General features: G+C 30.3%; 2 protein-coding genes across 4 annotated transcripts in view; one reads left to right on the top strand and one right to left on the bottom strand.

Annotated features, from left to right (window-relative positions):
* The window catches only part of Duox (dual oxidase), a 193,820-nt gene extending 172,946 nt beyond the window's left edge, over positions 1–20,874 (bottom strand). Inside the window, exon 1 of the mRNA XM_014417124.2 lies at positions 20,769–20,874. Within this exon, the coding sequence (XP_014272610.1) occupies positions 20,769–20,838 (70 nt within the window). The 5' untranslated portion in view covers positions 20,839–20,874. The remainder of the gene's footprint in view (positions 1–20,768) is intronic.
* Positions 20,875–32,027: 11,153 nt separating this feature from the next.
* On the top strand, positions 32,028–69,817 carry SMC5 (structural maintenance of chromosomes 5). 3 transcript variants are annotated; one of them, XM_014417120.3, is made up of 21 exons: positions 32,028–32,188; positions 36,797–36,938; positions 37,020–37,169; positions 37,767–37,896; positions 38,338–38,458; positions 40,453–40,570; positions 41,493–41,621; positions 41,790–41,982; positions 42,422–42,553; positions 45,573–45,727; positions 46,121–46,210; positions 48,623–48,750; positions 52,728–52,891; positions 55,492–55,621; positions 57,732–57,978; positions 61,290–61,466; positions 61,753–61,983; positions 64,501–64,728; positions 66,231–66,410; positions 68,386–68,481; positions 69,594–69,817. In XM_014417120.3, exons 1-21 carry the CDS (start codon positions 32,043–32,045, stop codon positions 69,726–69,728), a joined length of 3,222 nt encoding a protein of 1,073 aa, XP_014272606.1. In that variant the 5' UTR covers positions 32,028–32,042; the 3' UTR covers positions 69,729–69,817. The 3 variants fall into 3 exon arrangements, with proteins under 3 accessions (XP_014272606.1, XP_014272608.1, XP_014272609.1); XM_014417122.3 differs by lacking the exon at positions 32,028–32,188 and adding an exon at positions 36,242–36,726; XM_014417123.3 differs by lacking the exons at positions 32,028–32,188; positions 36,797–36,938; positions 37,020–37,169 and adding an exon at positions 37,347–37,432.
* Positions 69,818–72,089: the final 2,272 nt, after the last annotated feature.

Raw genomic sequence — 72,089 nt, 5'->3', positions numbered from 1 at the left:
AGATGGTACTGAAAATGTAGAATTTTTACTTTTAATTTCAGGCTATCTAACTATATATGATAGAACGATGATCAAATCATTGAAGTACAGTTTTCTTCTTGAAACCCACCCAGTCTGCTGTTCTTTGTGGATCTGTTATAAACATTTTTAGGTCGTAAAAATTTTTACTATATAGAATTAAATGAGATTCTACTTTTTAGTAAAATTAGAATTAGTAGAATTTCCGTTAAATGAGATTTGTAGCCAATGATTGTCCTTATCAACATCAAACTTCGAGGTTCGTCATTGGTACAGTATTGCATGAACAGATCACAATACCACCAATACACCATCAAAAATCCAAAATAGAAACGTAAACATTACAGAAGGGATATTTATGCAACTTGTGGTAGCACGGATTTTCTGTGAATGGCTCCTCTTCGATAAGCTTGATGGAAGAAATACAATTGAGAAAGTATATTACCAGAAAATTGAGCCAAAAAAGTGGGTGTTATGATGAACAGAGGGCGTGGCAGAGGAGAAAGAGTCAATCACTGAATGTCTTCTCTTTCAGTATAGATTATAATGTGTATTCCTATTAACCTCAACGTAAACTTCAGCTCCGTGGGCGTGGTCAACTTCCCACATTACGATCTTAATTGTTCTCTGTTAAAGTTACCCATGTTTTTAAAACTTATTTTGTGAATTGTTGTGTTTCATTTTTTATAACAACAGACAACGTTTTAAGGAAAATAAATAATAAAAAGTGCTGTGAAACGATAAAGGAAGAGAGAAGATTAAGAATTTTTTTTAGAGACTAACCAGAAGCAGTTAATCTATTATGGTAAAACTAAAATAGTATTGATGGATATCTAGATATGAAGTAGATACCATTGATATCAACCACATACAACTTAATTAAATCTACTGCTATCTAAAAACTATTATAGAGCTGTTGTGAAACTATCATTCAACACTTTTATCAAGCAATGTTTATAAAGGAAAACAAGATCGGAACGACAAAACCTATAAAAAAAGGCCAAAGTTGAAATAGTGAGAGGTAAAGTCTTTATGTTAGTGGTGTCACATTAACATGCAATTATGCAAGACAAATAGTGGGAATCGAGGGGGGAGTGGCAAAGAGATAATTAACTCGCAGGTGACAGCTACAGCTATCTTATCTCTATGCCGTGGGCTGTGATCTATATAATCGATTTCTGTAATAAATGACACAATACATCGAATTGGGGCACCTTGTTAGTGACACTGGAGCAATCCATTACATCGCTATCCGTCGAATAAAAACTCTTACATCGAAAAAAAAAATGGAAAAAACATGGTGAGAGGAAGGGCACTGGTGACCCAGTTTAAGCATACATATATCTACATACAATTTATGAGAGGGGCATTTGTTGTTTAAAAAAAAAATCTGTAAATCTGGGAGTGGACAAGTAAATGGGTCATTCTCCCGAAAAGGCAGCATTTCTGTTCCTAATATTTTATTCAAAGATAGCTGTATCTTGATAAAAAAAAAAAATTAAACTTTCGTTTCTAATAGGACGCTAAGGGGAATCGAATTACCTATTGAAGACTTTATGTTAACGTTTTTATGAGTAATATTTTAGTACAATCATTGGTTCCCAGCCGGTGTGCCTCCAGAGCCCCCTCATGACTGACCTACAGGAGGGTATAGCAACACAAATTCCTATGATCATTTATAATAACAACTATTTTATTTCATGGTGTTCGGTTACCTGCTGAAAATTTTTTACAGCCAAATGTACAACAGAAGTGTTGAGGCCACTTTTTCTTCCATTACCTCAATTCAATAAATTCCACACTCACCTTAACTACTTGTATTTTCCCATTCATTTTACTCCAGACCACCTTAAATCATCCACCTTAAAAATTAATTTCAATAGTATAAGTATTCATGATGTGTTAAATGTAAAATGTTTTACCACGTTAAAGGTTATACGTATGGGATTGTGAACAGTCCTATTAAAAGTTATGTTAAATGTTATATGCATAAGAGCTCCTAGCAAATTCCTTTATAAACTTTTCCTCCAAAACTTCATGTTATTGTTTACTTTTAAGTTTTAATAAAAGTAATTTATTATAACATGCCTAGAGTGAGTGAAAATTAGATATTGTATGATAGTTTGGCTACTGAGCGCCTTGTTCATCTACTAATTTATGAGGAGGAGAATCAATATAAGCTAATTGACAACTGTCATTACATTATTAGTATTGCCATCCCTTGCTTTATTACTTTTAAAGACATCCTAAACAATACTAACACAAACTACGAGCAAGTAACCTAACACAACAAATAAAATGATGACGAGCTCAGCTGATCTGTTGCGTGACGTCATTCTCCATTTAATAGACCTATTAACAGACTCTCAACCATGTTATATGTATATCGTTTTAACATGGTAAAAGAAGGAAATATTTCTCCATTAACATAAGTCTTATTTTAACGTTTTAACATGTTAAACTTAAGATCATGAATACCCCAAGTGTAAGAATCTTTAAGCAAGTTGTTGCCAGCTGAGGTAATTCCTATCTACTGCAGTGGCAACCTCTTTGGATTAGAGATAACAGTGTTAGTGTTTATCGTACCTAGTATGTGCAGTGTGTTTTTATTTATCTTTCTTCACCCTCTATCAACAAAATATTTAAAATCCAAATTAATGTTCCGTAGAACTTATTCAGGGCAAAGTGTAAGGGTGTTCCTTGTACAACCAGGCTGTGGTCCCAACAAGAAGTGACTCTAAATCCTTTAGTATAGTTCCTGAGGCCGATATATCTCCCTATATATATAGATACACACATACAATTGTTTTGTTGGGTCTTGAGGATCAGTTAATAATTACTTGTAATAGTACATCTTTTGGTGATGTTTCGCAACTTTATTGTTTGCATAATCATCCCCTACAATGAAAAAAACAGTTTTTAGAACATACACTCTCTTTAAATAATTATCGCAAAAAATTCTCAACTGCAGTGTGTTCTACATTATGATGCTGGGGCGACGGCAGGAGCGTGGCAACGCTCCTCTCTACCAACCCTTATGATGCTAACATGTTCAAATTTGGGGAACAACATTAATTACATTACAGTCCTTACAGTTCCCCTTATTGGTTTTGTTTTAATAGGTTTATTTGACTTCAGTATAATTGCCTACAAAGTTTTATAAAATTAATGCTGAGGCTGTGAAACTAAAATTAGGGCATACACATTATAATTAATAATATTTTTGATACTGTTAATAATGAGTTCTAATTAAACATTTTATTTTAATAACTTTCCCTTGATAATGGCCGGTTTGGCCGAAACGTTGAATAGGCTTTTTAGATAACCTTCGTTATTAATAATGATACTACCAGTCCCAAACGAAATAATGAAATAGATATAAAGATTTTTTTTTTTATTTCTAGTCCCCTTGTGTGATTTGACTAACAGGCTAGAGAGTGAATAGATGAGCTGAGTACATTCAAAATATTTATTTGTTATCCAATCATTTTTAAATTAATATAATATTTGAATTTTTAGTTCCTTGATACACAACCTCATGTAAATGTTGCTTTTTAAATACATAGTAGATGAGTACCAACTCATCTCCAATCAAATAACTGAACCATTTGTCACAAAGAAATGCTCAGCAATGTCTGTCAACAAAAACAGAATCAGGTCATTTGCAACTTGAAAATGTATTTTAAAATTAGATGTTAATTTGTATGTGAGTCCACTTCTGGAATGATTTATAGCATACTTGATGATATAAAAAAAAAAGAACTGCATATTCTTCACTTTAGGGAAACTAGGTTTATGTTTTCCGAATTTTAATTTTAGATAGGACAGAACGATACACAAACAGGGAATATCAGTTACATTAATAATTTATCAGTCAATAAAATTCAGTTGTTTGAGGTGAATTATGGTCACTTCTAAAACTCGAAAATAAAATAAATGAAACTTATAAGAAGCCAGGCAAAGTGGCATAAAAGTTATTTAGTAGATTTAACAATGAACAAGCGAATCGCAAAGTTGTTGAAACAGCGAACAACGTGATGTCTGCAAATCTCTTGAGACAAGGAGGAAGTATAACAAGAACGGTTTGCAAAACTCAATGACCAAGCTACTTTTAGAAATGGATTGTCACTGTTAGCTTCCAGTTACTTGCCTTCCATACTTGGTCAGAATCATGGAGAGTGTTTGTGTGTAGTGTGGAAGCTAAAATGAAATTATCGAAAATAGTTAAGGAATTTTTATAAATTGATTTTAAATTCTCCTCTAATCGTTTCCTCTTTTATTCAATATCGACCTTTCATTTATTATACCGTACTAACAGAATGCCTATCCAAGCAAACAATACAATCGCTCGGCCTGTAGGATGAACCAATCTTATTGTCTAAAAAAATGAGAAATCTTTGAAATAATTCCAAATTGATAAGGCGTAAGTAATTTACATGATTACTTTCCATTTTACAAGATACGAAAACTATGATAAGGCATAGAAAACCAGACTCGGCAGAATTAAGAAATATAACGGACAGGCCATTCGTAATAAGATATAACGTATTTTATTAGGACAGACACAGTCGTATATTAACATTTGTTTTCTAATATAACAGCAATTTCCCCTAAACTATGCGAATAGTTACACAACTATGCAAATTCTATTAAATTACACCAAAAGAAATAAGTTCCTTAAGAAATATGTTTATTTACAGCAATATATGAGGCATAAAATGTAAATAAAACGAGTTTAAACTTTAAGAGACTTGCAACAGAGAGGTATTTTATGCGTAGATTATGATTTAGTAAATTGTAGCTTACCTTGAACAGTACATTGTTATTCAAACCCTGTTCACATAATATTCATAATCATACAATATTTTATTACAGAATTTGGTGTAGTAAAGAAATATTTTACTGACCCCATAACGAAAACTACCTAGTATGGATAAGGTTGCTTTACGAAATTCAATATAAAATGTTCAACCAAACAATTCATTGTGAACCATTTTTTGCAACGCATAAAGGATTTAGTAATAGGCACAAGCAGAGTCAACTTTAAGTGGAAGTAGACCACACTGAAATGTAAGTGAGTTGCCAGACTTGTGAGATGAAATCTTATTCCAAGATTTTCGGCAGATAAGAAAATCTTTAAAGAAGCTGTGAAGTTTATAAGGCTGTAATCCGAGTTACAATATTTGCTATTTTCAATTTTTCTTCTCTGTAATCCATTAGTATTGCCCCATCACGATCAGTTTGATCTTCCATCTTTTATTTTGTGTTTGGGTCTTAAAGGAATGGCTGCAGGTTTATAAGACACCTTTGTGTCAATTTTCGTCAAAAATCTTAGGCGTCGTTCTTAAAGAGCTGATCATTCCTCATTAGCACTATAATATTCCATTGTCATTAGGTTCATGTATCTGTACCCAAAGTCCAGTTAAAAAATTTGGTTACAAAATTCACTTGACAGCATTAAAAATAAATAAAAGCCATTAAATAAACGCCGTTTTTATTTCTTTCAATGCTCTGCAATATTAAAAGTTTAAAGAACAAAAATATTTTTCAACAATTTTTTGATTGCCGACGTTTCGACCCACAATACTGGAAACAACAAAAATACTTGAAAATGACAGTTGAATTTATCAACCTACCATAAATATATTATATTATTATGTTAAAAATATAACAAACTTTAAATTTCCACTATTTCAAAAGACTGATCTACATGACTATTATAAGGCCTATCTGGGCATACGGAGTAGAGCTTTGGGACTCCAATAAACCATCAAATTCCTCCCGAATCCAATCCTTACAGTTCAAAATCCTTAATGCTCCTTATTTTGTCACTAATCAATTCGTCCATCAGGACCTCAATGTTCCATATGTTGCCGATTTGGCCAGAACCAGATACTATTCCTTCCATGATAAACTTCTCAAACACCCTAATCCACTTGTTTCTAACCTGGCTTCTCCTTCATTACCAAATAATCCTTCTAGGCGTCTGAAAAGAAGATGGCCTCGAGATCTTCTCCTCTAGAAATGTTATTGGAGTTCTATCAGTGGGTAGATTCTCCACATGTTTGTATCATGTCACTATGTCACCTACAGCATATTTACTTGTGTATATTTGTATACAGTTGTAAATAACAATAAATAAATTATTAAAAAAACAAAAAAAAAATATCTACTGAGGGATTACTTCCTTAACATAGATTTTTATCATGAAATGTCTTTCCTGAGTTTGGAAACTCTATTATAAGGAATTTTCTACTTTCGAAGAGACATTTAACTTAATAAACATAGTTTATTTAATATAGATAGTTAAAGAGCATACTTTCGTTCGAAAAGAGAAAGCGGTGGATTAAAAGAGAGTTATAAAGGTTGGAAATTATATATTTCATTAACACGATATATATTTTCTAGTTGCTTAAATTTCTCACAGGATTCAATAATCGTTAAGATCAGTTTTAACTGGTTACGAAAGTGTATGGTTGCTTAGCTGAATGCAATCCTCCGCTTTTAACACTCATGTAGTTGCACCTCCTTGTGTCGTATAAGTAGTAGAGATGGGATATCGGAAGCAAAATATCGTTATCGGTTAACAATATCGATGTAGATATTTATATACCTATTTCATATCCGATTTCGGCAAAAATTGAAACTAATTGCTAAAATGACCATTGATACGACCCTTATTCATTGAACCATTGATAAATAAATATCGTATCCCTGGCAATTTTAGCTATTAGTACCAACTATAGCTAATTTTTGCCCAGCTCTGTTCATACCTAATCAAAACATTTGAAAAATTTATAATAATGGTAAAGCAAAGCAACGTCATGACAACCAAAACGTAAACATAACAAATATTGAAACACCAACCCAACATTAAGTCAAATATAAATGGATATGTCAATTGATTACATCGTTTAAAAAAAAAGTGAACATTAATATTCCAATAATCTCCAAATTAAATCATAGCCATTAACAACAAAAACACAATTAAAAAATCGAACTTCTTTAAGTCAAAACATTCTAATATTTCTGTTTGATATCGATATAAAAGAAAATATCGATATTTCATTTGTGCAAAACTTTGGGAATTTTTAAAATAAAATATTTAAAGTTTATTCCGATATCGATATTCTAGTGCCGATAATGAATATCAGAATTACTGTAATATTAATATTAAGTAATATTTACTTAAAATATCGTAATCTTTATATCTGCTATATCGATATTTGGATTAAATATTATTGGCTGGATATTTTTTTATGGTATTGGTATTCATTAAAGTTTTTTATGCTGCTCAAAATAATTTACATATATGAAGTTTTAATGTGTGTGATTATTTTTAAAAAGCAAATTACCTATGATTTTTTCGTTTTTTCGTTAATATATATACCTTTGTGATTTTTTTAAAATTTGTGGAGAAATTTATTTATTTTTTGTAGAAACCGATATATCGGAGGAAAATATCGATATTCCAATATTATCGGTTACAAATTTATCGATATCGAAATATAGAATATCCGAGACAAAATATCGATACCCTATCCCTAATAAATAGTAGCGTGTCATCTGTGATATAACTCTTCTAATTATACTTACAAGATTGCGACAGATATTATATATATTTGGTAAAATTACTAAAATACAAAAGTATTTCATAAACATTGCATGATAAAGTAACACAATATGCTAAAATATAATATTATAATAAATTGTACTGAGGGATCAAAATTTAGTTATCTTAATATCTGGTAGAATAAAATTATTTTAATCACTTAATTACATATAATATTTATTTAAACAATTAATATTAATTAACAATCTTTAGAATCTATTCTAGACAGGGACTAGCACAAATTTTATAATTCAGACCATTTTAAAATTAAACATTTCAAATTTAAAGTCATGCTATTTCAAACACCTTTCGTAGACTGTTCATTTATTCAATCCTGAAAAACAAAAATGCATCAGTGGAAGAACCGATCGAAATTCGATTATTTTCTTCCTAATGCTACTATTACCACACTATTTAAAATCGAGTTTTTTAATTGAAAAAAGCAAGAAAGATCCGACTAAACGACTTAACGAAACATTCCATCACTCAATGTGATTTCGCCGATTTCAGAACGTCTATACTACCAGTTATAGTTGAACAAAACCCCTGTAATTATATTTAATCAATCAAGAAATCGATATACCCGTATACAACTAATGACTCGTTCTGAATGATTAAATTATAGGTTGGGATGGCCGATTCATTCACTATCTTATACTTTCCGTCCGAATAATTTAAAATACTTTTCCTCTTACGAGTTTTATTAAAAATCTATTTGCATTTTTAATTCACTGTCACAAAAATTGGAAATTTACAGAAGTGGTGAATGTATTTTTAAACAGATTAAAAAACTAATTTAAGTATTTGTGTACTACCTAGATTACCTCTAGGGTTACCAACTTCTTTAAAAAGAAATATAAGACAAAAAGTGTTACCATGGGAGTGGAGGAGAGATCAATTTCAATCAATTCGTAGTTTAGTGTGGTAACAAATTATTAATAGAAAAAATATATAGTGTACATAAATTCAAAACAATTTTGTATATTGTAAAATAAACTAACAAAAAAAATTAGAGATTATAAAATAATGAAAAATTGTATAGAGGAACGAACTGATTGTGGTAAAGTTATAGAAACCAGTGTTGCCTTAGATCGCTTTGTGGCAATTTTCTAAGCCAATAAAAAAATCTTTCAAGCTAAAATTGCCAATAAATGGTATAAAGTGCATCCCATATCGGGGTCGGCGGGACACGGGACAACAGGTTAGAAAACGTGACAGTCTCCGAAAATAAGAACCCCGAGGCAATCCTGATTATGTCAGGACTTTAAACCCGATAAACAAAACGATCAAATTAATATTTTAATTTTTCACATCTAATGAAATCAAAGCCAATTAGCAATAACTAACAACTAAACGCTAAAAGCTAATTTAGCTGTAATTCTATTGGAAACTAAACTAAATGAATAGTTGTAATATGTTTGCTCATAACTAATTCTTAGAATTAAATCAGCTATTATCTGAAGTAAGCAACTATATTTTTAGTTATGAAGTGTTAACTATAGCTAAAACTAATAATTAATTAGTTTTATCTCAATTTTCTACTACTAACTAATAAAAAGTATTGTAATAAAAAATTTAAAGTACAGACTTAATTCTAACTTTTCATGTGACCTTTTTTATGTATTCACTGGTTAATTGATTTATTCAAGCTAAAACATAAGGGTCTCCATACATGTTTTCAGCATTTTATAATCGAGCGCTTACCTATCGATTTATTAAACTTTTCAGATTTCTAAAATATTAAGGTCCCCTTGCATGTTTTCAGAGGTGACATGGTGCTTTTTTATGTTTCTAACATATTATGACACTGCCTAATGTTTTTACTGGTGTAAAGAGAAACACCCAAAAAGTATGAAAATTACATATAATTCCATGCTGAAAATCGTTACTGAACGACGAATATACTGAGAAAGAGGTAAAAATAAATAATTTGTGTCATGTATAGATGATTTAATGAATCAGTATTGCATGTATTGGTGGTTCAGAAAAACCAAAATATATTTCAACTTTTCATTGCTAGCCAACGTTGTGAATTAGTTGCACACCAATTCAAATTTTGAACAAGGTGGTCTTTGTACAGTTTATTAAATAAAATAATGGAACCTGAAATATTTTAAAAATGATTCATTTAACTTGCTAGCATTTTTTTTTCACCTTATTCAGTTTCTGTATTCAGTCCATTAGACTGTTATTGAATATCAATTAGTAACTGCCTAGTTAAATAATCATTGTTCCACTAATACAAATTGGTATATACCTAAAATTATCTACAAGGTGATATATGAACTCAACAGATATTGGATGATGAGTATTGAGAAATTTAATTACAACCACTAAAGTATATTGATTATTCAAACAAACAAAAAATTATGAACTATACATGCATGATTCTGAGCTGAAAGTTAAAATTTATTGTTTTTAAAAGGTTAATGACTATTTCATAATGAGGTGTATATAGTTGATCGTACGAGTAGATTATTATGATGAGAATATGGTAGAGAGTACGAATTTCATGTAAGCCCCACCAGTCCGATCTGGAAATAAATAAAAATATATACAAAGAGGAATCAAAAGGTTTTTTTAAATACCACAGAACGATTTGGTTATTGACAGAAGAAGAATATTCCACTTCTCAATTGTAATTTTAAAATTACGCTGTTTGTCCTTTCGCAAAAGAGCATGATGCTCCTCTAACCCATTTTTGGGAGTGTTTGTTATGTGAATGTTACAGAAAATATCACTGTATTGCTCTGTGTCTATTTCATAACTTATTGAAATATCAAGAAGAAAAATAAATTATTTTGAAGGATATGGTAAGGGCTGCGGTCGAGAGGGAAGAAAAATAATCACTATTTATTTATTATCTGGCGATGTTTCGACCTACGTATTACCTCTTCATCAGGACTATGTGGGAGTGTAAACAGAGACCCTTCAAAATGAAATGATCCTCTAAATGTTTTAAGGATATCTGTTTATACTTGCACCGAACAGCCACGATGAAAACCTACAACCTAGGTCGAAACGTTGGCAAAAAAGAAATAAAAAGTTATTACGGTACTGTTTTGCTTCCTTATTGACCGCAGCCTTCATCATCTCATTCAAATTTACTTACGGTTAACTATCTATTATCAATAAATAAATTTTCATCCTGTTTTATTGTAATTAATTAAAGGAAAATAAATGACAAATATTTTTGGCCATATTGTCTCAGATAACCAAAATTGCACAGACTAAATGTAACATTTGACAATATTATAGTCAGAGTGGAATAAGTCGATTAATCTTTATTTTATGCCAAAAGTAATTTTTATTTTGGAAAAAGATAGTTGACCATATGAAGTAGATTGTAGGAATATAGTCCGGGTGATGGTCAATAAAGCTATCAAAATAGTAGAAGAAAACTATTTATTGTTAGCCAACTTTTGCGCCTCACTTTGTAGGGCTTCTTCATCTGGTTGTCTGAAACAAAGATGACGACTGACAACTTTCTTCTACTGTTTTGATACCTTATAGACCACCACCCGGACTATCGTCTTCCAATATGAATCAGCAAACACGTCAGTTGACATCTTTGGTTCAACCTGACAGCCTGAAAGAAGCCCTGTAAAATGGGACAAAACGTTGGTTAACAATAAATAGTTTTTCTACTATTTTGATAGCTTTATTGACCGCCACCGGGACTATCTTACTCCAATCAAAAGTAATATTATTAAAATTATTGTGATAAACTATAGTAAAAAATAAGTAGGTAATTTAATTTCTCCCAAAAGCAATTCTCGGTTTTTTATAATAACTTTTGATTACCATCACACTGCAAGGTGTAGGCAGGGTACATGTTTTTGAATGGAAAGTGTGAAAACTTATGGAAGTGTGTGGGTACCTTCGTAACACCATGCTTCTATGAAAACATAATCTCTACTTAGTTTTCACAGAGGTATGACCCGTACGAAAGTGAATTGCCACTTTAGAAGCCATAAAACTTAATAAAACAAGATATTTGCAGAGGGTCCCTATAAAAAAAATGATAAGCCAATAAACTTCATAAAGATATTATAAATAACGATGAAACATTATTCAACAACTTTCCTCCTAAGACTAATTAATACCCAGCCGACATTGAAGAAGATCGATTTCAACAGCCGCTAGATTGTATCTGAACTAAAATTCCATTCACCCACCATTTTTTTCCGGGTCATGACCAATTTCGTCATGGAATGATTACGTGAAATTTGATCGGGACAGATTAACATATTATTTTGATATGTTCAGGCAGGCGAGGTAATGTAGCAGGTGTGTTGTGCGCTGTCGTGTAAGCAGGAATGGAGTTGGTTAAGAAATGATCATATCTTACAATTGAGTACCATCAAAGTAAATACACCAGGGCCGTTCGTAGCTCAAATAGCTAGGCCAAGGTCTAGGGTTCTGAGATCTGCTGGTGGCGCCGGTTTGAAGCCGGCCTGGGTGTGGACTTTTTTCATTAAGTGGTAGTCCCACAAAATAAATAACTTATGGTTAGAATAGGTTGATCACCTGTAGCTAACTAGGCAAGCATCATCTTTGCTGTGGATTGCCTAAGGGTTTTGACATCTTTTTTGTAAACTTTTATTTTTAGTAATTGCTTATGTAAAAAAAAATTCAACTTGCGCTATGACTCGAATGAATAGAAAACACGAAATTGATGAGGAAATAAAAGAAAGATTAAAGGCTGCTTTTTATCTTTCAATTTCTATTCAAAATCTTAAAATTTACAAAACTATTATTCTTCTCATTGTTCTTTATAGATGCGAAGCATGGCCTCAAATACTAAGAGAAGAACAGCGCCTTAAGGTTTTCGAAAATAAAGTATTACGTAAAATAATCGAACCAAACGAACGGAAGAATTGAGAAGGTTGAATTAAGGTAACTCCAACCGGTGAATATAATCCAGGTTGTAGCATTGTAATTTAATGGTATTCAAAGATTTCAGACGAAGCTATAAACGAATATGATTTGTTTTTCAATTTTTTTTACTGAAATCTTATTACGAGATAAGTCGTAATAATCTATAACCTTTCCGAAGAATCCAGAAAATTTAGCAAAAAGCCTCATCAGAATCGGATCAATGGTATAGCAGCGCATAAAATACTAACAAATAAATATTGATTTTTAAGCTACTTTTGCTTAGAATAAAGATATGGAAGATATAATACAAAATTATATAAACTAAAATTTTCTTTATCAACGGTGACAAGGAATGAGATCTTCCTGTACCCTCCAATGCTGTCCTGTTTAGAGTAGATAATATCTGTTCAGATGAAATATACTTCGATGTTAACAAACATCTAAACCTCTCATTATTATTAAAAATTTAGTCGACGTTGAGCTTAAGTAAGCCATAGAAAAATAAAAACAGAATTGGCAGGTTCCAATTTAAAGAAGCATATAATTATCTTAATCTGTAGGAATATGAGAGACATGGCTCGGCCTTGCAACGTTTCGAAAAGATGAAACAATAATCTCCGTGAAAGTGTGTTCCCACTAGTTCGACGACTTCGTCTCGCCATATCGATCCGTTCATCGTTTGAATCGATTTTTTAGACGTCAATAAATTATGTTAACGAAAATTAGGTGATATTTCATCACAGCTATTTCAGACTTGTTTTATTATGAAATCAGAAACGTTTAGGCTGTCCTGGATGGCAATTAATATGGTGCTGTGTTTTGGTGGGAACACCGTAAGTTAACAAATAAGTTTATTTCTAATATGGTTTAGCCTGAAATTTGAGACATGGCTTATTCTGTCAAATCACCTGTAGGGCAACCTTAGGTATTCGATAGAGCCCTCCTGGGGCGCTTCCAGCCTCTATAGTGTGGATAACCTTAAATGGAGAGAAAATGTGGGAGTTAGCACCATTCCCTCGAGCGAAATCTTCACCAAATCACCTCCTTGCACTAACATTGAACAAAAAGCAGCACTTTCTTTCAAAGTAATAAATACCCTTCATGGGTAGTATAAGTACAATTTTTTTTTTTTTTTTACAACTCGCGCTTGTGATCTATATCACCAATATGTACTACTTTCAAGCAATGTCTGCAGGTAATTAAGAGTTCAAGAATTATAATTTTATTTTGTAAGCAAATTATTAATATTAATTTTAATTAAAGGTAGTATTCTCGGTCCCATCCTCTACACCATCTATACAGCTGACATACCAACAACTCCTAACACTATCCTTACCACGTATGCTGATGATACATGTGTGCTCACAGTTCAGTTAGTAATAACCCTTTGATTGCATCCCAAACTCTCCAGTCCCATATCACAATCCTCGAAGAATGGTGTCGAAATTGGAGGATAAAAATAAATCCCAACAAATCACATTTACTCTTCGTCGTAAACCTGCCGACTGCCCTAAAGTATACTTTAATAATGTGGCTCTTACCCCTGTAGAACAGATTCGTTAACTTGGACTGCATCTTGACATACGACTAGCCTGGAATGCTCACACAAGACTGAAAAAACAGGAAACTGCACGCAGATTCCGACTATTACAGCACTTACTAGACAAACGGTCTAAACTTCCAACTCATTACAAAAGACTGATCTACATGACAATAATAAGGGCCATCTGGACATACGGAGTTGAGTTTTGGGGCTCCACTAAACCTTCGAATTCCTCTCGTATCCAATCTTTACAATCCAAAATCCTTCGTAAAATCCTCAATGCTCCTTATTTTGTTACTAATAAAACCATCCATAAAGACCTAAATGTTCCTTATGTAACCGATCTAGCCCGAACCCGATATTATTCCTTCCATAATAAACTCCCTAACCACCCAAACCCACTCGTTTCTAACCTTTCTTCCTCTTCCATTCCTGGCAATCCTCCGAGGCGCCTGAAAAGAAGATGGCCTCGTGACCTTATATTGTAAACTGTTTTTAGAGTTCTACTACTGGGTAGTTTCTCTACATCCTGTATCATATCATTATGTCATTATGATCAAATTTACTAGTTGTATTTTTTTATACAGTTGTAAATATCAATAAATAAATAAAATAAAATAAATTTAATTAGACCAAGTATTATAATTATTCGATCAATTTTTATTTTTTTCACATGTATTTAATTAACAAAGGAAGGTGGCGTTCAAAAACGGTTGCTCGAAATTGTACAAAAAATTCATTACATACCAACGTTTTCTCCCACGTTACAGTGTAATGGATAAGGACGAAGTAAAACAAGATACGAATTTTGTTCAGTATATCCAGTTATATGAAAAATGTATACAGAAGAATATATGAACCTTATAAAAAAGAAAGTTATATACAAATGGATACATGGACCTTATAAAAAAAAGTTATATACAAAAGATTTAAGAATGAAAGAAGTAAAATAATATTTAATTCATATTCCTTTAATTCACTTAGTTTATTCTGAAATCTTTATTATAAGATCCATGTATCCATTTGTATATAACTTTCTTTTTTTATAAAGTTTTATCCTTTTGTGGAAAATTTTCATATAACTGAATATTGCTACAGTCCTAGGATACTTAACAAAGTTTGTGTCTTGTTTTACTTAGTCCTGATCAACCCCATTAACATGAGGAGAAATGTTGGTATATAATAAATTTGTTGTACAATTTTGAATAACCCCTTCTTTTCTTTTTTGATAAGCTTTATATATCCAATTATATAGCATTCTCGTGTATCCATAAATTCCTAAAAACTTATTGTACTTAACAATGTTCTTATCTTGTTTTAATAAGCCCTGATGAAGAAGTATTGCAACGTGGGACGAAACGTAGATGTATAATAAATAGTTTTTGCACTTTTCCTAGCAACCTTCTTCGACCGATGAAGGTAAAATTTCTTTTATATTATAATTTTAATTGAGAAAGTTTTTTTTATTTATTCTTTATTGTATTATTGCGGAAAGCAACGTTTATATCTCGATTTAAAAGGGAGGTCTAACAGTTTACAAAAATATTCACAAATCTACCATTCTTCTAGCTCCAATTTCTTTTATAATTTCTATATTAATCTCAGGTCCTGATTCATAATATTCAATGAGAGGATGCATGATTTGTTTTTCGTAAAGGTCAATTCCAAATTTAATCAGAGTCAAATTTGCGTCTGAAGAAGTCGACCTACTTCTTTAATTTAACTTTATGCATTTGATAAGGCACTATAAAAAAGTATATACACAGTATCGTTAGTTATCGGTCGAAGGAATCGAAATATCACCAAAACTAGAATGTAGCAAGCTTAATTAAGGATTTATCCATAAAGGGGCAGTTTTATGGGTAGGGGTGTAGAAATCGGTGTCATACGGGTTCAAGATATTTGAAAGGAACAAGAAAGTACTTGCAGTGTTAGGAGGGGAAAAAATACTTGAGGTCGTACTGTCGCGAGTACCTCTGGTAAATTACAATTGTGAATTAATGGAAAAAAAATCATTAATGCTTTCATCGACTTATTTTTAAAATAAATTTTAATTTATCTGTTTAATTTTTTTTTTTTTCAATTTCCTAAAGAATAAAAAATTATTGGTTTAGTAGATAAAATAAATTTAGAGAGATATAGAAAAATAAAGAAGAATGTGAAATAAATTTAGAGAGATATAGAAAAATAAAGAAGAAGAATAAATAAATTTTAAATGCAAAAGCAAAAAAAAAATTCATTAATTTATACCATATTTATATATGTTATACATATATATATGCTTATACATATAAATAGTTACATATGTTATATGTTAAGTTAAAAAAAATTTCTTTGTTTTTCTATTTTTATTTGAACTCAAAAAAAGTATCAAAGGAAGAAAACTGTTACAAAAACAAATTATAATTTTCCAAATTTAATATCTTTTTCCTACTATAATATTTATTATACGTATAATATTTTTCTAATACAACAATATCTACTATTCCAGTCAGTTCTCCATGTTTTTCATCCATATATAAAAACGATTTCTTTTTTTAAAAATTATTTTTTGATTGAAAGGGAACGGAACTACCCATCTCAGTTGTTTAGTGCAATTACTCAGCCTCCATTGGCACATTACCAGGGCGTGGAGAGAGGGCTGCGCTGTGGTCTTGAAGAGTATTGCTCTACCCATCATGTTTGGGGGATAGAGTGGGCTCGGGGATCTTCAGGTCGAGGGTGTAAATATTGATTAGTGTTTTTATTTTATTGTTATATTAGTTCAAAATTTCAATTATTTTCTTTTATACTTATTTCTTCATGTACATCGTTTTATCATGTTTATTTTATTTATAAAATCTTTTTTTTTTCCATTTATTTTTATTTTGGTATGAATTTGATCATTTATCACAATTACTTATGGCCCAGGGTTGTGGAAAATTGTAATATTTATCAATAAATAAAATTAAAATTCTCGGTGGAGGTATAATTAAAAATGTAAAACATAAAAGGTTTAAGTAAGACCAAACTCGGCTATAATTTTCAACTTTTAGATTTAACTCTAGTTAAATATGACAAAAGATGTTAAATATGGGGAAAAAATTAGCTTTTTCTTCTATGTTATATAATTTTTAATACCTACTTGAATTTGAAATTTATAATGGAGTTTAATTTACATCAGTCTCTAAAAAAAGGGTTAGCGAACCCGAAACCACCAATCGTTCTCTACATACAACTGTCCAGTGACACCCCTCCAAACCCAAATCAGGTTTAGAAAATTAGAGATTTAAGACTCGCAAAGAGATACTCATATTTAGTTCTACTTCATTTAACAAATATAATGAATTGTTTAAGATCAAATAATGTTTCAATAAACTATATGTATTTTTCTTTAAAAATACTAATCTGAAATAATATTCATAATCATCTTTTTTGAAAATTATAGAAAATTAAAATCTTGAAAAATATATTTTAAATAAAATTGTCTTTATTTCTAAATTCGTCAAAGCAAAAACATGTTGAAATTAATAACGCTCAATTTATTTCGAATAGGTTTCATGGCTAGTTGGAAACAAATCTGTTATTTGCATTAGCATGCATGCATTAAATTTCGAGCTATATCTTGATTGCGATAGATCGATAGCGATCGATATACTAAGATATTCGAAATGACTAATCTATATGATGTCTGTTTTAATCAGTAATGTTCCATCGTTAGCCGCCACGTTTCCATCATTTTTATTTGGTGCGTCATTTATGATGCAAGAATATTAGGATCTGATCGTGGAAATATCTCGATAGTCATTCATAAATTGTCGATTATGAAATATCGATTCATCAGACCTGCTGCATAGGCGGTAACTACATTAGCTGGCCATTTAATCAAACTATGCAACATATTACAAATTATGGAACGATGTTAATGAATGCAACTGTAAGTAAGATGTTCTTAAAAGTATTTTTAATGCTGATTTCGATGCCACCAAATAAATAAATATGAAGCAAGAGGTAGTGGATTTCTCCGCTTAATTATTTGATAAACCAACAAGTAGGAAAATTAGAAAAACTACTTCAAATAGTTCACTATGGTAAAACACGCTCATTTCGACGCCTCCACACAAATTCCCATAAATAAGAAATTGCAAGACATACTGCAATACGAGTACGTAAGTACCAACACAAAAAAGTACAGGTACACAACACGCAGGGGATCCTTTCCTTTAATTATTTGAAAACCCCAAAAGTTCGAAAATTTTAAATCCTCCTTCAAACAGCAAAAACTGTGGTAAAGTCCTTTACATAGTGTTATTCGATTTTTTTGTAATTTATTTATTTACAACTGTATTAAAATATATCCTACAATTAAATTTCCTGTTAGAGATAAAAAGACATGATACAAACATTTGGAGAATCTACCCATTGATATAACTCCAATATAATTAAATTTAAGACGAATACTTTTGGTTTACACAATACATTGAATGGGGGAAAAAAACTTTGAATTTACAAAAGAATCTTAATGAAATACAATATGTTACATTAGTATTAAATCTATACAATAGTCTGATATTCAGTTCGGAGGTGAGTAATAACACTAATTTTGTCGTTTTGGTGTACAACAAGCTTTGGTTTACTATCAACATCTTTCTCTACACCATCTTTCAAAACATAGTTCTAATACCATCCTCCATGTATTTCATAGAATATATTGTAAAGGAAATTATTGCGATCTTGACAAATTTTGAATTAGAGTTTTCGACAGAAAAATAAGTATTGTGGCCTCCTAAGACCAAGTAACCAAGCTTCGCAAAATAGTCTATGTGAACAAATAGCTAATAATTAGTTCCTTTTGAAATAGTGTTTCTTTAAAAATATCGATTATATTATTTTGAAAGTTGGTACACTATCAGATGAACATCCTTAACACGTTATCAGTAGTTCTTTGTATGACACAGGCCAAACTGAAGCGTGGGTTAAACCTCATGAAGATGTCTTCTGGCATTCCAAAACGGCACATTCATCTTAAGAAATTGCTGTCTTATATTAAAAATTACTTCTTCTGTGTTTTTAATAATTACTTTTCAAGATTCTCCCACAGGCATACATCATTAAAAATATTTTTAATATATAATAACAATTAAAATGTGTTACGGTAGCTGATAGTCTGACGAACGCGGATAACTTTTAATATAATCAAAATTGAATAGATTAAATATTACATTTACTAGTATTCAAGTACAAACATCCAAATAACTATAGATTCATGATAGTAAAAATGTTTAAAATCAATAATAACATTTTTGGAATTTGGAACAATGTTTATAAAAAGTTTACAATAAGAGAGTTAAATGAAATTTTTTACTATTTCACATATTTAAATTAGAAAACTATTAACAAATTTTTAACTGAAAGTGTCAGTCTAAAGATAGTTTTAACTAATAATATATAAACATTGTAAAAAAAAAAAATAAATAACTAGGACTTTTAAAACAGTAAAATTTAATATTGTACAGTATGAAAATTATGGGTCAGAGATAGTCATAGTTTTCAACTATTTATTAATGGTTAACGTTTCGGCCCACACTCAAGGCTTGTATCAGAGCTGAAATAAAAATATCCTAAGTAGATAAAAATATAAAAGTAGAATAAAATTAAAATAGAATTCAAAGTGGAGCTATAAAAAGGCATCCATGAAAATATAAATCAAAAGTTGTAAGGAAGTTAAAGATGACTATTTAAAAAAAAAAAAAAAACTATAATACATATTACTAAACAGATTTATAAACTAACCTGTTATCTGTTAATTGATAAATCTGTTTCGTGATATTTATTACTTTTTATTTTATTAGTTCATTACAAATTATTATATTAATTAATAAAATATTTTTGTATTTTTTTTATAACTTCCTCACTATATTTGATTTATATTTTATGTTAGTTTGTTCATATGGATTTCTCTATTCTGTACTTGTTTAAATAAGCCCAGAAGAAAATTAGTAGTGTGAGCCGAAACGTTGGCCATTAATATATAGTTGAAAACTATTTTTATTTTTCTTGAATCAGAAAGAAGGCCCTTCTTGTAATTTTCATACGGGCCAATCATCTATAAACAATATTAATTTTTACTATTTTAACAGTCCTAGTTATGGATTTTACGATATTCACGATATTTTACGATATTTTAGTTAAACTGTCTTTAGACTGACAGTTTCTGGTCAAAATTTATAAAAGTTCTCTATTTTAAAAAGTGAGAAATTATAAAAACATCCATTTAACTATCTAATAGTTTTTTTATATATATCTTAATGCCATAACGCTTCTTTTAAACATTATTGGCTCCCAAAACCTAAATCCGAAAATGTTATTATTGATTTTAAAAGGTTTGATGAACCTAGAGGTAGTTTATTATTATCCTGAATCTATAGTTATTTAGATGTTTGTTAATTCTCTTTTTTCACATATGATACAGTGTGGGCATGAGAAAGTGGAGTTCACATTTTCGATTTTCTATTACTTTCATGTTGAATTTAATATTCCATCAAATGTACCTACGTTTATTCGTGCTCTATTCAAAATATAACTATGAAGATTGTGATTATTTTTAAGACTTCTTAATATTGTTATACATGAAACTTTTTTCTTAACATGTGAAGCAATTAATTGGAGAATACATGTAGAATCGTTCAGTAATATTCGCGAAATGTGATAATAATAATCCTGCACTGTACTTACGACCCAAAGAGGTAGAAGCGAGAAGAGCGCTGAGCACGACGATGTAAGATGACAGCTGACCTGAGGACATCCTACCTAAGACACTATCTAGGGAGCATACGCTCCAGCACTGGAGTGGTGAAAGCGGATGTCCTGTCTCGGTCATGTTCGGGAGTCATCGACAGCTCTCGGGTGGCCATCTCCCTCCAGTTCTTGTTGTATTGCAATCTCATATTGTTACTGTCTAGATGATGTACTCCTTCGAATGCATTAGTCTTTTTTTCATCTGAATCCTCAACATTTTTGTAATCCGTGCCACAACCAAGGGTTTCCCATCTGCAACTGCCCTTTTTCGTACATAAACCCTTTACTATAATTATTTCTGTATATTATAGGTGCTTGTTTACAAATATTTTTCCCTTCTATATATTTTGAAAAATAAATACTTACAGGATGAAATGAGGTGAATAACTAATATTCATACGTTTAGGAGTACATGATTTATTCATATGTTAGAAGTAACCATAATTGTAAATCTTCTTACGAATGATAATGAAGAACAACAATATGAGCCAGCCTTTAAAAACATTAGCTTTCAATACCTGTGTATTGTCTGTGGTCTTATGGATCTCAAGCATGGTCTCTCAACAAGCGCCATGAGAAGAAGCCAAAAGCTCAGTAGCCTATCACTAAGGAATGATGTAATCAAGCACATCAAGAAGATGAAGTGGCAATGGGCTGGGCATCTGATGAGGGAAAATGACGAAAACTGGGCCAAGAAACTAACAGAGTGGATCCTCTTGGATATGAAAAGGATCCGAGACAGACAAAGAAGAAGATGGGTAGACAAGATAAAGAAGGTAGAAGGAACACTGTGATCACGAAAAGCCAAATACAGGAAATACCGGATGATGAAGATAAGCGAACTCTCAATGAACCAAAGTACGGATAGTCCCCGTTAAAGACCTTATTACTCCTTAAAAAAGGAAGGTCCCATATACATGTATAATAAAGAAAAAGTAGGTGTAAATCATGCTATTATAAATGTATATAAATAAATACTATTATTATTATAGGAGTAATGTACTACCTGCTTGTTAATCGTCAAATTTCAGTAACTAGAAGTTATTTATATTGATTCAGAAAATATATATTGCAAAATCTTTTTTTTTTCTATACAAGAAGTCACAGCGACAAAAACATTTAAAAAATACATAACGTCGTTATATTTACACAGTATAAATATTAAAATAAATAAATAGAAAATTAAACAGAAATTAGTTCACACTAATAATGGACAATGTTTTGGTTCAACTCTAGTTAAAGATATGATTAATAAATTCTTCATGACGAGTTAGTTGTTGACCATGGATATAATATGAGAGAATATACGGTCAGTAAAATACACAACTAAGTAAAAAACTTATTTTATAAACCAACAAGACAACAACCATAATGAATCAAAAGAAATACAGAATAACTAGAAAACAAGATGCTAACAGAAGATATAGGTACAAGTAGTATTGCAAGAAAATGTAAAGTCTAGGTAGGTATTATAAGAAGATAAAAGCAGTGTGAGATTATAATAGTATTAAAGCTATGAAAGAGGGAAGAAAAATAAAATAATATACTTATGAAAGTCTAGTAAGTAAATATATATTTATATAAAAAAATTATTTAAAATGAAATTTATGAGAAAATTGAGAATGGAAACATATTAATTACGTGCTAATGTAATATGTAAGTAAAATAAAATAAATAACGAAGTAAAATATCAAGTTATATAATTCAAAAGGAATAAATAATAAAAATGTAAATGATTTAATGTGGTCAAGTTTTTTTTAAAATATGAATATATTTGTTCCTTTACCAGAGATAATTTTGTTATGTTTTGTATAATGTTTTACTTCTTATCTTCTAGTTCTTTTGTATTTTCTTTTATTATTTTTATTTGTTTTCTTGTTTTTGGAATTAACCTTGATGAAGGCCAGGAATTCTTGTTGAAACTTTGGCACTAATAAAATAAGTTTAGCTTATTTGTGTTCGTCAGTGACTGCAACCCTAACCATTTTCTCGTATAATTAATCCCTGATGTGAAAATTTTTAATCTAACTCGTGTTGCAAAAACACTGATCACACTCATCATTAAATTCACATTGAGCGAATCGAAAAGAATATCGTAGCACAAAATATCGGAGTCTCAGGAAATTTCCTGCTCACCCTTTAATTCTCCGGCAATTTCTATCACCCCCTGATTAATGTTGGGATAATAATTTCATAATTAATACATCAGGAATACCGATTCTAAATTACACTCCTGCCCCAGAAAGAAAATTAACAATTTTTTTTCATCTACAGGCCAATTCCGACCCTCTAACTTCACACATTTTTTTATCCAACGTGTCTTGGATGGTATCTCTGATCTAGATTAAAAAGAACTACGTTTCTGAAAATCCAAAAATAATTTATCAAAATTAAAAAGATTTTTATTTATAAAACACGAGAGGGTAATTATATCACTAACGTCCTTATTAAATAATTATTTTACCATTAAATAAAGAGTTGTGTAATAGTTTCTCGATTTTTTATCGAAAAAAATAAAATAAAATAACCCTCACATTATTATTATCTACAAACCTTGCTTAGCAAAGATTGATCTAAACAGCTCCCAACAATCTACTGACCAGTCTTTTAAAATAATGGAAGGTACTTACGTATTATGCATCCGACCATAAAAACCTCTCAACATAAAGTCTTCTAATATATTCATGGGAATTTATGTAGCGAGTTGATAAACAAATTAATTTAAATTATATTACTTTACCAAAATTCCTTCATAATCAAAATCATAAATTTTAATTCGTCCCTTGAGCTGTGATACACCATAAGTCCGCAAAAAATGTTTAAATTATTTAAAAAATCATAAAATCAACGCACAAGTTGTCATACAAAATGGTGTTTGGGATGTTTTTGAAATGTATATTTTATTATTAATTTTAGTATCTGCATATTTTATTTACATTCGTAATTTGATATGAAAACTAGTGAATGAGATGTTTAAATTTTTAAAATGTCCTAATAGGTATGAGGAGGAGCAGTTCCCTGCAGCACCTCCTTCAGGCGTGGTAAATATTTCCTTGACGTGTTAAAAGAGGAAAGGGTCCCTTTAGAGTTGAATAAGGTAGTGATGTGCTCAGTCCACAAAAAAGGATACAAGTGTGAGAATTACCGATAAATCACTCTAATCTCATATGAATCTTAAGTTTTTTCGAAATTTGTATAACTACGATCCACTCAGTACGAATTGAGAAAACTCGGTATATATCATGCAGGCCTCAGAAAGGGTACGGTTCAGAAGATGTCCAAGAGTATATTGTGGGTTTGCACATTTCTTAATTCTTTAGCACATCTTAAGGTTATGTAACTCGGAATGAACTTCAACAAGCACTGGATGAGAGGAATATACACCCAAGGAGCATCCATTAGTTTTGTAAAAATGTCCATAGAAAGATCAAAGTGTGGAATAAAAATTGGAACTGAACTGATGAGATTACCGTAGGTACAAGAGTAAAATAATGTGATGCACTTGCCTCTCTATTCTTCAGCCTCGCAAAAGAAAAAGCCGATAAGAGCTCGGAAATGAAAGTTCAGCATTCTTTAAGGGTGATCTTATAGCCAGGGCTAAAAGGGCGCTGAAAGGAATGCTCCTAGCATTTAAGGAGGCAATCGAAAAAATTGGCCTTACTATTTATGTAAAGAAGATTTAGTGATAGGGAGTAGCAGGGAGAAAAAAAAAGTGGAATACTTCGATGTAGTCCAATTTAAATTCTAACGCATTGGTAGCTTTGTTTACTTGGGGATGAAAATCAATGTAAAAGAAGATATGTCACAGAAGATTCAATGGAAAACCGACGTTCCCAGTAGATGCTACAACCGCCAAAGGAAGCAGTTTATAGCAGGCCCAAAGAGAGTACGCAAAGGTGACAATAGTAATACTCTGTAAAGCATTCATTCGGCCAGTGTTAATATATTGCTTAGAGATATTGACTATAACTAAGCTTGATAAGAAAAGGGTTCTGATAATTGAGAGGACAGTGCTATGGAGGATTTTTGGACCTATAAATATGAGTGAAGTATGGAGAAGGCGCAATAACAGAGAACTATATAATATCTTCAATAACTTGGATGTTGTTAAGACAAACAAACAACAGCGGCTACGATAGGCATACCACGTACAAAGAAGAACACACATAAATTCAAGAAATTTCTTATTGAAGAAATACGCGAAACAATAATAATGAGGAAACCAAACATGTTTCAAAAATGGAAAGAATAAAGGAGGCTGCTTCTGAAGATGGATGAACTCTATTCGGTGCTCATAACTTAAGGAACGCTGTGCTAGATTTCTTCTCTCCTACATTTTAGCTTTGGTTTGAAATAGTGAAATTATTTAAGTAAAAAGTTACCTTAAATTACAAAATGATAAAAATCCAATTATATAACTTAATTCATCGGATTTCATTTAACCTGTGATTTCTGAAATGCATTTCCTCGCTTATCTACAGCGATATGGTGGTGACATAGTGGATCGCTCAGAAATGGATCGCTTTTCTAGATGGTTTCATACGAAAAGGATGCGTGGCAATAAAAGCACGAATTGTAAGATTGATTCTTTCAAAAACAAATAGTTACGTCACATATTTAAAGATCTAAGTTATTCACTATATTTAGATGAATTGATAATTTTTGTATTCGTTTTATAAAAGAATTTGAGCTTAATTTATTTATTTTCTTGAAGTCTGAGAATTACGAAAGATCATTGAAGCGATTGTATAATTATTCCTCTTCTACCACTTAAAAGTTGTTAGACACTTTTCGACACAGTCTGAACTAAACTCCATGATTCTATTTCTTTTCTACTATTCCGAACCAAACTTCTCTTTCTAAATCATTCTGTCTCCAAGACTTCACTTTTATTCGAGAAGTTTTTATTGAAATCCCATACAATTCATAGCATTAAACATATTTCGAGTCGTTATCACTATCTTCATGATTTCATAATGGATTATTCAATTCTCCCTGAGTGGGTTCCGAGATATTTAATTCATTTAACTTCTTCGATTGGTTTAACTCTCTAGGAAGCATCCTTCCAATTCATTTTACCATTGTTTTAAGAGTTTAGATTTTTCTAATTCTGCTTGGAGAATCCTTACCCTGTAAATCAAATCCTGTCGTTGTTGGCTAGGATTACAGTTTCACCGTTAAAGACCGAAAGTAAATGTATATTGGAAGCTGTTATACCTCGTAAAGTTAGAAACAATCTTAACACAATTAAAAAAAAAATTAACTCATCATTTTAGAGGCTTCTTGAAAGAGTTCTGGCATTTTGACAAAAATTAAAATCTTCCAAACGGTTTTTCTAAAAACCAAATATTGTAAGGTTGATGACTGCATTTACAGGTTCATTCAGCTAGCATTTGGTTAAGAATGTATGTACGTCGCATTCGCTAACTATGGCTTGTTGAAAATCAAATTCCTAGTATTTTCTCAAACCTATGGAATGTTTTGACTGTCAGAAACGGCTCCAGACTTGACGTTTGTGTTGGTTGGAATAATACAACAAGCAGTTTCATTTTTCTTACCAGAATCACCAAAACACATTTGTACTCTTCTTGCGTCTGCAAGTTTCCTAACTGTCAAACCTGTTACATGAGAAAGTGAAAAATTATTTCGACCTCTTTGGTTAAACTGTTATCAATTCCCACCAGTAGGAAAAATTTCCAACTTTCTCTGATGTATCAATTTAAGTTGCTCTTATTTAATTTACAATAAAAAGCCTATTTTCTGCGCTTTTGTTGAAAGCATTTTTATGTAAGATTCTTCACCTTTGTTTGCTGTTGTCCTTCGCCAACCTTTCTACATTACTGTATCTATTCAAAATTGTATTAATAGTGTGTATATAGATTTATTTAACTTCTTCCCTTGATTTATGTTTATGTATAATATCTAGGTATTAATTCAACTGTATTAGATCATAAAGTGTGCCATATGCCAGACCATATCCCTTTTATCATTAATTCATTTTCCTTTTTGTTTTCTGTTAATTTGACTTGTTTTATTATAACTAGATATTATGGTCTGTTAAGTACCTTATTCACAAAGACAATTAGTTATTTTTTTTTTTTTTTTTTTTTTTTATGGATATACCAATATTATCCATATTAATTTATTTGAAGGGAACTACTGATCTTGACATTCTGCACCTTAAACATAAAAGATCTAACCAACAATTATAAATCTCCTCCACTCAAACTTATCTGTAATAGCTCCTCTTGACTTGACCGTTTTCTCTTTCTCCATCTTTACATCCTTTCGTTATTAGCTTTGGAACTGTTTTTTTATTCATCATAGTTTTAGCTTATTCTTTCATCATGATGATATCCACTAAATAAATAGATACAAGAAACTATGAATTGTTTGATTTAATGATTATAGACAAATCTATTAACACAGTAATCAAATTAACATTAACAGAACATATATACCGTGATGATATGTCCCAATAATTTGATGCGAGATTGTTGTGTTTCCATTTCTTAGATTAGATGTTAAAACATGTAAATCTATTTGAAGTTATATTTTACCTATGTACCTTAACATAATCTCTAAGAAAAATGTAAATTTTTAATTGTTTTGTATTTTATACAAAGTAGATTGAACAGTTGTGTTTTAAGTAGGATTTCAGTATTCTATCAGCAGGAAATAAATTAGTCTTTTTTTTTTTTTCTTAATTTCATTGTTCCATTGAGTATATGTGAAAAATAATTTATGGACTGCTTCACTGAGTATATCAGAAGACACTAGTCAATTTGGTAAATTAAGCATTGTAATTACTAAATTTGGTGCATTAGTATTTATAATTGGCTTAAGGCATTTGTTGTTATTTATTCTATTCTAGATAAGTTGTAGGTAACATTTCCTGGATGGACTAAATGTTATGTTACATTAGTGATATTGACTGAATGGTAATAACATTTTGTAATAAAATCTGATCAGGGGTAATTTTTTTTTTTAATTTGAAGGAATTCAGCCATAAACTTATTATGAAAATAAATTAAATATTATTCAACCTTGTTATTCCTTTTTTTTATTGTATTATTTGGTTTATTTGTTAATTAATAATTTATTCTGTGCAGGTAATCAAAAATGTTAGCTTCTCATTCTATCAGTTCCTCCATCAACCAAGTTAAAGGTAATTAATAAGATTTGAGGCTAAGAAAGCTGAAATATTATTCAACTGTCATGGATCAAAATAACATATTATAGTAATAAATATTATAGTCATAAATATTTTGGTTCATGATAGTGTAATTCATGAAGAAATGCTTTAAAAGCATTTCATTGATCGATTACAAAAATATCAGTTTTATTAAACATATCAAATTACATGTTTTTCTTTGAATATTACCCGAGTCACTACAACCCATTTTTTTCTTTTTTCATGAAAGGCATGAAAATAAAAAAAAACATTACTCATGGAGTAATTTGGATTAAGTGCCATTTATGGGACAAGGATTGTCTAGAGAGGTGATTTGGTTAATATCACACTCAACCAGCAGGTTTTCCCCCCAGCTAAGGATACTCTCTTTATAGAGGCTGGGTTTAACTTAGCAGTGTCTCTAGATCCCAGGTCTGAATTACTTAAATGCCAAAACTGTTTTATGAAGATGGTTGTGTAAGTTGGATGATGAAAAGTGAAAATCTGTACCGCTAAAACCCATGAATAGGTCAGGGATTCAGTACTTGGTGAGTAATTGATGTTTCTAAAACAACAGTTGTGTAAGAAAGTAATTTGTTCATGATCAAGCTCAACCATCAGATTTTAGACCCACTTCATGAGGCTGGCCAGACCCTGGAGAGCTCCCCCAACCCACAAGGTTAGTTCACGGCTCCAGTAACTGAATAATGATGCCACATCCAGAATCAAACCTGGGTCCTTGGAGTTAGTAGTACAGCGCCTTAACCACTGAGCTATGTGTTGAATGATGACAAGGAGTATTCTGCTCCCCTTTAGCTGAAGGAGTGATAGTGATTTGAGCAAAAAGAGTAATAGCTCTTTGATCTTGGCTAAGATCTCTCTACCACGCAATCATTTAACTTGTAAAAGTTCTAGACAAAGACTGAATCTATATAGGATTAGCACTATTATTTGATTTTTTAACATGTTCAATTATATCGAATGTTGAAGAACATAGTGGCAAAACTAAAGAATATTGATTTTAACTTTAAGGCAACTTTTTTTTTTTTTTTTAAATCCCCCTCCCTTGCCATTTCTGGCATACGGGATGCGGGACCAGTGGGGTAGTGCACGCTGGGATTGTGCATACCACTGCTCTCAAAGATCACCAATTCTTCTTACTGATTGAGCTGCATCCGTTCGGTAGGCCCTTCTGGTGCGCATCCGTCTGGGTGCCTCCTCCAGATACCAGGCTGGTCTCAGTCTGGGTTAGCTTCCTCTTCTTTTTGTGGAACGCCGATATTGGATGGTCAAGTCCTTCCCATTATGAAATGAGTTGGGCCCACCACCTCCTTCCATCCATAAATGAACTCCCTGAAGAAGGGATAATTCTCTTCTTCCATCAACCAGGGAAAGTCCGACTCGGCGAGGGCGAAAATCCCAGTCTTTCTCAACAGCCTGGCTCGGTGTCCTTCCATGGCGGAGCAATCCACTATTACGTGTTCTGCTGTTTCAGGAACTCCGCACGTGGGACACCGGGGGGTCGATGTTCTTTCCAAAGCTCTGCAGCTTTCCCCGAAACCCCCTGCATCCTGTTAGGATCTGTGAGACCCAATAGTCTGGGATGACCCATTTAGCCTTCAGTCTAGAAAGGACAGTAGGGAAGAATTTTCTCAAAGTAGTGCCCTTCTGGCTTGCTACCCACCGTCCATTCCACTTATGTATTGAGTCCTCCCGCAGTATTTCTTCCATAAGTTTGGAGTCTTACCGATCATTTCTCAGAGCTCATCCGGTAGCGCTTCTAGTCCCTGCCTCTTTACTTCATATTTAAGGACATCCTTCAACTTTAAGGCAACCAAACAATAAAATGATTTCTCCTTTGTATGTGCAAGTGCTTCCGTTTATTTCAACACCTTGTCTGTCAAATGTGACATAGGCTATGAGAAAGAATAAAATTTATTGTTTAAGGACAGGAGAAGTACATGTCAATTTTGATTTAACATGTAGTTATATCTTCTAGATAATTTCTAGCTAAATACTAGAGAATTGGTAGTATATAATTGGATTTAGTTTATATTTCTGTAAATGTTTAAAACAAATAATCTCATTAACTTGGATTCTTATCATATTTATGTTAATATTAGATATTTTATTCTCAACAACAAATTACAACTTCCTTAGCGAACCAATAAGTGAATTTTTGCTACTTTTTCAATCAAATTCGACAAAAAATATTGGACACTGAAATATAATATTTTGTGTCATAATGTAATATTCCATTTATTAGCATCATTATTTTTCAAATAAAATTATAGAGTGGGATATTCAAAAATTTTAGTCTAGACATGGATCATTTTTGTATGTTAGAAAAAATTAATTTTTCCCATTATGGTAATTTTTATTTGTTTAGTTTTAACATTATGGTTTTATTATATTTTTTTTTTAGGAAGAAATATTGAAAAATGAAGAATCAGTTCTGACTGAAATTGAAAACATTTTCATTAAAGATAAAACTTGAGGTTCCAGACAAGAATAGTAAACCATATTTTGATGAGAATGGTTTCCCTTTTTCAGCTAGTGGCAAAGTTGAATCAGATCAGAGAATCATAAGCCCATTTGAAAAGGCAGTTCATGACAAAGACAGAGCTTTGATTGAGCATGTGATAGATTCTGTGCCAGACATTAATGATAAGACTTACAATAATGAAACCATGTTGCAAGTTGCTACTTCATACGAAGATGAAGAAACTGTCACGACACTAATAAAGCGTGGTGCTGATCTAAATACTACTAATAGCCATAGTGAATCACCCTTATTTATAGCTGCAGTAAAGAAAAACCTATCAGTATTAGATGAATTAATTAGGGCAGGAGCTTCAGTGAACTTCACATCGGATAATGGAGACACTCCTTTACACAGAGCAGTGTCTGAAAGGATTTTCAAAAATGCACAGATGCTTATGGAAAATGGTGCTGATGTAAATACAAAAATGAAATCGGGTTTAACTCCACTACATGTAACTATATGCTCACGTTCTATAAAGGAATTAATTCCTAGAGGTGCCGATATTAATGCCAAATCAAATAAAGGAGATACACCTACCCATTCTTTTGTTTATAAGGACTCATTAGAAGGCATTAAACTTTTGATCAAAGCAAGTACTGAAATGAATTTACCAAACAATAATGGTTTGACTCCACTATGTCTTGCTGCTACGACTGGTAACTCTAGTATAGTCAGATTCCTCATATCCAGAGCTAAAAAGTCTCTGTTGATGGAAAAGATGGTTCAGGAAACACTCCTCTTCATTATGCCACTTGAAAGGGTTGGTTGGACACTGTACAGCAATTACTGGACAGAAGAGCAGATCCAAATGTTAAAGAAGAACATGGTTATACCCCCCTTCATATTGCAGCAATATTTGGTCACTTGGCCATTATTGATTTGCTACTACAAAGAGGCGCTGATGTTACAACTGAAGATGATAATGGTAACACCCCTCTCAAGTTAGCTGAAACTCACAATCAAAAAGTTATTGTTCGAGCTCTGAATTCCTACATTGAGGATCTTAATAATGAAAATGAAAAAAAAAAGTAATGAACGTCCTAATTAGTTTGTAAAAATATTTGTATTATTATTTTTAAGTAAAAATATGTTTTGTTTTATTATATTTTTTTTATTAGTCAAAAATCCTAACTTGTTGAACATGAAACTTAGTAATCATTCATGGTTTACTTTTATCTTTCCTTGTAAAGCTTTATAAGCCATTTGTATATATCTGATTAATGATTTTAAGATAAGATTGAAACTTGAATAAATATGCTTGAGTTAAGTAGCACACCCTGTTAGCTCCTTAGATTCTTTAAGGCTTTCCTGGATAGTTACACAAGACATTTTAAATTTATTGATGAAGCACCAAAAACTTAACTTGGTGATACACTCATCTTAAAAAAAAAAAAAGAAGAAGATACATGTGTATTTATTTATCTTTACAATTTTTATTTACACCTGTAAAATAACTACAATCTGTAAATGAGCTACAATATAAAGGCATGGCATGAAGGAGACAGCGTGCAGTGGTACTCTTGATGTTCAAGTAAACTCTTTCATCAGACTAAAAGGTCTCTCATCCAACTCCTCTTCAGCCTATGCGGAGCTTCATCAGGGATATCATCTGCTGTATAAATTTATTGAAATGTACATGTAAGTTATCGTGAAACTGTTTATCGATCTTAGGAATGTAGTTCGTTATAGTCAGAATACCTAGGTCGGTGTGAATGTTCTTTGAATGTAGAGTGGTAAGTTCATTGCCATTTCTAAAAATTGTAATTAAAAGTTTTTTATTTGTCTTTTCAGCAGATCCATAAATTTGGTAGGTATAAGTAAATGATTGTATAAGTTAAGTTTCAGTCTGAGGAATAACTTAAAACGACTGTGTAGTATGGAATATAATAGTCCCAAAAATTTAACTTTTATGTTTTGTTTTGAGGTGTGGACCCCCTGTCAACCTTCTGTCATAAATAAGTTAACACACTTGTTTGTGGTACAGGATGGTTGTTGGAACAGACCTTATGTTAACTGGAGGGCTGGTTTCGTGTCTAAAAGTAAATGTGACTTGTGGTTAATCTTTTTTTTTCCATTGTGTACCCCAGGATGTTATGTAGTAATGTTAGTGTGAACTGTAAAGGGTCTGTGATGATATGAAAGCAGTGTTGTCGGCATGTTTCGCATTTAGCATGTTGTCATATGTTAGTACATTAAGTACAGAAGTGGGGCCAGAAAACAAGCTTATGGTACTCATACAGATATGAATTTCGCTGATATTTTTTTTAAACTAAATAGTAAGTGCATGGGAGAATAGGCTTTAGCTTAAAAAAGGTCCTGGTGCCATACCATATCAAATGCCTGATTCACATCAAAAAATGTCCCAGACACTCATTGTTTTAGTTAAAGTTTTTTTTTTAGTTTAAGAGCAGATTAGATGAAGTTGCGGATTTTTATATGTGAAATACAAATTGGTAGTTGGGTAATATGTTAAGAATACGTTCATTTAATAATTTTCCAAACTTTTGGAGCAGACTGGAAGAAGTCAATAGGAATCGAATCTAAGTTTGTTAGGTTTATGTACCGTTAAAATCGTAGTGTCAAGTTCTCCTCACATACCTGAGAGGCACAGACACCATTACATGTGACTGAGGGTGAGCTTCAATGTTAGGCCGGGAACGTTCAAGGCGAGGCGCTCCTTGGATCTGGGACAGTCGGTACCGGAGTTAGTTGCTGATGAGGACGGGTTTTCAGGTTGGAAACTGTCCTAGATCTGGAGATTCGGTAGTATTCTTGGTCCTATCCTATGTAAATCTCATATCCCAACTCATCCTAACACTGTCCTCACCACATTTGCCGATGACGCATGCGTTATCAGTAAATAATGACCCTCCGACCAATCACCTGCTTTGAAGAATGGTGTCAAAAGTAAAGGATTAAAATTAATTCCTATAAGTCCCATAAAATCATGTTTACCCATCGTCTTAAACCAATGGCTGTCTGCCCTCTATCTGGTCTTACAAAGTGGAGGTTTGGGGCTCCACTTAACCATAGAATTCCTCTCATGTCTAATCCTAAAGCGTGCCTAGACCATTTGATACTCAAGATATATTTATTTTTAGGGCTCGGGATAGATTTATTTTTGGGTCCTGGGGCTGATTATTTTTGAGGTCTGTGAATATAATTTTAAGGTCTCCGGCAACTTTGTTTGGGTCCGTGCTGGATTAGTTTTTGGCTGAAACAATTTTAAGAATTTAGGCAAATGTATAAGAACAATATGTTCCCACCTGTCGTTATTTCATTTGTTACAGTTTATATGTTGCGATAGTTCTCTGTCAAGGTATATACATATGATACTTAAACGTTGCAGTTAACGCGAATGTTATTTTACTGACATTACTTGTACTATCTTGGGATGTAATGTTCCAGTGCGATATAATAGTTACGAGAGTTTTACTGTCGTAACAATGAATGTCATCATGACTGTAACTACTAAACAATTATGCCATGATAGTGACGACTCTGGAGGACCACTAAATCTTTACTTTCGTACGTAGCACCTATCTGGGCGGAAGCCAGCAAAGGGCATATTTCTGTAAAACAATTCGGAATGTACCGAAGAAGTACTCTCCGTGTCGCTCGAGCTTTTCGTACGGTTTCCTAGATGTTGTGGGCGTCATCGCAGATATGCCTCCAATAGATCTGCTGGCAGATGATCGCAGCCAAATGTGTCGAAAGAAACGAGAAGAGCTGAATGCTCACTGGACTACTTTAGCAAAGGAAGAGAGTATTCAGACTCTTAAAAGATGGCAGATACACTGGAATGGCTCATATTTTGAAAGATGGACTCACCGTATGATTTCCGATGTATCAATATGGATATTACGGAAAGGTGGATTATTACCTTTCTCAGCTGCTTACCGGGCATAGTTGCTTCAGGGCATACTTAGCCCGTTTCAAACTGGAGGATGGATCATCGTGTCCAACGTGTGATTCCATGGATGAAACAAGGAATATCCGTTCTTCCATTGTCAAGAAAAAGAAGAGCTGGACATGAAAATAGGCAAGAAATCAGTTCCACAAAACTTAGTCTCCTTGATAATGACAAGGCAGGAAAATTGGAAAGCTGTACCAGACTATACAGCGCGAATTGGTTATACAGAAGGTTCAGAGCACCAGAACGAGAAAGAGGAAGCCAGGCAATGCCCTAGCTTAACCATCTGCATGGAACATCTCCTACATATCAGTTAAAAGGAACACCGGGAGAGCAATTTTCTCTATTTAAAAGCTTTAAAATTAGTTTTAATGAAAAGGTTTGACTAAAGGACGATTTTATGCGTCATATATTTTATTAAAGCAATTCTTTGACGAAAATATTATTGTTTTATACAATACAGATGAAAATTGGTAACTAGAGCTTATATCATAAAAAAATCAAATAATATAAAGTAAAATTGAGGAACATTTAAAAGATTACCTATTATTATAGAAAATTTTTATAATAGATAGATATACGAAACATTTTACTAATTACGACTTGGAAACACATTCATTACATATTTTTATGGAGCATTCTAGACAATTAGGGGTATTACTCTGAACACATTTGTAATTTGTTTTCCTCTCCTTTTGGTATGGACAGTACCGGCAGGTTTTTGGCTTCTCTAGACGATCGGTTCGGGCTAGTTTCTGTGACGTTCCAGGATCAATAGATATTAAACAATTTTTTATATTTGTTTTGAGAGTATCAGATAAATTCACTATTTTCAGACGCCATCAAAGATGTTTTTTGTTGGTGACAATCCAAGTTCCGATATAAATTCGAATCTTCTTATATTTCTTGATGCAGAATATTTGTTATATAAGAAGAAAGCATTACTACGGTTACCTGTGGGTGAAATTGTAGATTCGTTCTTTCCTCATCACACGAAATTTCGCTGTGAGAGGAATGTTCTGACCTTTCTTCTTCATCTTCACTAGGGACGTAGGAATCTTCAGAGTCCAGTTCAACATCCGATTCTTCTTCAGAATCAGCAGCTACTGCCATGTCTATTATTCTCCTGGAACGAGAAGAAACGTTCTTCGGTGCACCACTCATAACTATGACCTCTGAATACATTATAAGGATTAGTTAAAGAAATAAATTAAAAATAATGCCATAATATACAAAAAAGGGAATACCGGTCTCTGGGGGCGTACCACAATTAAGGGAACACTGGTCTTACAGACCGGGAAAAAGACGCTCAAAAACAGGAATAACGGTCAACCAGACCGGGAAGAAACTTACCTTAGAAGGAAGACTGGTCTAAAAGACTCAGCAGCTTCGGAAAAGCGGGAATAGGTGGGATAGAGGCGCGAGGACACAAGGGCTGACGCAACCACTACTAGAGTCAGGAGTTAACTGAGGTTGTCAAAGGTGATGAGCGTAGAATGAAGTATGCTTCTTGCTCTAGAGCCTAATTGTGATACTATGCCGGTCCCGCAGACCGGTGTTCCGTTCAGAGGGTTAAATAAGATATACAAAGAAGGTGTAGGCAGATAGTGACTCCCTCATGAAGTAATGCTTGACAGTGCATGAAACGGGTCGTAACGGGTCGTCGGGTGCATGAAACTTGGGGTCGTAAAGAAGAATTGGGAGGTAGTTTTTTAGTGAGCAGGAATCTCACATTGTTCTGTAAATTATTATTTGTTGCACTTCGTGCAATGAAAGATTTTTCCCTTATCTGCTAAAATAAAAATAACTGAAATTGTATGAAAGTTCACTGTCAAGGCGTAAACACGTTTTACTATCATTAATCGTAGTATTAACTATCACGCCAGAGTTAGTGCAACAAGTTCAATCATGACTAACAATTATACAGGTGCAGTTATAACGTCCCTTATTCTCCAAGAACTGGTAAAGTGGCGGATATTTGTGGGGTAAAACAAGTATTTTTAAGGCAATGAGCAGGTATTTTTCAATTGAGAGAATAGGTAGCAGTAATATTGAGCATCAAGTGAGCATAGTACTGATAATACGATAGCCAACTTCCCGCCAAGTTATGATAAGAATATCTTTGTGATAAAATAAATCAACCTTCATTCATTATGTACAATAGTCCTTCTAACCATGGATTTTTCAAGAATTTTTTTCAATATTACACCAAAATGAAGTTCAGTAGAGGAAGTATCGTTCGAATCCATTTGAAGGATTTTTTGTAAGTGATATTGTTAATAAGACATTAGTTTCAGATGCTGTTGATTCTGACTCTTCTTTTTAAATTTTAGGACCTTTGATGAGATTGAGATGTCTCCGAAAAACAAATTAAATCTTGTAATCGGACCGAATGGTGCAGGAAAATCTACTTTTGTTTGTGCAATAGTGTTGGGACTTGGTGGAAAACCTAATGTAATTGGTAGATCCCCAAATGTATGTTGCAAGCCTCCTCTTTAAGTGTTGTTTACATTCAAGATACAAGTGATAAATAATTACGTTGTATTACTAATTTAGGTTGCCGATTATATAAAACATGGTTGTGAAAAAGCTCTTATCGAACTTGAACTGTACAATCCTGATGGTGCTAATTTTGTTATATCAAGGCATATTACATCTAATACCTCTTCTTGGTTTCTGCAAGGAAAACCTACAACTTTAAAAAAGGTAGTTATTTGCTAATTTAGAGATGTTATTGTATTTACTTGTCAGTTTTACGAATGGTTACTCATTTATTAACTCTATGTTGTCTCATCTATTCATTTGTTTGTAATTTTCCTTAGTTACAAGGAAATTTGTTTTAAAATTATAACCAGATATGATTATTTCTAACCAATATATTAAATATTGGTATTTTTTGTATTCTAAGTTACGGAATGTACCAACTAATCTGTTAGTTATTAGTTACAATGACTATATATTTTTGAAAGGTAGTTTTTTTTTTTTTTTATGAACAGTGTCTTGTTTTTTGCATTAAATTTTATTAATTTTACTTGTTTAGTAGATTTATAAGCTCTGCTCTATTCCAAAGAATTTAATGTAATTTTGATAGGTACAATAACGTGGAATAATATGTAAATTAGTTAAATGTTGGGTAGTAAATGTTTTATAACATCAAATCCTTGTAGATTTTTGTATATAATTATATATTCAAGCTGAGTTCTCCTTTTGTCATTTTAATATATAAATTTATCTATTTGTGTTTTGCACTTGTATTCTTTATTTCTGTTTATTGTAACTTTTTTTTCTGTTGTTCGTTTTTAGATTGAGAGTTTAACCCAAGAATTAAATATTCAGATCAATAACCTATGCCAAATATTACCTCAAGATCGAGTTCAAGACTTTGCCAAAATGGACCAGAAGCAGTTATTAGAAAATACTCAGAAGGCCATTGGTAAATGATATAAATCATTTAAAAAAATAAAATAAAATTTGGCTTTAGCAACTTTAGTTTGAGTTTCGTCATTAAAAATTTATTGGTGAAAAGAATCAATTATATTACTAAACTTCAACTGAACTTATTTTATAATTTGTTAAAAATTTGAATAAAAAAGTGTTTCTTATTTTATTTTATTTTTTTACTAGTGTACAAAACAAGCACCGCAACTTTCAACTTCCACTCTCTTCCTAGGGATAAACAAACTCGCTAGTGAATCCTTGTCAGTTATATTGTCTATATTAATTTGTATAGTTTGGTTAAGTGAGTATTGAAGTTTGTTTTGTAAACTAGTACCATTTTTTCTTGATTCAAATGTTTTATTATATTTAAATGAATGACTTTATATCTTACTATTATTATAATCTATAATCTAGTTTATAATATTTTTGTTTCAAGACCAGGAATTGAGTGAACAATTTGAGGAATTGAAATCAATTCGTACATCCATCATTAAGAGGGAAGAAATGCTTGCTGATATGTTAATAAAATTTGATAATGAAAAACAGAAAAGCAAAAGGTATTTTTAACCATTATTTATACAACTTTGGTTGTTTATTTAACTCACTTTCTTGTTTATATTGTTACATTAGTGATTCTCAAAAAAAGCTTCATTTTCTGTGCTAAAATTTTGAGTGAATTAAACCATCTTCAAACATTTTCCATGTCACTTCCATTTATATTAATATGATATTGATGTAACTGGATCCTAAAGAACAGTATGTAACACAAAATAAAGATAGCTCTGATCACTTTTTTATTTTTGTTCAAAATCAAATTTGTTTTAGTGGTGACAGAGTGCTTGATTGCGTTAGGTTGTGCATTGTTGAATGTTTCCGAAATGGCCTTTGATAGAAAGAAAAACTGTGAGATTACAATAACATAAAATTAATATTTCTAGAGAACGTTTGCAGCCCTGTAATAAGAATAATAAATGCACTTATCTGAAAACTTCCCTTTTACTTTCTGAACAGTTTTATTTTCTTGGTAGGTGGCCAAAAAAAAAAATATATATATATATATGGTTTCCCGAGCTTAGGCTGTCTTTTTCAGTCACAGTTATTACTTTAGTTTCATGAATACATACATACCTCAACAAACATAAAAATATCAATGAGAAATTCCTTAGAAACAAACTTTCGAACAAGTTATTGATCTACCATCTGCATTTAAAATAATTATGAATTCATTTCTAAAAGCACCTTTTATTTTTATAAAGTTTTCCTCCACAAAGAATATTTCCTTAGTTCGTTGAGGAGAGGTTTTAACTGGAACAAAGTTTGTCACAGGCAGTTTTAGCGATAATTAGGGATTTCAATACCAAAAAATTGAAAATTTGAAGGATATGAATTTTTTTTTAAATTGAATATTATTAACGATGATAACAGGAGAGATTGGTATACTATCTCTGATATTCCAGTCTCTAAACTGCTCTGTTTATTTCTTCTTTATTTAATTATGATTTTTTGAAAAATTGGCATTTAAGCCCTGTTATACTATTTCAATGAGGATAAAATTTAGTTAACGTTAAAGACTACTTGATTTTAGATTGACTTACCGAGTATAATCAAAATCATTACAGCCATTTTTGAGAAAATAAAAAAATGTAAAAATCGATTCTATAAAGTGGTACTTCCTGATAGTCAATTTAAAAAAAAAAAATGCTGTTATATTGCAAGTATATATGCCCTAAATATGTACTTTCAGGTTCATACAATTTTTTTAGTTTTTGAGCTTGGTTGTTCTCACGCTGACCTCAAAACATGTATTTCCATCGAAAACTCAAATTTGAAATTTTTCAATATCGCTATACTTCACCTTACTATATGTATCATACATAGGAAAATGAAAGTAAAAAGTTGTCAGTAAGACCCATCCTACTCAGTAATACTCCAGTATTACTATAATTGATTACTTTCACTTTTCATTTTTATAGGCTGTTCACATAATACAAAAAGTATAATTATTATTTATTTTATTCAGTTCCATCTTAAAACTATTGAAAAAGAATTTGTTTAAATTATATAATTATGCAGTTCTATTTTCAATTAATTGATTTAATTGTTCAATTAAATTAAACAAGAATTATTAAAGCTAACAAAGTATACATAGGATCACAGAAGTTATTGGTTGGGAATGAGACAGTGAATCTCTGGTAAAAGTAGAAATTAAGTGTAATGATTCCATTTAACATTTTTATAATTATTTTAAGAATGATGAAAAGATAGTTGACCGTGGATAATATATATGAGGAGAAGATGCTTGGGGATGGGATCAGAGAATAACACAAATAAGTTAAAGAAACTTATTTATTAGTGCCAATGTTTTGGCCAGAATTTCTTCATCAGGGCTGGTTTGGAAGACGTTGGACATCCAAGTCACGTTGGCACTAATAAATAATTTTTTTAACTTATTTGTGTTATTCTTTGACCACACCCCCAACCATCATCTCCTCATATATTTTAAGAATGGAATAAGAGAATAGTATTAATTAATTTTTCCTTTTTCCGTTAGGATGGAAGCAGATGTCAAGAGTTACAGAGAGAAGCAGGATATTTTGGAAAAGATATCATTGATCAAGAAGAAATTTCAATGGCTTCTGTATGAAGAAAAAAATGAATGTAGAAAAAAGGTAATAAATTACTGGAAGATTATTGATTGACCGTGTGTATAGATGAATGGAATATGGTCCGGGTGCGGTCAAAAAAACTCAAATAGTAGATAATTATACTATTTTATTGAGCCAACGTTTCGCCCCACGTTGCAGGGCTTTGTCAGGGCTAAAAAAGATACAAACACTATAGTTACTAAAAGGGAAAAAAAAAACAAAAAAACATAAGTGTAAAATAACAGGGGTATAAAATGTAAAAAAGTAAGATATAATAAGAAAAATTAAAGATTGTAAATAGTGAATGAAAAGGGTAATAGTAACAGATAGATAAGAGAAGAAATATTAAAGAAAGTACAAATAAAGAGATGAAAAAAGAAAAAAAATACAAATCAAATGATGAGACAGAATGCATACCTGTTTTGACGGCAGTCAAAATAAAGTGACGGTTGGTATTGGGAGGAGTGGGGATGGCAGTTATGCCACAATAACGAAAATAATTTGTAAAGTAAACATAGTAAAAAAGTATTTAAATTAGGTGAACAATAAATGGTAATATACATAATAGGGGGAGAAGAAATATTAATAAAATAAAATATTAAAAAAAAAAAGATGTAATAAATTACATGTGCACACACCCAAAATATATTGTTAGACAAAATTAATGCACCACTCAATTTATGTTACAATTACCTTCATCTAAATCTACAATTTTTATATCCAATTTTATTTGTATAGGGTTTCTATCCAAAGACAAATAAATAAAAATAAATTATATATATTTTTTTAATATATAAAGACAAAAAGACAATGCTGCTTAATTTATTAAAAATCAAAATTAAATTAAAGAACTAGGTATTGTTTTGAGGAAGTGCATTAATTATGCTTCATATGTTCAAATTCATAAAAATTATTGGTTCTAAGATAAATTCTTAATTTTTTTTAGATGCAAATAACTTATGAAACAGCAAAACAGCAGTATGAAGAACTGAAGAAAAGTTTGGAACCACTTTTGAAAAAAATCAAAGAAGTTGAACAAGAACGAGAAAACTTGAAGCAGAATTCAAAAACTGAGGTAAAAATTATAAAAAACGTTAATATTTATGGTTGGCACATCGCATTTATACATTGTGTTCAAAACTCAATGGCACCCTCTCATATTTAAGAAGTAAATTTAAATACATTATTCATGTGTCTGTTTTATTGAGCATACATCTACAATTTTTAAATGTTGATTTTTCAGGAACAAAATAATAATAAGATTAGTCACAGTCTGCAAGAATTGCTTCGTAATCATCTTCGGTTTAAAGATAAGATTGTGAAAATAAAAGATGACTTAAGGTCTAAGCTGGATGCTGAAGCTCAAAAAGATTTTACTATTCAAGAAATTCAGAAACAAATAAGAGAAATTGAAAATAGCTTACCGCAAGACAATGGTTATAAATTTTTTTAAGAATTTAATATTTAGTCTCATTTGTTAAAATCATCTAATCAATTATCCCTGTTAACTAAATTTAAGATTCTTGGAAGATAGTAATAACTTCTGTATCCAAAGTCATTCTTTCATTATTAGTCATGCCGGTGTAACAAAACAATCAATGCTGTATTTCAAATATTTTGATACAAATTAATGTTTATTGATTCATATCTACTCATTTTAAGTGTAACATAAATTTATTTACCATAAATATTTGGTTAGGAATGAAAATTAACAATATTGGTTCTTTTGCATCATATTGTAATTTTTAAGGAAACCGCATGATAAAAAAAAGTTAAATATGTTCATTTTTTTACGTTATCTAGGCTACTTTAATCTTAATAATAAAGTTATTATAATTAATGGCTTGTATTAATATTTTCTGGCCACTATTTTAGAGGCTAAGCTTCTTCATGATATAAGAAAATGTGATGTGGAAATTGATCTAATGTTGAAGAAAGTTGCGCAAGCTAGAAATAAAGAAAGAGAATTACAAGATCAGAGATTGGCTGTAAATAATATTGTAAGAGGTATATCATGTTTTTTTTTTCAATTATACAAAGATATACTTAGTATAAGACACTGTCCCTTTTTTACTTATTTAGCATTATTACTAGTGACTAGTTTTTTGTGCAATTGCATCTTTTATTCCCTAGCTCCAAATTTTGCCCAATCTAGACAGAAAGACAGAAATTCAAATCATAAGAGATAGTTGACCATGGATGACTTATACAAGGAGAAGATGGTTAGGGGGTGCAGTCAAAATAAAACAAATAAATTGAAGTAATTTATTTAATCGTGCCAACGTTTCAGCTAGAATTTCTAGCCTTCATTAGAGCTAAGAACAGAACAAGATAACAACCAATGAATAAAGAAAATAAAATATAAACAGAATGACATAATGTAAATGATTTTACAGAATGGAATTAATAAAATAAAGTGATGAGAGAAGTGGAAAATAAAATAAGAATGAAGTTATATAATGAAAAGAAATATGAATATATTAGTTTATTAATAATTTAAAAATTAAAATTATGGAAAGAAAAAGAAAATATATGTATCAAATGAAATATATAACCATAATATTGGATAAAGAGGCAAAAAATAAGTAAAGTTTAACAAAAGAAATTTGAAAACAACAATAATAATATATGGTGAACATAACTAATAACGTGGTTAAGGAAAAGAGGGGGGGGAGATAAAATAAAGATAGGGGAAAAAAAGAATAAAACGTAAAACGAACCTGTAAGCTTGAAATCTTACCACCAAGTGGCTTCTGCGCTGCAAACGGCCAAACTCCGAATTAAAAAATACGTTAGAGAGATGACAAAGTGTTTTTTAAGATGAAACTTTACAAGTGGGTAAAAAATAAAAGTAGAAAATATTTAGAAGAGGAAAGCATGTGAGAGGGTGACGACAAATGGTTTTGCAAAATGTTAAAAATATATATATTTTATAAGGATGACAAAGTGTCATGAGTATTTAACAACATTTAAAAAGAGGAAACGTTATAAGAGGGTGACGACAAATGTGTTAGAAAAAGTTTAAAAAGACAAATAATACATTACTAAGTGGGCAGAAAAATAAAATAAATAAATTTAAAAAAAAATTAATAAAAAATAAAAATTAATTTTTTAATAAATTAACTATTGCAAATATGTTGATAAGTTGTGCTTGTCGGTTCATAAATTGCCGGAGTTTTTAAATCCTATAAATAAATAAAAATAAATTTCAAATATCCCATATACCAATGTTTGTTTATCTTAATTTCATTTTGTTATGTTTTTTCTAATCTAATTTATAGTTTAGAATTACCAAAAATGGAGGTAAAGCAATATATTGATTAACGCATGAAGAGTTGAATTTAACATAAATAGAAAACACTAGTGACAAATGTTCTTGGAATAGTATTAACCATTGATTTTGAGTTACTATAAAAAGTCTCTCAAGGATAATCTTGTTATTGTTTTAACTTGGATTTCCATTTCGTCTTCATCCTTCATTCTTCCATCTGATTTTTTCAGTAATGATTTTAAACATAAAAGAAATGCCAAAATTAAATATACCAATTTATTTTTAATCAAACTTTTTAAGATTTTCCATATTGACTTATTACTTGGTAGTTTTTTGGTTAGTACACAATAAGCAAAAACTAAGCGGAAGAACTATGCCATGAGAAATATTAGGGAAATTAAAAATGGAACTTGAAAGGATATTTTGAAATACTCCTTTCTACGTAGTGCCTAACATATTTTTCTAAAACTTAAAATTGAGCTAGTTTTAAGAAGTTGAAAATTGAATAGGATAATAGCCTTCATAATAGGATTTTAAAATCATTTCTTTCTTCTCTCTTTTTTTAAATATTTTTATTGCATAAATGTAAAATGTACAATATTTACCTTACTGTTTTGAGATTAATTATTCTGAGACATTTGTTTCGAAATACTTGTATTTTTCTTATATTGGTAGAACTAGTAAAATCAATATGGAGCAGGCATAAATTAAGATGTGTCTAAGCACCACTTTATATATTATCATTTTATTTCTATTGGATAATTTAATTATTAATGTATGGATACATTTGATATAGGATTTTTCTGGCATTTTCCAATTTTGAATTGATGTGGTGGTTAAATAATAGTTTGTTGTCTTAAAGTCACCCCTTAGTATTTAACTGTTTTGGCAAAAGGGGCAGGAAACTCAGTTTCTTCGTAGCTCTTCAAAGATGGACTAGGTTTTTAATAAGAGTAGTTTAGTTTTTTTTTGTACGTTTGCATAAATTTAGAGAGTTTAATTTGATTCAAACAAGGCTAGATAAGCTTTCCATGTATTAATATTATAAATTGAACAATAAACTTGATTGATTATTGCAGGATTTGGATATTTAATGCACATTTTTAGCTTTTTACTGCATATGTTTCTGTTTTTTTACTTCAGAAAAATCTAGTCTAATTATTTCACTTTTTTATTTAACTTTTTGCTTAGAAGTATAATAATGAATAAATATCTCCTACAATTATCAGAGGAGTTGCATGTTTAAAAAAAAAAAAAAGTATATTCTTATTCTGAGGGACACATCCTCAAACTTCTCTCCTACAAACTTAAGGGAAATGTAATTACATATTACACTTATTACACTAAAACTAGGGTCATATACTTCTGAGGTGCTGAACTGTTTTTATTTTTTCAGAGGTTAAGGGAGTTACATGCTTTTAAAAAACTAATTGTTAGAGTACTTTTATTCAATGAGAAACATTTGTTCAAACTGCTATCTTGAAACTTGGAAGTCTGTCTAAGGAGGAGCTCTTGTCATTTATCCACAAATTGCTGTTGCTTTAAAAAAAAAAAAAAAATATATTAAAGATGATGTTTCATTTGGTTACATCGTCTTTAACATTTTACAGATATCATGGCCTGTAAAGGGTTAATACTGGAGAGCTTAACAGATTTATACTAAAGTGATTTCTAATTTTATTAGTAATCATATGATCCTAGAATATTTTGTTTTATATAATTACATGAAGCATTCATTATAATGTATATCTTTAGGTCTTCAGTACAAGTTAGATCAGCTGAATAGCGTTGCTCAGAAAAAGTTGGAATTATTAACTTTAAGATTTGAAGACGTAGCCAAAGCTCATCAATGGGTTTTAGAAAATCAAAACCAGTTTGAAAAGAAAGTTTATGCTCCTATTTTCTTAGAGGTGATTGCTTTTAATTGTTATTATTATTAATTTTAAAAATAATTTTTTTTTTATATTTTTCGTTATTTTATATCTATTTATTAAAAGTAGACTTAATGGAATTATATAATTTAACTATGTATTAAATTATTGGATTATGTTATAATATAGTTAAATTATGGTTTGAATGTTAAACAAAGACTTTTATTTCATGAGATATGAGTGAAGAATTGGTCTTCATTAGTTACTTTAAACTAAAGTATTATCCACTAGAGGTCCTGGAGAATAGTTTGGTTTTATCCAAGGAAGTTGAATTATTAATTATAATATTTTATTTGTGAAATTTAAAGTATAGTTATTTTTTAAATACTTTCAAAATTTGTTTACTAAATTGTCTCTATTATCAATTTCAAGGTGAACGTTCCTGATACAGCCCATGCTCGATATTTTGAACACATCATTTCAAACAAAGATTTGATAGCATTTGTGTGTGAAGATCCAAAGGTAAATATCACCTTCAGTTTGTTTAATAATGATTGTGAAGGTGTTCTCTAGTAAATTTAATGTCAGCTTGTTGGAAAATGCCATATTCTTCTTATACTTGTTCCTGATAACACATTATGTAACATTCAATACTGAGGTTGTCCCTCATTAATGACTGAATAAGTTGAGTGTCCAAATTCCACTGGACATTGTCAACAAAAAGGCCGGAACTCCATCGCCTATAAGTAAGCATTGTCAATGAATTATGCTTTATATTGAGGATACTGAAATGGAAGGAAGTACAGTTTGATTAAATATATTTTAATTAATAATAAGAATAGTTTAATTTTGTAGATAAATAAATATTACTGAAACTCAAAAGTATGGAAATTTTTGTGATCAATATATCATAAATATAATTCACAAAATGTTAATTTTCATTTATTTGGAAACTATTTTTGTTTTATTTTAATTTATTTATTGATATTTACAACTGTACATAAATACATCAAATAAATTTGAGGAAATCATTATGGTATGGTACAAGCATGTAGAGAAACTACCCATTGGTAACACTCTAAAAACATTTTTACAATATAAGGTCTCGAGGCCATCTTCTTTTCAGATGCCTCAGAGGATTGTCCGGAATAAAAGAGGAAGCAAGATTAGAAACTAATGGGTTTGAGTGGTTAGGGAGTTTGTAATGGAAGGATTGATATCTGGTTCGGGCTAGATCGGTTATGATTTTATTTGTGACAAAGTAGGGAGCATTTAGGATTTTACAAAGGATTTTGGATTGTAAGGATTGGATACGAGAGGAATTCGAAGGTTTAGTAGAGCCCCAGAGCTCAACGTCGTATGTCCAGATAGGCCTTATAATTGTCATGTAAATCAGTCTTCTGTAATGAATTGGAAGTTTGGACCGTTTGTCTAGTAAGTACTGTAATAGTCGAAATCGACATGCAGTTTCCTGTCTTTTTAATCTTGTGTGAGGATTCCAGGTTAGTCATTTATCCAGATGTAGTCCAAGGTAGCAGATCTGTTCAACAGGGGTAAAAATTTTAAAATTTTCTCTCTCGGGAACTATTGAATGTAAAGAGCTCTATGAGGGTGGTAGTTAGCTTTAAAGATATTAAGCATTGAGTGAAAATTTTAAGTTTTTCTGTGCTATGGTCTTCTTTTGGTTTTTTATTCTTATTTTGGAAAAACAAATATTAGATAATCAATAAACACATTTTGAATATTTAGATTTTTCTAGACTTTTAGTCTGTCAAAAAGATACCAACAGCGAACATAAAAATTCAAAACTCTGTCTTTGTGGGGATTAGTTTCGTCTAAAATTTGCATATTTTACATTCCACCGTTGAAACAACTGTTGTAACCCCTGCCTTGGTATGAACTGAATGATCAATTATCAGACTTGTGTGACTCTACTTGTCCTATAGATCCAGACAGCACTTCAACCAGCTACCCAAATAATTTCAGCTAGATTTTTGACACTTGGAAAGTCCTATGCTCAAACCTAAATAAATTCAACCAGTAGAAAAATTCTGAAGGGAATGGTGGATATGAAAAACTCAGGGAAAAATATGTTCTGAAGAGTGAAGGAAATATGAACAGAACGGAGGTACCAATTTTGGGCTATTGCTTGAAAAAAAAAAGAGGATCTCTGCTCTCAGCTGAGCTAAGCTGAGAAGGGTAGACAGTTCAGAAGAGGCCAGCAGAGAGAGATGAAGAAGAAGTTGGAGAGAAGGGCAGGCAGTCCAGAAGAAGCTAGCAAAGAGTTGAGAGGGCAGGAAGAGCTGAAGAAGAAGTTGCTGAGAAGGTTGAGCAGTCCAGAAGAGGAGGCTAGCAGAGAAGGTTAGCTGACCAAGACCAAAGAGGCAGACAGGCAACTAAAGAAACAAAATCAGCAACCCTAGATAAGTTTGCTTGTAATATCGCAAAGGGTACTTTAAATGTAATTTAGAGTTGTTGAACATATAAAACTGTAAGGTAAAGTAGACTTTACCACAACTCCCCCAATATACCAACACACTTGTTGGAAGTTAAGGTGGGCTGAGGAAAGAGGATTTTGACTGACAAAATCTTAATACTCAAAGATATTTAAGATACCAATAAGTGATACTTTTTAAACAAAAACAATAATAAATGAATATTTCAGAACTTAAGTTCTTTTTTTAAATTTATCTTATTTTGAATTATCCTTTTTGTATCAAGTTCTCTTTATTACCTCATAGACATATCCTAGCTTAGAATGTTTTGTATCTTATTTATTTAGCCATAATGAAGACCGGTTAAAACTTTTGTTCATAATAAATAGTTTTTTTAGAAATATTTTGAGTACTTTTTTTACCGCCACCTGGACCATCTTATCCTTCAATAAATTTCTATAGTTTTCTTTTTATACTAGTGGTAATTTATTGTACATAGGACATGACAAAGCTGTTAAGGATCTTGAGAGATGGGAAAAATTTGAAAATAAATGCCATCACATCTACTCCACTCCAACGCAGTCTTCAGGAAACTTTTCAGTCTAGAGTTCCTATTTCTTCATTGCAGTTAGTACATGTCAACTATTACAATTTAGCTTTGTATTGTTTCTGTATTTAATAATAATTATATTTCTTTTATTCAATTTTTTTGTATTATTTTAGCTTTTAGACATCTGATCACAATAAAGGGTCCAATTTCCCTAGCAATTTGATTATTCAGTCTTATTATCTTTTAATTATGAATTAAGCTCTCTTCTACAGTCATGTAATCATTCTGATCTCCAATATTAATCTATAACAGTGTTTGATTATTGAGAGTTTTAGATATAAAAAACATGTATCAAAGAAATGAGTAGTTCACTTCTATATGAAAAATACTAATTTCATATATATTCTGAAGCTACAATAAATATCATTAGATTTTCTGTCTAACAATCTTGTTGTCCGTATTAGAATCTCTTTAAGAGTGGGTTATTATTGGATAAAACTATATATTATATCCTAGATGAATCTAATGCTAACATATAACTACATGCACATACATGTATGAATGTAAAACAACATAATGGTGTCTCTCACTGATAAAGAGATCTCTCTTAATTCAAGAAAAACAATGCCAATGTAGCTTAATACGTAATAGTGGTTCCTCTTATGGTTTACGCATGCAATAAGGCCAGGTTTGAAAGTTTTATCACTCTTGATTAGTTTTAAAAAATGATTTCTAAAACTTTAAAATGGTAATCTCTTATTTGGAATGTGATGAAATTCGCAATAGAAAAATGAAACAAAATCTTTTAAGTCAGACCACTTTTAGAAAAATACAGTGAATTGCATTTTGTTGTGTCTCTATCTTAATACATAAGAGAACCGACTAATTTCGCCTAATGACACAGTGACTACCCAAAAATGACGCTTTTAAAGTTGAAATTTTCAATAATGGTTCCTATTATGCTCTAGGCATGTAATAAGGCATAGTTCTAGCTGTTATTATTTGTATCTGTAAAAATTATTAAATAAATAACTATTATTTTGATGCACTAAAAAATGGAATGCTGCATGTTTTGATAATAAATAGTAAAACTTATTTAGTACATCCTGTTTATTAAAGCATGTACTACTTTCATATTTTTTACAGTTTTAAAGTTCTGGGATTTTGTCTCCTCTTAAGGGAAATATAATTCTTATTTAACATTATAATTATAACAACACTGATACAATTTAATTTCTTATAAATAATATTAAAGTACCATATTTTTACATAAATCAAATTTTGAAGTCCCTTTTATCTTATCTTACCATAACTCATCCATTTTTATAGATTGTGCAAAAATGTGAAGTTTTTTGGAGTCGCTATCCCAAAGCCATACTAAAAAAAAGATCTCTTAAATTGGTGGACCAATTTTGTTGATTTTTTTGTTTTGTACAGTTTCAACAACCAATGTCTTTAGTGCCCAATCCAGCACTCTGTATGGAATAGCTAAACAAATAAGTATTCAATAGACTGTAGTTCTAAAATGAGTCTAACGACTTTGATAAAATTTGTCTAAAGCCTTCTCCTTTGTGTCCTTTAACTTGTTTTAGATTAAATAAAAAAGTATAATTTCATGATATATTATCTTATTATCAAGAAAATGGTCAGGGTTGTGGTCGAAAGAGAACAAAAATAGTTAACAACTATTTATTTGCTAACTTTTTGCCCCATTTTTTAGAGCTTCATCAGAGCTTAAAAAATACAAAAACAACTAAAACTATTTTGACATAGTATGATAATAAGATACAAAAAAGGTAAATTAAGGTAGGGTTAAACTTATGTAAAAATAAGTGAAAAGAAAATTATATACAAATGAAAGAAAAGAAGAAATAAAATAATATTAATATAAAATAAACAATTATAATAATATAAAAAATTGTGCAAACTATAAGGTTAAAAATGAATAGAAGCCGTAAAAATATAAAAGTAGATATGAGGAAACAAAATTTAACAAACTAAAAGACGGAAAATAAAGAAGTAAGTTGAGATTAAATAAGGTCGAAAAAGAATTAATACAAATAAAATTAATAATAATAATGAGGTGTAGATAGTTGTCTGAAGATTACTGATGGTCGGGGGGTGCGGTCAGCAAAGGAAAACATTAATAAACAAAAAAATATTTATTTATGCTGACATTTCGACCTGAATTTCAAGTCTTCATCAGGGCTATAGAACAAAAGAGATAACAACCATCATTTAGAGAAACATAAAATTGTAAAGAAATAGTAATCAAACAAATTTGTAATAAATGGAATAAGACGGTAACAGATTGATAACAGTGAAAGATGAAGTATAATATTATGTAGGTAAGAAGATATGTATAATACAAGATATGTAATTAGTGCATAAAAAACTTAAAAAACAATTATTGAATCTACAAATTAAACAATATAACAGAAAATGAATAAACAAATATTAGTCACTCACTCACTATATTTCATTTTCTGTAATATTGTTCAATTTGTAGATTCAATAATTGTTTTTTTCAGTTTTTTAGACACTACTTACATATCTTATATTATGCATATGTTCTTACCTACATTATATTATATTTCATCTTTCACTGTTATTAATCTGCTACCGTCTTATTTCATGATTATCAATCAAGTATTATTTATTATTCAATTCAATATTTTGTATAATTCTAAATTTGTTTGTATAATATTTCTTTTCAATTTTATGTTTCTCTAAATGATGTTTGTTATCTCTTTTGTTCTATAGCCCTGGTGAAGACCTGAGTTTCAGGTCGAAATGTCGGCATAAATAAATATTTTTTTTTGTTTATTTATGTTTTTCTTTGCTGACCGCATCCCCGACCATATTCTCCAATTAATAATAATAATAAATGAGTAAAGAAGAAATCAGGACCATCCACCTGTTCAAGTTTAGAGCTATTGAGACTTTGACAGAAAATCAGAAGCATACAGGGAGTGGCGTTGAGGTGACTGTTGACAGTTTTATTTCTGAAGAAGCTCTACTAATTGGGGCGAAACGTCGACAAATAAATTGTTGTTAACTATTTTTATTCTCTTTTGACCGCACCTCTGACTATCTTCCTCATAATTTAAAATTATATGGTCAATTATATATATATATATATATACGTATAGATATTAAACTATCTAATAATCATTTGAAATGTAATTTAATTCTGTATAAAACAAAATAAAAATCATGTATAATGGACCTGTATTAGAAAAAATATGGTATATTAGATCTTGTACCCACATTTTTTAAAAATATTTTGAGCATATTCGGATGAAAAACCTTTTTTTATTTTTTAAATACTCAAAAATATACATCTCCCAGAACATTGAAGATGCTCATTTGAAAAGTAATTTAATTGCCTAAAATTCTAACCTTAGCAGGAAAAAATCCTAATCAAACCAATTAACATAACAACAATTTTTATATTGGTTCTCTCAACCAGCGGTAAGGAAAGTAGTGTGAATGGACACACTAAATATTTATTCTTAATTATCTATTGATATAATAAATTAACAACTTAAATATGAGAAGATGGTTGTGGGGGTGTGGTCAAAATATAACACATAAGTTGAAATAACTTATTTAATCGTGCCAACGCTACGGCCAGAATTTCTAGCCTTCATCAGGGCTAAGAACAGAACAAGATAACCAATGAATACAGAAAATATAAACAGAATGACATTAAATAAATAATTGTACAGAATAGAATTATTTATTTTATGTCATTCTGTTTATATTTTCTTTTTTTATTTTTTGTATTCATTTGTTGTTATCTTGTTCTGTTCTTAGCCCTGATGAAGGCTAGAAATTCTGGCTGAAACGGTTAAATAAGTTATTTCAACTTATGTGTGTTATATTTCGACCACACCCTCCAACCATCTTCTCCTCGTATAAATCATCCATAGTCAACTATCCCTCATGATTATAATAACCTAAATAATATCTATTGTTAAATAAAATTATTAATACTAATAAAAACTATTATTTAATAATTCACGTTTTTGCAATTTGTTTTCTTTTATAGACGATTAGGTTTCAAAAACTACCTTATAGACCTGATTGAAGGGCCTGATGTAATACTGAAGTATCTGTGCAGCTCGTATAACCTCCATAACATTCCATTGGGCTCTAATAAGGTTGAGGATTGTCTAGATCATATTCCAAAAGAAATAAGAGCATTCTTCACTGGTAAGTTATTTTTCACTTTATTCATTTCTTGTTCTTTTATACATTTTTTTTTAATTTAGTATTACTTTGATCATTGCATGATTATTTATTATGATTTAACAAAAGTTTATTGTATTTTTAATTGTAAATGAACTCATTTGTAATTCTCATCAATGCCATAGTTATAAATTGTCTTCATAAAAGCTTGAAGTAATTTGGTAAACACCAGAAGTTTAGTTCTTTACAACTTCCAAACATAGAAACAAATAAAATAGACTTTTATTTTAAATTACAAATTTATGTTGAGACTACACATTTAATTCAAAGCTATAATGCATACAAAAAGGTATTTATGGCCCACTGCCTATTTACTTAATCGAAAAATGAACAATAGAACTTAGTACTGTAGAATCTCAATAATTTGTAATTCAGTAATTCGTACTTAATGTTATGAATATATTTAGAATAAATATTTTTTATATTTCACAAAATAGGAGACATTTTTGAGTTTTGGGAGGAAACGGTCAATGTTATAAGAGCTATTTTGTGGAAAGTAGTAGTCATACAGAGCACATACAGGTTTTCAAATTGTAAACAATTTTATTGACTTTAGAATTGAACAGGCAAGCTATTTGGCCGAGAGCTGTTAATGGCCTGTAGAGATTTTATGGTCAGTGAAAGTTCTAAATTGGAATCTAGTTGTGAACCGTTGATTATTGAGATCTAAGAGCTGGGGATGCTACTAGGGCTAATAGTAATCCCTTTCCTCCCTCTCCCCATCAGAGTCTTGTCCATTATCATACTTTGATGTATGAATAATTGTTAAATAATTCCTTTGTACGATTCATCTTTGGGGTCCCCAGGGACGCCTCTGTCACCCGATTTTATGAAGAGTTGAAGTGGCTTTACCCCTTCTTCTGTCGTAAATACTTCTTTGCTTCCTTTCTCTATCAAGTTATCTAATCCCGCTGCCCATCGTACATCTCAGATATCCTTCAATTTAAGTCCTCAGTACATTCCCGCAATACCCCCTCACGGCCCTCAGACTTATATGTAACTGTCCATCGAACCGCAGCCTTTGGTAGATTTTTCCTCATCCGTTCCTCTTCCCTATGGAATTCTATTCCCTCCTTTACTCATAGTTCTAATACCCTTCCAATCTTCAAATCCTGTATCTTCGACTACCTTCTGTCCACCCAATTCCGGAAGAATAACAATTGAAAGTTTCAAAAAATGTATTTTATGTCTTAGATCTTCATTTATAATTGTAAATATGTACACTAGCAGAAATTATATCTGTTCATTTATTACTTTTTAGTTTAATTGTATTTGATTTTTGATCATTCTTTTTCTTTTTCCTTTTATTTACTATCAGAAGTCATCTTATGTTTTATGATATAACAAGTGGTTTCATTTTATTTTTTTTATCATTATTTTATATTCTCTGTTAATTATGGTTGTTTAATTGTATATTTTTAAATACGCTGTATTATTTTATTTTATGACATCTTGTAATTTCATCTCTTTTTGTAATTTACTCTAAGGCTCTAAAGCCTAATTTTGACGCCTGTAAATTATTCTAAAGGGATCAATCCCAGAATAAATAAAGATTATTATTATTATTATTATTATATCAGCAGTAAGAGAGCACTTAAGAATTTCACTACTGCAATTTTATGAACTGAACTGGGAGGTAGAAATTACTTCCATGGGAAGCATTTATTTATTCTGGGTGAAACAAATAGTTACAGGAAAACCTTTTCCTCCCTTAACTACTTTGGATGACCAGGGGTCAAACAGACAAGGGGAAAAACAAAAGTCATTATCTCTAGGACTCTTCAATCTTAATATATCTTATGAACTCTGTTTAATTTATATTTTATGTGCATTCTAAATTTAATTGTTTTCATAATGTACAATTTTTTTATATATATTTTTTTCTTTTTTTTATGTGCTCAAATATCTATTTAATTCTTTACATAGGTTTTATTATATTTTATTATTCAATTAAGAAACATTATTTTTTGTTCAAAACAAGGGCAGTTATCTCTGTCATTTCTTTCCACTTTTTAACTACCAATTATGAACAAATTAATAAAACAAAAAAATTAGCCTTGAAATCTCTTAATGAAGCTCAAGGATGGAAAATATGAGTTTGAGTATTTTTTGTTTTATCAGAAAATCGGTTTTTGTCCAAGTGGTCGGGGGTAAGGCAACATTATATGTCTCTGTGATGGGGGCAAGGTGTCCCAGTGGTACAAGGAAGCATTCCCATTTCCTGCTGTTACTTTACTCTACAGAAAATTCGAAGCATCCTCTGGGAGTGAAATGGTTATTATGCTTCACTTTATTATTTAATTTAAATCATTGCTTTCCAGCGACCAACTTACTTACAGTTCGCATAATAAACTTAATTAGCAAGCACATAGTTTTGGAGTTACTTAGCAACAATTGATAAAAGTGAATTTTCTTAGATTCCTAAATATTGTTCTAGTTTCTACAAAACCATACTTTATCTATGAATCTACAGAGGTTTTGACAATTGTTATTTATCATTCATTTCTCCTTTCTATGTAGTATAACATCTCCAAGGAATGAATATACTTTCAAAATTGTTGCAGAAACATCTTTTCATAAAGTGAATATATCAAAATATACCGGGGAGAAGATACAGACAGTTGGAGAAGTAGGTGGTGCTTATTTCCTCTCCTTTACTCTCAACAAAGATTTGATTACAGCATGCAGTCAGGAGTAAGTTATCTGCTTTCTGTAGTATGTTAATTGAAACTTTATTATATTTCTTTTCAGGAATCCATTTACACCATTTATCCACTTCTTTATAACATCTGAACAACGTTTCGAGCTCCTCTGCCATCAATTCAATTATCAAGTTCTGCAAATAAAAATATAAATATTTACAACTAACATACAGTTACAATCATCGAATTTTATATTGCACTTTAATAAAAAATTGTTTAATCATTCACATTCAATATTTAAATATATATACTATCACTTCACTAATTTATAACCATTTACACATCTAAAATGTTTCTTGAGATTAAGCTAAAATTTCTCATTTATTGTTTATTAATTTTGGACATATGTCATTTTAAATTGAAAATCATTTTTATATATTCCAAAAGAAATTAAGTCCTATTTTTTTTTTTTTTTTTTTTAAAAAAGTTTATTTTTTATTTTTCATTAGTGCCATTTTCAAACAATGTTTGCCCAAAATATTTCAGTAGTGAAGGCAAAATGTTATCTATAAAATAAACTCCAAACAATGTAATAACAAATGCTACATAGGTGAGACGTCACAAAATTTAAGAAACAGAATAAATCAACATAAAACAAATTCTAAAAACCATAAAAATATTAATGCCACAACATTAGCAAATCACAGCATAGAAAATAATCTTGAGTTTTATTTTAAAGAAGTTAAATTTTAAAAGAAGCAGAGGATGTAAGAATTAAAAAATATTCAGAATCTATTTATATAACCGAAAATGTAAAAAACATGGTTAATTTTAAAACTGTTACAGGAGGAATTGGACAGAATTATTTGGACATAATAAATAAAATAAATTTTTTAAAACAATTAATAATCAGTAAGGTAACAAATTAAAATCCATTATGGATAATGAAACGCATTTGTAGGATTGCAACTAATTATCTATATTTAAAGTAGTGTATTAATGTTTTAACAATTACCTTATTACCGATTCCAGCTTTTTGTACTATAGAAAATCAAGCTTTCATCAAGAACTAACTGTGCTCCATGGTTTCATTCATGTTAAATTTTACATTGAACATGATAGTTTCATTCGCATGATTAGTACATGACCAATCACTAAAATAAATTGATTAAACTTAAATTTTCTTCATTTTGATCGCAGTGTTAATCATAGAGAAAAAATATGCTAGCTTTAACTAAATTAAAATAAAATTTTAAATTACTTTATTATTAATCTTCAGAAAAACGCAATAAATTATTACTTTTTCTTCTTTCGACTGTGTTTTACCTTATTTGAACATGGTTCACAATAAGTCTTTTATTTTTTTTCAGTGCATTCTATTGGACTTCCTATTTAATTATTTTAGTTTGAAAAATGGAGGCACAGCTTCTTATTTGAACAATTTATTTAGGATTTAGGCATATGTTATATTTAAATTTCTTGTTTCTATTTTATGACTGATTGCATTTTTCAAATATTTTGATTTTCAGTTATCGTTATGGCTTCTAAAAGTTGTCTTTTATTTTTCGCAGCATTTTAACATATTGAAAATTAAAATTATTTCCTGTTTCCTTATGGTGATTAATTAATTACAGTTTAACAATCCTATATGTAATAAACAAACTTATCTAAGAAAACTAATTTCCTGTGATTATAAGTTCTGTGTTATATAATTCCTGTGTCTTAGAAATGTCTATTTACGCTTTCATATCTTAAAATCCATGGTATTATACCATAATTATAACAAAAAAAAGTTATAATACTGATCAGGAAATTATTAAAGTTGAGAAAGAAGACTCTGATTTTAAAGTTAAAGTTTGGGTTTAAAAGTTGACAAAAAAGTGGATCTCATTAAGGGTACATTCCATTAAGTGTCAAATTTTGGTAAGGTTTCAAATTTTCTTTGAGATAGGTTTCAGTTATATACAATAGAGGTACAAATAACCTATATTTTCTCAATGAAGCAAGCTGTCATGTTTTGTTTTTTTCATGTGTGTGTGTATAAAATACTAGTGTTTATACATTAGTATTATTCTAAAACAAAAATGGTATTTCCAGTAAAATTTCATTTAAATATTTTGAAAGGACCTGAGTTAAAAGATTTATTTTCTTATTTTTTTAAGATTACAAAGAAAATTTGAGGATTGTAAGGGGATTGAAAATCAGCTGAAAGAGGTAGCTGAAATCAGACAGAGCCTCGATGTCGAAGTGAATACTACCAGAAATAAAAAACGTGAATTCTCTCGGCAACTGGAGTACCTAAAAGCCTCAAGTGTTCGTTTGAGGGTCAAAAGAGAAGAATTGGATGAAATAACAAAAAAGAAAATTGATCCGGCTGTGGAAGAAGCTAAAGCAAAACATGCTACAGAGGTAATATATATTCATTACATATTTGTGTATTGTATAGACCTTATCTCAATAGAGAGTCGTTAAAATATAAGTGAAGTTAACCCTCTGGTTGTTAAAGTAGGCTATAAGATCTACTCTATAAGGTAGAAAATTAGACACAAACAAAATATATTTATTCTTGGAAATTAATTGGAATTAATCCAATGCTAAAAAAATACATTTATTTTCAGAATTCGGAATTTACAGTTTATTTATTTATATTTTTTATAGTTTATTTACAGATTTAGGAAACGTTCCTATTTAATTCAGTATGAAATAGCATTTGTGATCTTAAATCAGTTAAAATTTATTTTTCTTAATGTCCGATGATGATAGCTTAATCAAATTAGAACTTCACCATTCTTTTACATTCTCATCTAGAAATAATTTTGAAGTCTATACCTTATTGATATTATCCAATAATTTTAAGCTAGAACATTATCTTTCAAGATCTATCCAAGTTAAGGTTTCTTTTTTACCATTGAATTTCTCTGATAAAAACTTGCTCTCAATTTATCTTAATGCTAGTTCATTTAATGACCAAATGTGACCCTCTAATCCTTTCATTTGTTGAGGTTACAAAATTTCTCTTTCAGTCCTTAATTCACCCAAAATATTGCTTAACCATCTTTTACCTCTTGTTGTGAGTAATACTGATTGATGCAACAATGTTCGTCTCTAAATAATTTTTTTAATACATTATTACTCTCATTCTGTTGCGATCCCTCCTAGTTTGGCCTGCGACTCTCCGAAGGTATCTCATTCTCTTTGCATTGCAGTAACTTTACTTAGATGTCTGTAAGTGGTACCCAGCTTTAAATTCCATAAAGGAGGGTAACTAGGTATACTTCTAATTCATATTTATTCTCCTCTTTTTATTTTAATTATGTGGACTAATAGTTTCCCTTTAGTTCAATATTAATAATATTAATAGTAGTCGATTGAAAACTTATCTGACTAAAAATAAGGCTAGATTTTAATTCGAAATTCGTAATAATGAATTAAAGTTTATTCAAAAGTGACTTAAATTCGATTCTATTAAAAAAAGATCCATATAAATTTTTAATCATTTGGGTTTACTAAAATTTCAATTAGTTTAAAATTTATTCCAATAAATATTTACCTAATCGAATAAAATTAGAATTAGATGAAAAAAGAAATAATAGTGCAATATTTTCCTTTAATTCAAGCAAATCCTTGAGGAAATGTGAATTATGATTTTTCTTTATAATAAATTCTTTAGTATAAGGATTTTTCTTTTTAAAAAGTTGTATAATTATCAACTTTAAAGTAACACACGAGCAGAAAAATAAATAAATTATTAATAAATGAAGCACTGAAATCAATTAGTGAGTTCATATAAATATAAGTTCTATTTTAAATTTGTAGTCTTTTAAGTGGATTACAACTAGATTATTAATCATAAATAATGACTAAATTTTAGTTGTTTGATATGTCTCATAAAAATTTCCGAGTAGTCATTTTATATTAGCTATTACTAATGACTTAAAAGTAAGTCATAATTTCTTCTCTTTTTTTTTTTTCTTTGACTAAAAATGTAGTTATCAGTCAGATAATTGTTATCCAGCTCTGGTTGCTGATACAGAATGTCTCGGTTTTAGTTATTTTTCTTTGTTTTATAATAAATGTTATCTCAGTTTTAGTAATTTTTTTTTATATATAAAATTCCAATTATTAATAATCATAGTGAAAAATCGGTTATTGACAGTGTGTGATAATAAACAGGTGATCCTGGGAAAAAACTCAAATAGTCAAAAACTATAACATGAGCCAACGTTTCGCCCCTTGTTGGGCTCCATCATGGCTAAAAAAGATACAAACACTTAAATGAAATAAAAATAAATGAACAATTTAGATTTAAAAGATCTACAATGAAATGTAAAATTAAATAAGAATAACTAAGGTTTTAGACAATTAATCTTTCAATAATTTTTTTTTTATCACGTATCAGCCACTAAGTCAATATCGATCTAATATAGATTAGGCTTCTTTTGGAGTCTTAATTTTCTTTCTTCCCATCGCAGTTTCATGATCCTCGACTGCCTTTCTTTTCTTTCTTCGTACCACTTCGTACCCATTTTTTCCTCTTCCAATATTGGTGAGATTTTTTTAATGTTTTCTTATATATATCTCTATCTAGACAATTGGCATCTGAAATTTTAAGTCTCTTTAATTCCTCTCTCATTTGGCTTGTGTATTCTCCCATGTTTTTGTAGCTAAACATTCTTTTAAAGATATTCTTATTCAATCTTTCCTTCTTCATCCTCTTCATGTGCCCATAGAACATCAGCCTTCTGATTCTCATCTTGGTTTCCAGGTCTTTGATGTTTCTGTAGATCTCTTCATTAGATCTTAACCTGTAACTTTCTTGTGTTTTCCTGGGCCCATAGATTTTTCTTAAGATCCTCCTTTCTATTTTTAGCAGCTTTTCCAAGTTGGGTAAGGATGTGGTCTTCACCCCCTATAAAATCACAGGCCTTATCACAACGTTGTAATGCCTTAACTTTACATTGGAGGAGAGGTTCTTATTGCAAATTTTAGCTGTTTGAAAGCTTAAATTTTCTAATTTGGTGGTTTTCTCGTGGATGCTCTCTTTCTCAGAACCGTTGTGACAAATTATCTTTCCCAAGTACTTAAATTTTCTGGTCACTTTTATTTTTCCATATTCAGTGTTTACTATTTTTTTTTTCTTGAAATTTACTTCAGTAGTCATGAGCTCTGTTTTTTCATATGATATTTGTAGGCCTGCCTTTTCTACTATTATTTGTAGGGTATTTATTTGACTAATAGCCTCTTCCTCTGATTCTGCCATCAGTGCGAGATTGTCGGCAAATGCGAAACAACTCACTTTTATATGATTGTTTTTGTTCCCTACTATGGTTCCTAAGTTTTTTTTTGTTTTCCAGAATTCCTTCATGATTTTATCTAGAACAATGTTGAAAAGTATTGGAGACAAGCCGTCGTCTTGTCTTAGCCCTGTTTTTATCTTAAAAGGTTTGCTTATAAGACCCTGGAATTTCCATCTTCCTTTTATTAATAATCATGTCTGCAGCATATAAATTATGATGCCAATCACATTTGTAAATTGACCCAAGTTTTCCAGATTGGCTAGTTTTTTAAATGGTTTAATTAAAGAAACAAGAAAATTCATGTGTATTATAAGACATATTTTCCTCTCTATGAAGATTTATATAATATGCTTTAGAAACTATTTTTTTTTCTTCTACAATGCTTTACATGGTGTGGTATAATATTTATTTTCATTTTTATAGGAATGTATTACGGAGATAATTTCTAACGAAGCTGAAACAGTTAAAGTAATTTCATCATATATGAAATCGAAAGCAGCAAGTGAATTATTTGGGTTACAACTGCAACAAACAAATGCGCTTGTCAAAAAAAAAGAGAATGAATCAAAAGAAATGGAGAAGGCTGCAGTTGCTGCAAGAGTGAGAAATATTATATTCTCTATTTTATTTTTATTTAATCTAAAGTACTGTTCTATTGTTGTGGTCTCTTTAACAGTGAAGGTGAACTCCATATCTTTTTGCTATTTACCTAATTTCTAAATTATATTTATATTTTCGATAGCAGATTTTATTTTAGCAATTTTAATTGTAGATTTTTTTTATATAAAAAGTGTGTTCATCAAGGTAAATAGTATGAAATAATATTCATAAGTAGTATGCAATTAGGAAAAAAAAGATCATTTGTTTTTCAAAATTTATTTTAAAGGATGAAGCTGAAAGAGTCAAAGCCGAATGTATTCGTATCAAGACTGAATTAAAGGCTATTCACCAAAAGGCAAAAGAAATGACTGAGGGCTTAGATGCGAACGACCCTGCCTTTATAGAAAAATACAATCCTCTGTTCCGCAAGTTACCAGGAGACAGGAATTTACTTCAAGAACATCTCATAGAAACGGAGGCAATGGCAAAGTGCCTTCAAGGGATAGTTGGTAGTAATGTAAGTGGTTATGTTATTATTTAATTTTAATTAATATTTTATTTTATTTATTTTTCTTCTTTTTAGTCTGTATATATAATATGATTGAATACTTTATATTTATATTAGTGACTGGGTTATTACTTGGTTAATATAATAAGTAGTTAGGTTATTACTTAATCATTGATTGTGGTTAGGTTATTGCATGTTTTATTTTTAGTCTAGTAGAAACTTTAATTCTTCAGGATTATTATAGGTGTTATGGCAGGTAGGGGTTCTAAATGAATCTTTACTAGCCCAGCTGTGAATGGAAAAACAAGGAATTATATAGTTGAACTTGAAAAAAAAAATATATATATATATATTGTTTGTATCATTTGTGACATGAAATAAAATTATCTGTATATCACCCTGGGTGATTGGGCTCCTTGAAGAGAATAGTTGTCCTCGTGGAGTAAAAGAGTGCAAAGTCCGCCCGTCGTGACTCAATGTGTATATCAGGGTTGGCCAGCCTGCTAGCAACTACCTGGCTACCAACGTAAAGGTACCTGAGCCGGCGTATGTAAACATAATGGTATTATTTATAGCTCTGTTACATAAATAAAAACACGTTAGCACAAAATGCTTGCAACCATAACAGATACATTTATTTATAATTTGGAACCGATTATTAAACATATGTTGGCCACAACAATAGGTATACAGTTATAGGGAGGGAGATTTTATTTAAATATTATAGGGATCCTGTACTATCTTGATAGTTAAAACTTTGTAAATCATATAAGCTCATGAGATCTGAGGCAAGAACACTTAGACCTATTGTAGTGAGGGTTAGGAGAGGAAATGATAAGGAAGGGGGATTATTTTTGGGATTTTATATGGATGGGAAAAATCCTTAAATTCTTAGTAAATTTTATGTGAGCTGGGAAGATCATAGTGCTAAACTTTATTCCTTGCTTCAAATTTCATAAACTGTGGGATAAATAATTTAGTAGTTGAAAGAATAAAAAAGACTTCTTGTAATAGAATTGAGCTGAATAGAAACTATTTGGTACCTACTGCTTACCCCGCTCCGCGAGTCAATGTAGGGAGTTATCTTCATTCCAGCTGACAATTTTTTGTCGGGTAATCTTTTAGCACAATCCCCTCCAGCTTCACCCAACCTAACAATGCTTGCCCCAATGGTTAAAATGACAATGGTCCACAGACCTTTTGTAAATAGTTATATTGAAGTTCTTGCTGTGTTAATATTCCTCACTCAAGTCCTGAGTGTCTGCAGTTATAGCACCCTTGCCATCCTCCATTAGTCAGGAATTTTCAGAAACTTTTTTCAGTTGTTACTATTTACTCCAAAACTACACACCTGATGGAATAGTTTGTATTTTTATTTTTAACGTCGATAAAGTGCGCTTCATTTGGAAACCAAAATGTCATCATTACTTTCTAGAATAAAGCTCTTCAATCTTCCACTTTATCTTTTTACCCAAAATTATTCTTTATTTGTGAAATATCATGAAAAGGTTTAGTTTTACATGATAATTCTCTTTGAAATACTTCTGAAATTTGAAAATTTGTTCTACGAAAATATTATGTTGAATGAATTTGAAGTAAATTTAATCAGCTTTCTTTTAAGCCCATAAAAGAATGTTTAGGCTCTATGGTTCTCTTAGAATGTAAAAAGGGTATTTATTATTTTTTATAAAAATGTAATAATTATAATTTGAACTTTTTTTTTCAAATATTTTCTCTCAAATTTCGCTCGTCAATATTTTTAGTTATCCATAATTTTTTAGAGAACCATTCAGCCTTAAAATTCTCTTATGGGTTGATATGAAATTTAATTATATTCACTTCAAATATGTTCTATATGATTATCTCATAGAACGAGTATATTTTATGATATTTCATAAAATAAGAGACAGCTAAGGTAATTTTTTACTTTTTAGAGAAAATGGTTAGTGTTTGAAGAGGTGCATCTTGAAAGGTAGTGGTTGTATAGAGTTCATTTTGGTTTCTAATTGTCATAAACTTCATCAACCAAAAAAAAAAAAAAAAAACAAGCTATTGTATCAGGCTTGTAGTTTTGGAGTTTATTGGTAGGAATTCAAAATAGTGTAATAATTTTGTTTAAAATCTAAAATATTTTGCCAGTTTCTACAAAAGCAAATTTTATCTGGAGAAATCATCTTTTCTTCAATTAGTTACATGGAAGAAATAAAAATACATTTAGAACCCAGATGCAAAATTTGTATTGACCAGTGTTGTTGAATCTATTTGCTATTTAATGTATAGTTTTGCGACTGTTCTATTTGGACTTCTTGAGCAAAAAGATGACTTTATAGAAGTAAGAAAGGTTCAGTTTCATCATTGGCATATATAAAACTTTTTAAAACAGGACACCCTATTTACTTGCAACATACAAATTCTATTTTGTATAGTAATTTTTTTTTTTACTATATTAATATTCAGGAGCTTCAACATGTAAATAATTAACTTAATTTTTTATTGTTATTAACCTATTGATTATGTGTGTTTAAGGTTATTGAGGAATATGAAGACAGCTTGAAGAAGATCGCTCAATTAGAAAAGGAAGTGACAAAATTAAAAGCGAATCATTTTGGGATTGTATCCAAAGCATCGGAATTGCTTTCAACTTGGTTGCCCAAGCTGCAAGATCTTATAGAAGATATTAATGATAAGTTTGGAGCATTTTTTGCAGCGATGGGTTGTGCTGGCATTGTTGAACTTGATCAAGGTTCTGATCCTGTGAGTGTAAAAGTATCCTCTTTCACCCTTAGGTTTTTCTCTATAATAACTGTTTCTGACACATTTTTTAAATTAAAAAAATCATAAATTTTTTTTTCTCACAAATAGAACTTGCACTTGCATGAACTAAATAAATGGTATAGGCAAGGTACCTCTGAACTCTTTGGATGTATTTAGTCACCTTTATTTCTCAATCAGAACAAACTTATTATACCATATATACTACCATTCAAAAGATTAGGACCATCACTTCTGTCTGTAAAGATGCTTGCACAGTTCCAATAATCCTTATTTTACAGGCACATTAATACAATATACAATTATATTAAATCAATATTACTTACAATATTTTTTTTCTGTATTTATGTATATTAAACAATAAGATATTTACTTTTTCTCTGTTCTACTAAGCATCTCAATTATTCAGATTATGAAAATGTTAAAAAAAAAAGTGAGCAAAGATTTTTTCATCAATTACATTTATTAATTAGCATTTTATAAAAACCTTATTGTATGTAAACTATTAAAAATATTTAAAATACGACATATTATTTGGGCTAATTTTTAATTGAATAAATAAATAAGAAGTTAGGGATCTAGTAGATTTCACCTCACCAGTTAAGGATAATTTTTTTTTATATTCCTCTAAAATGGATTTTTTTTTTATGTACTTTTGTTGTAATTAAGTTTCATTTGAAAAGCTATTTTCAATTTATTTATTCCAGAATATTTAGAATTTTCTTTAAATTATTGAGTTGTCTTAAACTTTTGACTGGCAGTGTAAAAGTATTTCTAAAAACATTTTAAATTAAAAATAAAAATTTTAAATGTTCCAAAAAAGTGGAATGGTTTTTGTGTATAAAATTTCAATCATTAGATTTAATGGGGCCTGAGAAAACTCGGGTTTATGTGGAATGTTGAACTTAACCTTAATTATGGTTGTTATAACAAAAATTTACTTGAATAATTAAAGTTTTTAAATTCTATTTGTCATTACTTAGTAAAAAAAAAAAAACTCTAATTCGGGACTTCAAATTTGCAAAACCAAAGTCTTTTACTACAAATATTTCTCACAAAAGTAATGATTTTGTGAATTTAAAATCACAAATCTGTTGTGGCCTACCTTAAATGATATGTCAAATGGAAATGTTGACTACCTTTATAAAGGGATTCATTTTACAAGTCTACAGCTTGACAAATATTTTTCATTTAATATTAAAATTATTTTTGCCTATATAATAAGCTAAAATAATTTCCTAATAACATCTCATGGACACCTTATTCATCATCTGTAGTCCATCTCTTATGAAACATTACTCTACCTATTGGCATTTTTTAGAAAGATACTAGTAGTAATTTAGTTCTGTTAATTGATGCTATAGATTAAGTTATAATACTTAGTTATAATGATTATTCATTATTCACATCCATAGATCTGAAATTTCAAATTTCCTTGATCACAAAACATATGACAATGTTTATTTTTACTTATGTTAATATAGTCGCACTACGAAAATTATGGACTAATGATAAAAGTAAAGTTTCGAAATGAATATGAACTTCAGGCATTAGATTCATATACTCAGAGTGGCGGTGAGAGGGCACTTACAACTGCAGTATTCCTCTTGTCATTACAAACTATCAGCAAGGTGCCTTTTAGATGTGTTGACGAAATCAATCAGGTAAATCTCTTTTGAAGATTCTTCACTAAATTTTTTTTTTTCTGGCCCAGACTCCCATTTGGAGTCCTATACTGCCTAACCATGGTTGAGGGTCAAAGTTTTTCATTTTGTGGGACCGCCATTCAATGAAAAAAGTCAACGCCTCAGGCCGGATTCGAACCGGCACCGCCAATAGGCATCAAATTGGTAAGACTGTCTTAACCACTGAGCTACGGGGTGGCCCTTCACTAAATGTTATAATTGTTTTTATATACTGTAGAACCCTTGGGCCCTGTTTCATAATGAAAGCTAATAGTATTAGTTCATAGTACAAGTATAGAAACAACATGTTAATCACACTAATACTTATTGTTTTTCATTATAGGGAGGACTATTAGTGATATTACAGGAGTTAAAAAGTTCTAAAGTACAAGCTACTATTGTGCAAGTCAGTGGTAATTGTATTAAGTTAAATCGACAAGACTAATAGTATTAGTTTGTACTTTATTATGAAACAGGGCCCTGGTATATCTGGAATATATTAAAGGAAAAAAAATCACCAATATTAATTTAATTCATATATTTGATAAAAATTAAAATTCAATATGAAATAATATGTGGGTGATATGTATATTAGTGTGTGATGAAGAAATTTAGAACTAATTTTTTTTAAAAAATTGTTTAAAAAATATCTTTAGGTATATAATTTAATTTAAGTGTACAAATGATCTTAAGTTTTTATTAGTTAACACTTATAGTCCATTATTTTTTTTTATTTTTCTGAACATAGTGTTATTCAGAAGTTGATTAATTTATTTTCTTTTTACCATTGGTTAAGCAGAGTTCCACTCTAACTTATTTCTAAGTGTTCATTAATCTTTTTAACAAATATTTAATTTTAATTGTTTCTTATATTGATTATAACTCCAGAAATTAGAAATAGATTATCAGAGAAAAATTAGCTATAGCTAAAACTTATAGCTAAAGTTGCCATGGATACGACCCTTATTCATGAATGAACCATTGATAAATAAATATCATGTCCATGGCAATTTTAGCTATTATTTTCATGGTTGTCCAACTCTGTAGATTATATAAACATAAACTATTTTCTCACCAGTTGTTGAGTGATGGTTTCTATTAATTTCGGAAGTAATTGAAGTATATACAGTATACTTCTCATAGTGTTAATTCTGTCCTCTTAAAAGTTTTTAGTTATTGAAGAAATTTTTAAATTTTTCTTGAGATTCTAGCCATCATTTTTGATACCATTAATTAAAAAAACTACAACTACTATAACTTCATTTAAGTATATTTTGAATGTTATATTTTTGTTTTATTTTAATTTCAAATTGGTCAAGGTCACAGTTTAAAGGAAATCCAATTCCGAAACTTATTGGAACGAGTGGCAGTGGCATTGTGTATATGTGAAACTATCAACCCATAAAACATTCAATTATACTGAAGATTGTTATATTATCTGGAGATCATAATGTTTAATTTAAATAACAGTCCGTATCTAAGTGGTGAAAATAATTGAAGAAACAGTCAGTTATCAAACTGTCGTGTGTAAAAGAAGTTTTCAGTTTTGTTGAAACACAAAACCGATAGCAATTCACCAATGAAAATTCATTTGAGCTAGTGACAAATGTAGTTTTAGTTGGTAAGAGGCCATTTTGAAATGTTAGTTCAGTTGTTAATAGACGTTTTTGGACTTATAACTCCTCAGTTTTTTATTATATGAATTTTATAAAAGTAAAATGTGTAGCAGTTATTAAAGATCAAATTTGAGAGACATCCTCTCTGTTGCAAAAAAATAAGAAGACAACATAAATTATTTTAATTTCATTTGTAATTTTTTTTTATTCCTATTTCTCTGTTATCCAATGGTGATGAACAGTTTATATAGTAATTAACTTCTTATGTACTAAATTGAATTCTTTATTTTTTTCTTATTTCTATGTGTTATTAAATTGATATATTTCTGTTTGTCTAGGGAATGGATGAGATAAACGAGAAAAGAGTTTACCATCTCATAATGAATTCCATTTCAACCTGTGATACGGCACAATACTTTCTTGTAACTCCAACGGTGAGTTATGATAAATATTGTTTTATCTTGAATTTCAGACAAATAATTGTTAATATAAATTTTAACTGATTCAATACACAAACTTTATTGTATTTATTTATCTGTTCATGTTTTATGAGATATAATGGTCACCGTTTTATTTTAACACCTTGACTGCGGTGGCTTCTCTGGAAAACCACTAATAAACACGATTTTATTTGTTCTTATTTTCTTTTCATTTAATGTAAATAAGTTTTACATAATCTATAAAATGTAACATTTAACCAAATAAAGTTTAAATACCTCTTTTTTTCACGAATGTTGTTTTTCAACGACTGTTGTCACCCGCATCTGCCACTGAATCTATGTATGCAATCAGCTGAAATATGAATGCTTTCAACTTTTTAAACTAAATTACATAATAGTGACTTTAGAAGGTTATTGTATATCACCTCATTTTCTATAAAACATTTAGATAATGTAAAATAATCCACTAAAATGTATTAAAAAAATTAATTAAATTTAAAATAATCTTTTGAATATTATTTAAAATGTTATTGGAAGTGTATAAAATAAAAGAATACATAAATATTAAATTTATGCACTTCAGAACATAAGTCTGAATTAATTCAATAATAAAAAAAATCTGAAGGAGTGTAAAAATCCTCAAAGGTGGCAGAACCCAGAACGATTGTAGCTTATGGAACCTGGGACAGTACTAAACTCGGTTTGGGACTATCCAAAGTGAAAGGGAGGAGCAGCAACTCTCCCTACCACACAGAATAGAAGCTATAAGAGTGTCCTCTCTTGACGATAGATTATCGTCATACCCGCTCCCAAGGCACCACAGCTTGAGGATAATGTGTCATCAACCATGGTCAAGGTGTTAATAACTTACAATTCTAATTTATGAATAATGTTAATTAATCTTTTGAATATTCTGACGGTGTTTTTTACCTGAATTTGTATTTATATTTGCTTACTTGCCATTAATGTGTAAAATATGATTGATTTCTTATTTTATAAAACTACGGTTTAGCTTGTTTTTTTTATTTAAATATTAACAAAGCTATTATTTTCTTGTTTTGTCTCATTTAAATTTTTTTAAAAAATGATAAATTTTTTTATTTTAGTTGCTTCCAGGAGTGACATACCCCGATGGCACTGCAGTACATTGTGTTCATTCGACTAAGGAACAAGTTGAGTTTCATGATATTCATTGGAACAAAGAGAGGTACTTCCGACGCCTGGGTATACATGAAGAATAGTATTTTTTGGTCCATTCAGTATTATGTATAGTATTTTTTGTAATTTATTATTTTTTACCCTCTTGTTAATAAAATTTTCAAAATCAGTATATATATTTTTTATCTTTCTCCTTCATATTTTGGCATGGTAAGTACTTTATCCTTCATAGCCATCCTTTTTCTAAATTTTATTTAGTTTCCTGTTTTATCAACCCTTATTTTACCACATTATTTACTTAATTAAATTATCAAGCTACCCTTGATTTATAATCACTTGATTTCATGATTTTTTGTGACTTTCCTTTCAAAATAAAAAGTCAAATTGAATTATCAGAAATAAAATATTGTCTTAATTACTGTACTTCCTCTAACTGTAATTATAGATCTATTTTGAGCTTTTAAATTATAATAAACAATTTTACTTATTTATTTTTTTACTGCACATAATCCTGTTCAGTTATTCCAAGTATTGTATTAGGCATTAAGAACCAGATTGGTCCAACCTACCAGCTGTGATTATGAGAAAAACACTTAAAGTAGAAGATTTCAGGAATTTTTTTTTAACTGCTTTTGGCCACTTTTGAAAGTGAATTCTAACATTTATATTATCAAGGAACAGATCATGAAAAACATATTAGTTTTATAATTATTATTTTTTTAATGTGGGATAGTTCAATCAGGTTTTCAATGCCTCATATATTGTTTATTTTATAATCGTTATATTTATACTCAATCAATCCATTACATGCATTGATACACCATTCAATGGGTGTATTCACTCAGAATATTTCAAAGACCTTACACTTCCCTTTTAGATAAAGTAAAAAAGAATTCTTATTCGAGTTCTGAGAAAAACGTATTATCAATGGAGATCAATTTTTGTGGCAAACTGGAAGCCAGAATAACAAGGATGAACATACTGAAAATAAAGAAATGGATGGAGTCATTGGGATTTATTTTAATGATACATGTTACCCTGAAATTTGGTATGTAGCGATGTTGTGTCGTTAAAGCAATACTATAAAAGTGGGTATAAACTACATTATGTACCCAAATTTATTTTATTTTTATTTTTTACAATTTTTGAAGGTATTTAAAGTTTTACTGACTTCTACAGTCCCTCTTAATTGAGCCAGAGGATTGGAAATTCGTTAGTAAATTGAATTGGTGTCAAATGATTTATGGAAGTCTCTGATTTTTGCACCCATCTCACTCCTTTATTCACAGTGGTAAAGCATTTATGAAATGATTAAACATTTCATCATCGCTTAGAAGACCATGTCAGAGACTGAAATGAGGATTCTATAGTCCTGGCTTTCTTAGAGCTTTTTTGCATCCCATTTGGAAAGGACCAAACCAGTTTTCTTTCCTCAGAAAAGAATCTGCAAGTTGTATTGTTTGTACTCAGTATCACATGCATCATTAGCCAATATGCAATTTCATGAACATGTGAGATCTAACTGTTGTACATACCCCACTGACAAGCAAAAGGAGCTGTTCCTGATCAGTAAGTTCGTGATGGGGTCATGATATGGATGACTCCTGATCCTTTGTTTACTAATGTTAACTTTCTTTAGCATTTCTACTTCTGTGAGGCTGAGGATACTGCCAAACCACGGACTTGAAGCCCTCTTCTTGGCTAACTGTTCTACTATCTTGTTTACTTGGTAGCCGTTTTGTCCAGGATTCCAATGCAGAATAACTTTTTTCTGCATGGTCACCAGGCTTTCATGATCTTTAGCAAGTTTCATTAGGACCCATGTCATGTGCTGCGTCAGTGCAGCAAGAAGGAAGATAACTGATAAAAGGTGTTTTTATGGTGGAGGAAATGAAATTTCATATGGTCCTTATGTGGTTTCGGAGGTTTAACAACTGTTGATCGTTCTGTGGAAATCTGCTTTCTGAGGACTTGAAAGTGATATGTAGGTAATGTCACGCAGTACTTATATTCGATAAATAAATATATTTAGTTTGGAAATAATAAATAATGGTAATAGAAATAGATAAATTTAAAACTGGCTGCATGAAAAATTGCAATGTTATCAAATATAAAAAAAAAAAAGTGATATAAAGAATATTTGATGTCTTATCACCTAATCTTCTGAAGATTTCAAGGCAGTAGCAGTCCCCAGCTGATATTTTGTAATCCCAGGTGGACCTGACTTAACCAATGTATAAGGACTTGAATGTTTTCAAGTCTGTATCTTAGTTAGTATCGGACATTGGAGATGCAAGGTTTATTAAGACAGTGCTTGCTTTTCCCTTAAAAATAGACTGCTCAATATGAGGTTTTCATATTGGGTTGAGTTTAATGCTGAAGTAGGTGAGGTTTTCATGTTTATGTAGATTTTCTTGATTAAAATTTATGTTAAGGACATCTCA

The sequence above is a fragment of the Halyomorpha halys genome, unplaced genomic scaffold, assembly GCF_000696795.3.
Source record: "Halyomorpha halys isolate HHAL.00 unplaced genomic scaffold, Hhal_1.1 Scaffold146.1, whole genome shotgun sequence".
Lineage (NCBI taxonomy): Eukaryota > Metazoa > Arthropoda > Insecta > Hemiptera > Pentatomidae > Halyomorpha > Halyomorpha halys.
Note: the sequence above shows the minus strand (reverse complement) of the source record. Positions and strands in the feature narration are given on the sequence as shown.

What these genes read in the sequence shown, in the direction of transcription:
- SMC5 (XM_014417120.3), top strand. Translation starts at nt 32,043, where the DNA reads ATGAAGGAGACAGCGTGCAGTGGTACTCTTGATGTTCAAGTAAACTCT. An exon ending in TGTAAATAATATTGTAAGAG is followed by an intron (nt 42,554 to 45,572) that starts GTATATCATGTT and finishes GTATATCTTTAG; the next exon opens with GTCTTCAGTACAAGTTAGAT. An exon ending in AAGGGATAGTTGGTAGTAAT is followed by an intron (nt 61,984 to 64,500) that starts GTAAGTGGTTAT and finishes TGTGTGTTTAAG; the next exon opens with GTTATTGAGGAATATGAAGA.